The 60948-nt window shown below is 48.2% G+C and overlaps 1 long non-coding RNA gene across 1 annotated transcript; it reads left to right on the plus strand.

The window, feature by feature from the left end:
- Nucleotides 1-33061: 33061 nt before the first annotated feature.
- On the plus strand, nt 33062-39163 carry LOC138258637 (uncharacterized). Its single transcript, XR_011198471.1, has 2 exons — nt 33062-33218; nt 38565-39163. It is a non-coding gene; the product is annotated as an uncharacterized lncRNA (long non-coding RNA).
- The last annotated feature ends 21785 nt before the right edge of the window (nt 39164-60948 follow it).

Raw genomic sequence — 60948 nt, forward strand, 5'->3', positions numbered from 1 at the left:
GTTCTGGGCACTGACAGCTGTCAGTGGCCTCTGCTGGGTGTTAGCCTTTATGGCTGCACTATCCTTAGCATGGTGGTCTGACCCCATGCCAAATAGCAAGTTAGGCCCCCTGACCCTATTGGTCATGGTGGGGTTACTCCAGCTCTGGGTAACCTCTCTGGGTAAGCTAGGGGTAACCCTGGCCAAGATAAAGTTAGCAGAGGTGGATACCTCCAAAACCAAAATAGAAAGAATGGGTGGAGACATTGAAGAGGCAGACAAGAGGCAGTTCAGACTAGGTCCTATCACTGTGGAAGTGGGTCAGTTCCCCAGAGGGAATGACCTAACAGGAGGATGTAAGGCAGAGTAGGCCCTGCAACAAACCAGCCATTTCCTCTACTCTTCCTCGCCTGACAGACTAGGAAGACTCTTCCAGCGTTGGCTGAGTCTCCTGGCCTGTGGGCTGGGGGGGGCTTGTGTAAAGAAATGGCTCCCTGTTGCAGTTACCCCCCCACTTTTTGCCTGATACTGATGCTGACTAGACTGAGAAGAGTGCTGGGACCCTGCTAACCAGGCCCCAGCACCAGTGTTCCTTCACCTAAAATGTACCATTGTATCCACAATTGGCACACCCTGGCATTCAGATAAGTCCCTTGTAACTGGTACTTCTAGTACCAAGGGCCCTGATGCCAAGGAAGGTCTCTAAGGGCTGCAGCATGTCTTATGCCACCCTAGAGACCCCTCACTCAGCACAGACACACTGCTTACAAGCCTGTGTGTGCTAGTGAGAACAAAATGAGTAAGTCGACATGGCACTCCCCTCAGGGTGCCATGCCAGCCTCTCACTGCCTATGCAGTATAGGTAAGACACCCCTCTAGCAGGCCTTACAGCCCTAAGGCAGGGTGCACTATACCATAGGTGAGGGTACCAGTGCATGAGCATGGTACCCCTACAGTGTCTAAACAAAACCTTAGACATTGTAAGTGCAGGGTAGCCATAAGAGTATATGGTCTGGGAGTCTGTCAAACACGAACTCCACAGCACTATAATGGCTACACTGAAAACTGGGAAGTTTGGTATCAAACTTCTCAGCACAATAAATGCCCACTGATGCCAGTGTACATTTTATTGTAAAATACACCACAGAGGGCACCTTAGAGGTGCCCCCTGAAACTTAACCAACTATCTGTGTAGGCTGACTAGTTCCAGCAGCCTGCCACACCAGAGACATGTTGCTGGCCCCATGGGGAGAGTGCCTTTGTCACTCTGAGGCCAGTAACAAAGCCTGCACTGGGTGGAGATGCTAACACCTCCCCCAGGCAGGAGCTGTAACACCTGGCGGTGAGCCTCAAAGGCTCACCCCTTTGTCACAGCCCAGCAGGGCACTCCAGCTTAGTGGAGTTGCCCGCCCCCTCCGGCCACGGCCCCCACTTTTGGCGGCAAGGCTGGAGGGAACAAAGAAAGCAACAAGGAGGAGTCACTGGCCAGTCAGGACAGCCCCTAAGGTGTCCTGAGCTGAGGTGACTCTGACTTTTAGAAATCCTCCATCTTGCAGATGGAGGATTCCCCCAATAGGGTTAGGATTGTGACCCCCTCCCCTTGGGAGGAGGCACAAAGAGGGTGTACCCACCCTCAGGGCTAGTAGCCATTGGCTACTAACCCCCCAGACCTAAACACGCCCTTAAATTTAGTATTTAAGGGCTACCCTGAACCCTAGAAAATTAGATTCCTGCAACTACAAGAAGAAGGACTGCCTAGCTGAAAACCCCTGCAGAGGAAGACCAGAAGACGACTACTGCCTTGGCTCCAGAAACTCACCGGCCTGTCTCCTGCCTTCCAAAGATCCTGCTCCAGCGACGACTTCCAAAGGGACCAGCGACCTCGACATCCTCTGAGGACTGCCCCTGCTTCGAAAAGACAAGAAACTCCCGAGGACAGCGGACCTGCTCCAAGAAAGGCTGCAACTTTGTTTCCAGCAGCCTTGAAAGAACCCTGCAAGCTCCCCGCAAGAAGCGTGAGACTTGCAACACTGCACCCGGCGACCCCGACTCGGCTGGTGGAGATCCGACACCTCAGGAGGGACCCCAGGACTACTCTGATACTGTGAGTACCAAAACCTGTCCCCCCTGAGCCCCCACAGCGCCGCCTGCAGAGGGAATCCCGAGGCTTCCCCTGACCGCGACTCTTTGAATCCAAAGTCCCGACGCCTGGGAGAGACCCTGCACCCGCAGCCCCCAGGACCTGAAGGACCGGACTTTCACTGGAGAAGTGACCCCCAGGAGTCCCTCTCCCTTGTCCAAGTGGAGGTTTCCCCGAGGAACCCCCCCCTTGCCTGCCTGCAGCGCTGAAGAGATCCCGAGATCTCTCATAGACTAACATTGCGAACCCGACGCTTGTTTCTACACTGCACCCGGCCGCCCCCGCGCCGCTGAGGGTGAAATTTCTGTGTGGGCTTGTGTCCCCCCCGGTGCCCTACAAAACCCCTCTGGTCTGCCCTCCGAAGACGCGGGTACTTACCTGCAAGCAGACCGGAACCGGGGCACCCCCTTCTCTCCATTCTAGCCTAGGTGTTTTGGGCACCACTTTGAACTCTGCACCTGACCGGCCCTGAGCTGCTGGGGTGGTAACTTTGGGGTTGCTCTGAACCCCCAACGGTGGGCTACCTTGGACCAAGAACTGAACCCTGTAAGTGTCTTACTTACCTGGTAAAACTAACAAAAACTTACCTCCCCCAGGAACTGTGAAAATTGCACTGTGTCCACTTTTAAAACAGCTATTTGTCAATAACTTGAAAAGTATACATGCAATTTTTATGATTTGAAGTTCCTAAAGTACTTACCTGCAATACCTTTCGAATGAGATATTACATGTAGAATTTGAACCTGTGGTTCTTAAAATAAACTAAGAAAAGATATTTTTCTATACCAAAACCTATTGGCTGGATTTGTCTCTGAGTGTGTGTACCTCATTTATTGTCTATGTGTATGTACAACAAATGCTTAACACTACTCCTTGGATAAGCCTACTGCTCGACCACACTACCACAAAATAGAGCATTAGTATTATCTATTTTTACCACTATTTTACCTCTAAGGGGAACCCTTGGACTCTGTGCATGCTATTCCTTTCTTTGAAATAGCACATACAGAGCCAACTTCCTACAGGTACTAAGAGTAAAGTCATATCTGCTATTTTGGAAGTCTGGTGAGGCACATCTACTAGCCAGGTCGTATCCCGAGCGGAGATTGGTCATCGGGCCCGGGCCAACAACATGATATCGCTGCATTTCAGTGGCAATTCCTAGCAGTAAATTGTTGTGACGAAACAGAAACGTTGACAGGACCCCGGTGACAGCAAAGTCAGGCATCAGGTAGCAGGTAGCGTTGATGGAGACGTGCGCACTGACACATAGTGACATCATCATGCATGCAATACACACATAGCGTATATGTGTGCCACCATTTTGCAACACGCCAAGTAAATGTGCAAAAGAGTTCACGAAGCGTGTTAGTGCTGCTGAAATACAAACTGTGACGGGGACAGGAAAGTATACCATAATAACTGTCCGGACAGATCTTGCTTTGCAGATACCCTGCTGCACAGGTTTTTTTATATATCTTTATTTAAGTTTTATATGGCATTGAGCAAGAATTTAGGGGGCAAGCCCGCATCCAAAATAAATAAAAACAAACAGAGGAGGTGAAAATATGCGTGCTATTGTTCACAAAAGACAAGCATTCGGCAACAGGAGGTGGCGTCAAGTCGAATAAACCACAATATGAAATTAGGACAACATCACAGTGTATATGAAGGAACAGGATCGTAATTAGGGAGCTGGTGCGTCTCCCAAGGGGTACAGATCATTGTGTCTAAACTAACCTCCCCACACATTGAATAACTTACGAGGGCACCCCCTAATGTTGTACGTGACCTTCTCAGCAGCCACATATAGATTGATCCCTGATTTCCATTCGGCCATGGTAGGGACCTCCGGTGCACCCAGTGCCGCGCCATGTGCCTTTTAGCCACCACCAGCCCCAGGGTTCAGAAAAGAAGCTGCACTCTAGGAGCATCCACATCTCCCGGGACCCCCAACAAAACATAGTTAGGATCAAGAGGGATGTCTGTGTTCAACACTCGACCGAGTTCCCGCACCACCTGTGAACAATTTGCCTGAATAGCTGGGCAGCCCCAGATCGTGTGTATGAATGTACCTGTAGCTTCCCCAAACAATGCAAACATTATGGGGAGGCTGCCCTCCCCACGTCATGTAGTCGGTTCCGATCGTAGTAGACTCAATGCAGTTTCTTGAGTTGAATCAGGCACAGTCGTGATTTTATAGCTACTTCCCTGGGGTGCATCAGGGCCGCCCCCCAATCAACATCCTCCAAGTTGCTCACATCCACCTCAACTTAGTCAATGTGCCCGGCATATTATTGTCCAGCGTCTTATGAGTGAGAAAGTCTGCTGCTCTAGCTCGTCGAGTAGCAACCTTCCCGCCAGTGGGGCATATTCAGGCATGTCCCGGTCTCCCAATCTCTGCACCTGCCGGGCAAATTGCAGCTGAGCATACTTGAAATATTGGTTTTGGAGCATGGAATATTCCCTCTGTAGGGATGAAAAGGGCATCAAAGCGTCCTTCTCCAGGAGATCACCTGTTCGGGCGATTCCCAGCAAGACCCGTGCCTCAAAGCCCCGGAGTTTTCCCATACTGCGCATCCATGCACCCTCTCACAGCGGCGGCACCCACGTAATTCCCCCCCGACAATATGTCTAGTTGCTTTATGCCAGGCATGCAAGGTCACCTGCGTTGCCGGTAGCAGCCGCAGAGCTCCCTTCCTGCCATCGAGGTAATGGAGACATGACTGGCTGGTGAACTGTGCTCTCTCCATTCTGATCTTGTGGTGTAAACAACCAATCATTTATGGTCACCATATGGGCAACCCAGAGGTGACAGAGAACCGATTTGCCCCAGTTGATATGATAGCCTGAGTGAGCTCCTTAGGTCTCGAACAACCGCAAGATAGCCAAGATCGTGGTTACAGTTTAGGGATGATAGAGCGTTCCGTACCAATAATTTACCTGTATTTGGACGCTCTTTAGGCCGATGAATCTTTTGGCTAAGTGGGACTCTCTTCACCCGAGATCAGTCAATTTAATCAGATCAATAATCAATAACGAACATAAGCAATACCCTGATCAACATAACACTTAACAATTAATCCAGAATACATTTCGGCGAACCCTGACCTTTCGGTCAGGAATGACCACACCAGTTTATTCAAAGTTAATGAATTTATTTCCCTATATTAACAAAGCTAGCACAATATAGATGTGTCTCAACACCAAATGATAAACGTAAATGAACATTAATAGCTGTCCATAACGACGAAACAGATGCACTCTATGCAGCATTTGAATAACAAGGCATTCGATAATAGCAATGCAAATCACTAAAACTATAATCTGTAATGAGCTAATTGCATACATTAGTCAGCATAACAAGGTCTCAAATTGCATCGTGCAACAAAAGGAATCCTCATCTAACCTCAAATTAGCAGCGGCATGTGGGACTTCATGCAAAAAGAATTTAGCAACATTAATTTGGAAAACTCCTAGCTAGGACTCTTATCAAAAATCAGCAGTTGGTTACCTAAAAGAAACACAATGCAATTGTACAATTTCCTTTCATATTTACCAATTACAATCAGCATTCAAGGAAGTCTTCGTCTCACAGGTACTGTTTCTCGATCAGCATGGGACGGGGCAAAGGGGCAGGGGTGGACGGGGCAATTGCCTCACGGCGGCAAAGGGACAAAACTATTACTTCATGCAAAAGGGACGAATCAAAGTTAAAGTCTCTAGGGCGAGAATTTCTTAAAGTCTCTTTCTCTCGATTAGAGAAAGTATCAGAGTCTCTTTCAAAATGGCGTCGCAGCATGGCGGGCCATAATAGCTGCAATGTCCTGCAAAATGGCTGTAATGTCCGATGGGTAATGGCTGGTAATAGCAATAATGGCTGCTTTCTTCTCGTGCACCTGGTTTAAATAGACAACAGTTCAAATCCAGTAGGGTCTTCCATTGGAGGGTTCATAGGTTGGCTTCAAATTGTCCAATCAAAAACAACAGTTCTCAAGCTTTTACTTAAGCATACATTATCCTTGGAGACGGGTACGCAAGTTGCAACATTTTATACCAATTAACTCACTTTCAGAGCTTCCATTGTCCGCACCTGCAGATTGACCTTGGAGCAAAGAGAAAAATGCCAGGCTGGCACGAAACCTTAAGATAAGCATGTGAACGATCTCACTGGAAAAGTACAGCTTCAAGCAAAAATACACGTTTAATAGCACACTGGAAAAATATGAGCATCTAAACCGTGAGACCAGGCAACTAGGCCAAAGCCTCCACTAAAGTTATGCTAAGCTAAAGCATTTCAAACAAGCAAATCCTAGCACACGTTTACGATTATGTCGGATTCGTGCAGTTCTAATACATCACGTTATATAAAGCACGCTTATAAATGTTGGCGAACTACTCTAAGGGCACATTTTGTCCCCGTACAATCTTTATTAGTTCGGTTAAAGTCACACTTGATTATTGCAGTACTACGTTTAAGCGCTAATAAATGTAAAACCTTCATTTCTGCGTCATCAATCCCTCCTCTGATGACTACTTGTCATCACACAAACTATTCCCACAAATTTTATTCCATTAAAATTCTGTCAGTTCTCTTTTCCTTTTAGTTCCCCTAGTTCTTGCTTTGTATTCTTCTGCCATTCTTTTCATCATTTTCTCTTCCTTCCTTCTTTTAATTCTTTCCATAATCATTATTATTCCCCTTTTTATTCCCCAAATTCCAAATATGCAAATCAGTACTATTAATATTCCCTGTATTATTTTTAGTAATATTCCATTCCAAATGCCACCAAGCCAATTTCCCACTGAAGCAAGTCCTTTTCCAACCTTCTCCCACACTCCTGGTTCTTTCAATTCCTTCAAATCTGCACTCTCTTTTGTTAGATTAGCAAGCATAGTTTTAATTTTCACACTGTTGTCTGGAATATACGTGCAACAGTGGCGCGCACCAAGCATTTTGCAAACGCCGCCATCCTTTGCTAAAAGAATGTCTAAGGCAAGCCTATTTTGAAGAGTCATAGCTCTTTCCGCTGCAAGTTCAGCATCTATCAGGATTATAGCACCTGAAAACTTTGTCAACATGTTATCCACTATAGTAGACAACTTTCTTATTTTGATGGAATTCAACACAACTCCCAATGAAGGAATAATGGCTCCAAATATATCTCCTACCACAGCAGCTGCGGTCTCTCTTTTCTGGATACGATGGGATCCAGATGTCTTTGAAATCATCGATAGGTCATCCAGTTGATAAACTTTTGGGAACACTATACCCAAATAACATCTCCCCCACCATCCTTTCGGAAGACGATAATAGGCATTATACCCACAAATGTAATATACACCTGGTATGACAGGGTCAAGTCCGTTCATCATGAATGTCCATTTGGCCTTAAAGATAAACGTATGTTTACACTCACTCGCTCCTACGAAAATGTTATCATAGTAAGATTCACCTCGATATATACAAAATTTCCCTACATGCCAAGCATCTAAAGCTATTCTCCCTTGTGTCTTTATTGCGGCAAAATCATAATGATCTACTGAAGTCCTCTTACTTAGCTCTTTTTCTAATTTTGCATTCATTTGTGCCCTTCTATCATCTGTGCGATCTAAAAAGCTTATTTCTACTGCAGAGAGCGAGCAGGTAAGATTTTCCCTATGAGCGTGAGCTGTTTCAAAAGGTTGCATTGGCTCGAAAAATTCCCTCATTATTTTAGCATCCCAATCTTTAGCAATCTGGCTTAGCTGCGCTATTATAGGAACATATGCAAAGGTAACATCATAATTTGAGTAAAAATACTGTATGTTTGTCTGACCATAAAATCTAGAAGTTACTATACTACATGTAATCCCGTATGTAAGAGGCATGTGGTGATAAGTCACCCCTTCCTTTACTGATGTCGGTATCTGTGTACACACATAACAATCTTTCGCATCCATAGTCTCAACATATTCTGTTAGCAAGCGATAGAAAACGTTATACGAAAGTTCCTTCTTATCATGCAAGTGTCTCTCATCTAATTCTAGTCTTTTCAATGCGGTTAGTTCAGTGACAGTAACAGGAGCAAAAGTAGAAGCATCAATTTTCTCATTCTCACCCTTTCCACGTGTAGCAAGCACTATTCCCATTATTATTAGTACACATGCAATTATCAAGCCTATACACACATATTTACAATATTTCACTCTACTGTTTTGTGTAGCCATGATCTGTATAGAATCAGAGAGCTAGAAGCACCTATAAAGAAACTATTTAGCAATTCAGTTACAAAGCTGAACGAGCGCAATGTTCACACAGTTTTCTTCAAGAGGCCAGTCACTTATCGGTTAGCAGCATTTGTCTCAATTCGGCAATAACTCAGTCTTTTATCAGTTCAGCAAGTGTCTCATCCGGTTTAGCAATGTCTCAGCTGGTTGTATCACGTTAGATTGTAGCAAGCAATGTCATTTATCACCCTTTCAATCAACAGTGTCCATAAAACTTTTCTTTTCTATTGGAATCTCTTCTTCTTCGTTCTCGAGGCTTAGAGATACAAATTCGTCAGTCCAATCGTCATTGACTGCATATGCCCATTCTGGACCGGAGTATCTCCTGTTTGGTATCCTTTTCCTTTTCAATTTTGCTTCTCTTTTCGATTCTGCCTCACTGGTACTTTCCTCTTTGGCCAAGTCTTTTCCTTCACTTGAGGTTGGTACCACGACAGACACTTCCTTTCTTTTCTCTTTCACTTTTAGCCTTTCTCCGTCGTTCAAATTTTCTCTAGTTCTTAGTTTTATTGGTGATATACTTAGTCTCCTCTTTGCACCGTGTCCATTTGATGGACCTGCGATCTTTTCTGTGGAAGCTTGAACTGTTTCGTTCTGTTCTGCCTTGTCCCCTCCTTCTGGGAAATCAATCACGTTCTCTTTTTCTTTTTCTGTATCGTCTGCTTCTGGGAAAGCCCTCCTCTGATCAGGCTCTCCTGCTTCTTCACCTCTTTCGAGCCCTTTGTCACCGTTACTTTCGTCAGGCTCTTTATCACTTTCAGCTGCTTCAGGTTCTTTGTCACCTTCAGCTGCTTCGTCGCTGTCTGAGGTTTCTCCTTGGTCTTCCCCAAGTGAGTCTGTTGCTTCGTCCTCAGAGAATATTTCTCTCTCTTCTGTTCCTGCCTGTTCGCTTTCAGTTCTGTTTTGCTCTGTCTCAGCGCTCAGCACTATTTTATCAGGCACTGGCAGTTTCAGCGCTTCTACTTCCTCATCTGTGGGACACAACACATTCTTTGTGTGACTGGCGTGAATCCAGTTGGGAACTCCCGCACACTTCACAGCGGTAGTTGTCGTCAGGATCACTTGGAAAGGGCCTTTCCAACGGGGTTCCAGACACGACTTCCTCACGTGCTTCTTTACCACGACCCAGTCACCTGCTTTCAGTGTGTGTCCTGGACCTTGGATCGGTGGCAAGGTGGTTGCTTCCACCTGGTGAGAGAAAGAGCGAACCACGTCAGCCAGACCTTTGCAGTAGTCTAACACCATATCATCTGTAATATTCAAAAGCGCGTTTGCGGGAACTGCAGGAAGTCTCATAGCCCTGCCCATGAGAATTTCGTGCGGAGACAATCCAGTCTTTCTGTCAGGGGTGTTTCTCATTGACATTAACACCAAAGGCAACGCGTCAGGCCATTTCAAATTTGTCGATGCACATATTTTCGCCATTCTTGATTTCAATGTACCATTCATCTGCTCCACCAGTCCTGATGCTTCAGGGCGATAGCTACAATGCAGTTTTTGCTCAATGTTCAGCGCTTCGCAAAGTAACTTTATCACCTCGTTATTGAAGTGACTTCCTCTATCTGATTCTAAAGAGATCAGGAATCCGAAACGTGGTATTAACTCCCTCAGCAATAGCTTTGCAACTGTAAGGCTGTCATTTCTACGTGTGGGGTATGCTTCAATCCAGTGACTAAAAATGCACACAATCACCAACACATACTTCAAACCTCCATGCACAGGCATCTCAATGAAGTCATCTGCATTCTACTAAACGGGCCGCTCGCCCTACCAATGTGGCTCGCGTTCACAACCGTTCCCTTCCCTGGGTTCATCTGCTGGCAAATGACACATCGATGGCAAACTGCTTCTGCAGCTTGACGGAATCTGGGGTTAAACCAATCAGTTTTGAACAATCTTATCATGGCATCTCTCCCTAGGTGAGCCTGCCCATGATAGAACCGCGCTAGCTGCGATAAGAGACCATTTGGCAAAACAAATTTTCCCTCATTTGAAACCCATAACTCATCTGGTCTCTTTATACATTGTGATTTAATCCAGGAATCTCTTTCATCCTCCCTGACGTTATTCTGTAATGCTTTTAATTCATCCATTGTATCTACGACCTTCAAGGCAAATGCTTCAGCTGGTTCGAGTTCTGGTTCACTTATTGAATTCCATTCATCCCTGAGTAATATACAGTTCAAGGCACAAAATCTTGCGACTTGATCCGCATATGCATTTCCCAGAGAAACATAGTCCTGTCCTTTTGTATGAGCACTACACTTTACCACTGCAACTTCGGCTGGCATTTGAATGGCGTGTAACAATTCCCTTATTCTCTCCCCGTTTTTCACTGGGGATCCTGAAGAAGTCAGGAAACCTCTCTGTGACCATAGTTGGCCAAAGTCGTGCACAATTCCAAACCCGTACTGACTATCAGTGTAAATGGTGACTTTCATCAATGCAGACAGTTGACATGCTCTTGTAAGGGCTACAAGTTCTGCTACTTGTGCAGAATAGACTCCTTGGAGCCAGGATGCTTCCAAGACACCTGTTACAGTACATACAGCATATCCTGCTTTCAAAATTCCCATCCCATCTCTTAGACATGAACCATCAACAAAAACAATTTGGTCATTTTCATCAAGCTTAGTATCCTTAATGTCAGGTCGAGGTTTTGTGCAAAATTCAGTCACCTGAAGGCAGTCATGCTCGACGTCTTCAGCGTTCTCAATTTCAGCATTTTCACCAGGAAGCAAGGTTGCTGGATTCAACGTAGTGCACCTTTTCAGCTGCACATTCGGTGAGCCCAGAATTATCGTTTCATACCTTGTGAGTCTTGCTCCAGTCATGTGTTGCGTTCGGGAGCGGGTCAAAAGTATCTCAACTGAGTGAGGGACCATGACTGTTACTGGGTGTCCCATCACTATTCCTTCACTCTGAGTGAGGCTGATACCAACTGCTGCTACGGCGCGCAAACACCCTGGCAGTGCTGCTGTGACCGGATCCAAAGTAGCTGAAAAATACGCTACTGGTCTGTTGATGCCACCATGGGCTTGAGTCAAGACAGACAAAGAACATGCATCACGTTAATGACAAAACAGTGTGAAAGGCTTCGTGTAATCAGGCATACCTAAAGCTGGAGCCCTGCACATGCATTCTTTCAATTCAATAAAAGCATCCATCTCATCTCCTTTCAGCTCAATTTGATCCAAGGCATCCTTCTGGGTCAGTTTCAGTAAAGGCTTCGCTAAAGTTGAAAAGTTGGGGATCCACTGACGAAAGTAGCTCACCATCCCCAAACACTTCCTCACCTCCCTCCTTGTCTTGGGTGGACTCATTTGAAGTACACTTGTTATTCTTTCCTTCATTATTCTCCGTGACCCTTTCTCTATTTGGTGACCCAAGTACTTCACTTTCTTCTGACAGAACTGCAATTTCGAAGGAGACACCTTGTGTCCATTCCTTCCCAAATGGTTCAACAGAGCAATGGTATCGGCTGTGCAGCCACTTTCTGTCTTTGATGCAATCAGTAAGTCATCGATGTACTGTACTAGGGTTGACTCGGATGGCAATTCTAACGCTTCCAAGTCTTTCTTTAGAATCTGATTGAAAATTGACGGTGACTCAGAAAACCCTTGAGGAATTCGACACCAACTGTAGACTCTGTCTAAGAATTTGAAACAAAAGAGAAATTGGCTGTCCTCATGAAGAGGCACCGAGAAGAATGCTTGTGACAAGTCGATGACTGAGAACCACTCAGCATCGCAAGGGACTTGAAACATTATCACAGCTGGATTCGGTACGACAGGGCAGCATTTGATTATGATGTCATTTATTTTCCTCAAGTCCTGTACAATTCGGACCTTTCCACTCGGCTTTATTAGTCCCATGATTGGTGAATTACATGGACTGCTTAACACTTCTTTCAGTACTCCCTGCTTTACAAATTCGTCAATGAGTTGGGCAACTTTCATGAGGATGTCTTGTGCCATGTGATATTGTGGGGTCTGGGGAAAGATTGCATTGGGTTTTACAGTTACTTTCACTGGTTCCACTCCTTTCATCAATCCCACCTCTTTCCCTGTCATATCCCACACTTCCTTTCCGACTGTTTCTCAAAATTCAGCTGGAATATCTTCTTCAGTTATCATCGGGAAAATGCAAATCAGAGGATACTCCTCATCGACAGTTTCCATCTCGTCCCCTTCTACACTGTCCTCTTCTTCCCCATCACTGCTCGTCTGAATTTTAATTCCCTCGTTCGAACACATAATCGAACATCCCAATTTGCACAATAGGTCTCTCCCTAACAGTGCTATCGGGCTTGAGTCACATACCACAAATTTATGTAACCCTTGATAGTTACCAATGCTGACTGGTACTGGATCTGTGATTGGGTTCGTCAGGTGCCTGTTTGCTACTCCCACTACTTGAACTGTTCTCCCTGAGAGTGGCAAATTCGGTACTTCAATGCTCTTAACAGTTGAACTTGTGGCTCCTGTGTCAACCAAGAATGAGACACAATGACCCATGACTCATCCCTCTACATATGGACCCTTTTGATCAACTTCCAAGGACGCCGCAAGCACACAATCTCCCTCCTCTCCTGAACTTTCACTCTCCCATACATTGTTTATTCCAGTCTCACTGTGTAATGGGAACTGTTGTACGGTGCCATTTGTATTCATTACCTGACCCGAGACCTGTGGAGGAACCATCACTTGCTGCTGACTCATTGGTGCCAAAGGTATTTGCATTTGCTGATTAGGTACCATGGGAAACTGCTGTTGCATTGGCTGCATTTGCGTCATCTGCATACGGGGCATCTGCATCTGCTGCGGCTGCATAGGTTGTAATCCCTGCAGCTGATTTATGGTCTGAAAATTTGGGTTTGGACCTCTCATTTTCGGTCCCCTCATTGTCTGAAATGCATTGACATCATTGTTTTGCTGACCAACACCTGCACCTTCCTGCACCACCATCGGGCACTCGCGTTTCCAATGACCGACAATTCCGCACAGGTGACACGGCATCACCTTTTTCAATGCCTGCACACCATTCGGAGTCACAACAGTGTTCAAATCCGGACCATTATTCCCAAAACCTCCTCTGCCTCTGCCTCTCGCCTGTGGCTGAAACATCATATTTCCCTGCAACTGCGGCTGCGGTTGCGGTACCTGCTGTTGGAACCCTTGCAACCCTTGCAAACCTTGCAGACCTGTCTGAGCTGCTTTAAGTTGCATCATCATCACTTTCTCCTTCAACTTTTTCTGTTTCACTTCAATTTCGTCGCTACAGTATTTCGCATAATTCAACACCTCATCAATAGGTTTCGACTGCCAACAAATCAAATGCGACTTTATCATCTGACTTATCTCTGGTCTCAGCCCTTCCACAAATCTAAACACAAAATGAAGCATGTCCTTCGCCTCTATTGCTTCCGTGCCACTGTAGTTCTTGAACGCCTTCAACAACCTCTCATAGTAACTATGAATCGACTCTTTAGCCTCTTGGGCAGTTCGATCAATCTTCTGCCAATCCACATTTTTCGCGGCAACCTTCGTCTTCAAATGCTCAATCACCTTATAGTACAAGCTCATCACCATAGGTGATGGTGCACCCGTATCCCTGTCTCTCTCCGGTTCACTTGTCGGCCAACCTACAGCTCTTTTGCAATCCTCCCACAAATCTGCCGGAACCACAATCTCAAAGAGAGTGTTCAGGTCTTCCCAAAGGCATTTCGCAAGCTTCACAAACCTATCAGTCTGTTGATACCATTCAATCGGTTTCTCTCTCAGTTTGGGAAAATCATCCGTAAAAGACTGAGGGGGTCATTCTGACCCTGGCGGCCGGTGGCCGCCAGGGCCACCGACCACGGGAGCACCGCCAACAGGCTGGCGGTGCTCCCACGAGCATTCTGACCGCGGCGGTTCAGCCGCGGTCAGAAGCGGCAAGTCGGCGGGCTCCCGCCGACTTACCGCTGCTCGGGGGAATCCTTCATGGCGGCGGAGCGCGCTCCGCCGCCATGAGGATTCTGACCCCCCCTACTGCCATCCTGTTCATGGAGGGAAAGCCGCCATGAACAGGATGGCGGTAGGGGGGGGTCGCGGGGCCCCTGGGGGCCCCTGCCGTGCCCATGCCAATGGCATGGGCACGGCAGGGGCCCCCGTAAGAGGGCCCCGCAAAGTATTTCAGTGTCTGCCTTGCAGACACTGAAATACGCGACGGGTGCCACTGCACCCGTCGCACCTTCCCACTCCGCTGGCTCGATTACGAGCCGGCATCCTCGTGGGAAGGGAGTTTTTCCCTGGGCTGGCGGGCGGTCTTTTGGAGACCGCCCGCCAGCCCAGGGAAAAACTCATAATACCCTCCGCGGTCTTCTGACCGCGGAGCGGTATAATGGGGGCGGAATTCTGGCGGGCGGCCTCCGCCGCCCGCCGGAATCAGAATCACCCCCTGAATGTCGCTTCTGTGCCACGGTACATGTATTAATTTTCCCCCTGCTGTCTCCCTCATTGGTAACATGGTTACTGCATCACTACTCTGCGGTCTTTTCTCGTTGAGCTCTGGGACACTGTCTTTCCTCTTTTCCTTTCTCTTTACCCATCTGCTTTCCCATTTGTCTAAGCACCTCCACACTTGTGCACACTGCAGCAATTCTCTAAGGTGCGCCTTCATGCCTGCTGACCTCATGTGTTCAAAATCCGTGGTCCCGAAATCCAACCTGTAGCTCCTGCTCAAGTGTTTCGTCTTGTCTATATCAACCCCGTTTTTGTCAGCTATTTCTTGCAAGCTTCTATGTACCTTGTTCACTTCTCTCGTAACCCTGGGACATAGATACCTCAGCTCTTCTTCCGAGTAGGACTCTAACCTATTCACACCCATAGTCCCTTCCACCAATTCTTGTGCTTCCATGTTCAACCTGACCCTATTCAGATAGTCTTCTCCCTTCCCACTGGCTGAGCTTTGTGTGGAATTCAGACTGTTGAACCACTGTGTCAGCTGTTGCGCATTCAACCCCATCAGTGTAGTATTGACATCGACTGCCATTGATGGTTGCGGCAACTTTTCAGTGTTCGATAATAGCGGTATCATCAATGGGGGACTCGACCTCACCAGTGTTGACTGAGCACATATGGGACTAAACTCCATCAAGGACCCAGATCCAGTTGGCAGAGCCGCTATCGGAGTTGTCTCTGGAGTGTTTTGAATGCACCTCCTTTCCATCCCGCTCTGCACCATTGATCCTTGACTGCCCATACCTGAATTAGGTTGAATGTACAAAGGTACCGGTGGACCTACAGTAATTGGTAGGGATATCGCATCTGCGTTCTGTCCATTCCCCATGTTCTGAGACATGTTCATTCCCAAACTATGGGTCATCATTGCCGGCATGCCCATCTGACTCCCCGTCATCTGAGCATGTGCGGTTCCCCCCTGCATCTGCTTTTGAGGCATCAAAAACTGAGTTGATTCAGCTTGTGCCAATGTTGGGTTGTGACCATTCTGTACTCCCATTACTGTTGGATCTATAATCATTCCCGTACTGTTGTCACTGCTGTAGTACCTTGGGATCTGCGGCTGATAATTTTCTGCTGTTTTCAACATGGGCACATCTGGATATATTCTCCTAACCTGCGGTATCTGCGGGGTGAACAGTAAACTCGGGTCCTTAGATCCCGATGATGCTCCTGGACTCTGAGTTTCACTGTTCTGTACCGGTGCCGGAGGGGCAGAACTGGTACTTGGACCTTGTCCATTCTCTGCATAAGGTGGTGGACGGTCGTTCAGCAATTGCATGATTAACTCCTCATCCTCTAACTCCTCTTCTCTTCTCAACTTTTCCTCGTCCTCTCTATCTTTGGAGCACCTCCTGTTTGTCTTACAGGTAGCTTTCTTGCCTGTCGTCTCTTCTTCCTTAGTGATTGCGGGAAACAGTTTTATTCCCTGCAATACATCTGACCTCCACACCTTCTGTGCATTATCCCACCTAGCGTCCGCTAGTGTCTTTTCTACCTTCCTTATCCTGGTCTCGAACTTATTTTGCTGTTGTTGTCTAGCCATTAGTTCCCAAATCGCTAGAGCCTCAAACTGTGCTGGCCTTGGGGGTACCTTCATGTCGTACATCGCGAATCTCAAATTCTCTAGGATCCTTATATTGAATGTCCCATGGATCGGGAACGCTACGCTCCCATGTTTCTCTGTCAGCTTGTGCCATTGCTTTAGCCAAAGACACGGAGCTACCCCTTTTTCCTCCATTACAATGTAAGCTGGTGTACCTTCGGGCGGCGTTTCCTCTCCTACGCTCGCTTTAATGTAAGACTCCCCCTTCATCGCACTCCTTAATGCTTTAAAAAATTTCATTTTCTCGTCTTTTATTTCACAAAGTTTGTAATCAATAAGTGACTTTAATTCCCGGAATACTCTTCGCTTGCCTTTCCCCTTCCAATCGAGCCCCACGGACTGCGTCCAATCCGTGCACGACCCTTCTCTGCAACCAACCTATCCCAGCGCGGCTCCTAGTGACGTCACACTCACACACACTGCGGCTGACAAAGCCTCGCGGTTTGTCCTCCTTCACTCAGCTCCTCTCGTAACAACTTCTGGCATGTATCGCGAGCTATCAAAAAAATTATAATAAAACAGATCTGTCGGTTTACTACAGGAAGGGTAACACAATCGCTTCAGGACCTTAGGGATTTTTCACTAGCCTCGGCAGTTATTCCATCTTTCTCGGTCCCCACGTTCGCAAGCAAGTCTGACCCGCAGACTGCTCTCAACTTGTCAGTGATCTATTCTAGTGCACTTAGAATTTGTCAAAGCCCGAAGTCGAAGTTTTCTTTCACTCCCTTAACACACGTACCGACTCGTTGACCACGCCCGATCAACCTACTAAACCGACCAGACCACAACATAAAACAAGTGTCTCATACACTTTTCAACATACTCCGGAGTCTCTTGACCTCGCAGGGCCCGTCTCAACAACAACAACCACGTGGACCTTTTTCTGCACAAAGCGCCACACGCATATGAAGTTCGACGACTTCCCTACTCTCACACTCGGAGTCGCACCTCCGCTATTTCTATGAAGTTCGACGACTTCCCTACTCCTACACTCGGAGTCGCACCTCCGCTATTCTCTAAAATCCTCACAACCTTTTCAAACAATCTGCGGCAATAAGCTGTGCAAGCGCAAAACCCTAACTTCACTCATACCATCACTAGTACCGCCAACGCTGATTCCACACCTCCATTCTCTCCATTCGCAAGCTCCGAGATCCCGGGAAAGTCGCGGTGGACCTAGCCCATCATCATTCTCTCAATCTGTTTTACCCAAGAAAATCTAATTCAACGCCATATACCTCTCGAGCGGGGTCTCAAAAGTCTAAACCGTTAATTCAACACCATGTATGTCTCGAGTGGGGTCCCAAAAGTCTAAACCATCCTCTGCTACCATCTACTGATAGAGCGTTCCGTACCAATAATTTACCTGTATTTGGACGCTCTTTAGGCCGATTAATCTTTTGGCTAAGTGGGACTCTCTTCACCCGAGATCAGTCAATTTAATCAGATCAATAATCAATAACGAACATAAGCAATACCCTGATCAACATAACACTTAACAATTAATCCAGAATACATTTCGGCGAACCCTGACCTTTCGGTCAGGAATGACCACACCAGTTTATTCAAAGTTAATGAATTTATTTCCCTATATTAACAAAGCTAGCACAATATAGATGTGTCTCAACACCAAATGATAAACGTAAATGAACATTAATAGCTGTCCATAACGACGAAACAGATGCACTCTATGCAGCATTTGAATAACAAGGCATTCGATAATAGCAATGCAAATCACTAAAACTATAATCTGTAATGAGCTAATTGCATACATTAGTCAGCATAACAAGGTCTCAAATTGCATCGTGCAACAAAAGGAATCCTCATCTAACCTCAAATTAGCAGCGGCATGTGGGACTTCATGCAAAAAGAATTTAGCAACATTAATTTGGAAAACTCCTAGCTAGGACTCTTATCAAAAATCAGCAGTTGGTTACCTAAAAGAAACACAATGCAATTGTACAATTTCCTTTCATATTTACCAATTACAATCAGCATTCAAGGAAGTCTTCGTCTCACAGGTACCGTTTCTCGATCAGCATGGGACGGGGCAAAGGGGCAGGGGTGGACGGGGCAATTGCCTCACGGCGGCAAAGGGACAAAACTATTACTTCATGCAAAAGGGACGAATCAAAGTTAAAGTCTCTAGGGCGAGAATTTCTTAAAGTCTCTTTCTCTCGATTAGAGAAAGTATCAGAGTCTCTTTCAAAATGGCGTCGCAGGAAGGTGGGCCATAATAGCTGCAATGTCCTGCAAAATGGCTGTAATGTCCGATGGGTAATGGCTGGTAATAGCAATAATGGCTGCTTTCTTCTCGTGCACCTGGTTTAAATAGACAACAGTTCAAATCCAGTAGGGTCTTCCATTGGAGGGTTCATAGGTTGGCTTCAAATTGTCCAATCAAAAACAACAGTTCTCAAGCTTTTACTTAAGCATACATTATCCTTGGAGACGGGTACGCAAGTTGCAACATTTTATACCAATTAACTCACTTTCAGAGCTTCCATTGTCCGCACCTGCAGATTGACCTTGGAGCAAAGAGAAAAATGCCAGGCTGGCACGAAACCTTAAGATAAGCATGTGAACGATCTCAGTGGAAAAGTACAGCTTCAAGCAAAAATACACGTTTAATAGCACACTGGAAAAATACGAGCATCTAAACCGTGAGACCAGGCAACTAGGCCAAAGCCTCCACTAAAGTTATGCTAAGCTAAAGCATTTCAAACAAGCAAATCCTAGCACACGTTTACGATTATGTCGGATTCGTGCAGTTCTAATGCATCACGTTATATAAAGCACGCTTATAAATGTTGGCGAACTACTCTAAGGGCACATTTTGTCCCCGTACAATCTTTATTAGTTCGGTTAAAGTCACACTTGATTATTGCAGTACTACGTTTAAGCGCTAATAAATGTAAAACCTTCATTTCTGCGTCATCAGGGACATAAAGGAGTTTGTCATTTATGTATAACCATGTTTTTTCACCATTCTTATCTGTATCAGACTTTGAATGTCGGGACAAGCACGAACCATAGCAGCCAAAGGCTCCATCGTAAGGGCAAATAGCAAGGGAGCCAGTGGGCATCCCTGTCGGGTGCCCTGTCCAATCGGGAAGGCAGATGATAGGATGCCATTCGCCCTCACCATCGAAATGGGAGCCTGGTAAAGCAGGGAGATCCACTGCCTGTAGTCAGGGCCAATCTTCCACAGGGTCTGGTGAAGGAAAGGCCAGGGAATTAAAGACATAGGGTTAAGTTCTGTGGTGAATCTCCGCCATCCAGTAATGTAGACAACGGAGACTAAGGGCTTCATTTAGAACTCGGCGGACAGGTTACTCTATCACAACAGTGATGGATATCCCATCTGCTGAAACCTAAGTCCCATAGAATATAATGGGATTTAGATTTTGGCAGACTGGATATCTGTTGTGACGGAGTAACCCTTCTACCAAGTTCTAAATCAGGCCCTAAGTCTGGTGGATCTGCCGGGCATGAAGTCCGATTGATCATTGAGCGAAGGATCTGCGGATCTGTCTGGGTTCCAGGACTGGTCTTAAGGTCTTTGAGCTCATGCTCAAGCCCCTCTATTTCCACCGTTGCTTTGCACTTTTTTTGCGCCAAAATATTCTTCACTCTATCCCTTATGACTGTCTTATAGGCCTCTCAGAACACTACCGACGAGTGTACAGTCCCCTTGTTTTCTGCAGAGCTCTGAGTCAGGGCTCGGGCGACCTCTGCGTCTCAGAGTTCCCACATGTTAGGTTTCCAGACTACACCCCAAGGGCGCACCTCCCGCCCCCCCCCCCCCTATAATCCAGAGAGGAGAATGGTCCGACAGGCCTCGTGCAAGTTACTCAGCTCTGTCCAACCTAGTCACCTCACCCACAGGAGCAAAGACATAGTCAATTCTGGAAGAGAATGAGGGATGTTGGCTGTCACAGCCAGGATCCTATTGGTTTATAATTGATCAGGTGGTCCGGGTCCTGCTGATGAGATTGAGGTTGTTGTGCCATACTCTGTTTCCAGATTGTTTTATTGTGCTACTGTTTCACTCTTCTGAAGATGTGCCCGAGACTGCTGTTGAATGCAATAGGTTTCCACCCATTTTTGTTTGTAAAATTAATAAAAAAGTGTTAAAAAAAAAGTTCTGGAAAAGATCGTATGCCTTCCAGAGAAATAAGAGTAGTCCCTGGCTCTCGGATGTTGACTACGCCACAGGTCACAAAGACCCAGCGAGTCCACAAAACATGCCAGAGGGGTGGCCCTTGAGGGTGGTGCCATCACTTTTGATCTGTCTAATTCGGGTGCCATTAAGTCATTAAAATCATCACCCACTATAGGGAAGGCGGAGTCTGCTTCCAGGAGTATGGTTGCTATCGCTTACAGTACCTATGTCTGGAGACAGGGAGGCGCATATACACTGACTAGTGTAATAGAAGTTCTTCCCAAAAGTCCTTGTACTCCCACAAATCTGCCGTCCTTGTCCACCCGGGTCTGGGATACCTGGAACACTGTATGTTTTTTAATCAGTATGGTGACATCCCTGGATCCCGAAGAAAAAAAAGCATGTGTCAATGTAGTGTATGACCCCTACCCAAAAAGTGGCAGTGTGTCTCCAGCAGATATGTCTGTAGGAGTAGGACTACATCAGGTTTCTGTTGTCTGATATCTCACAACCAGGCCCCGTTTCACCTTATTACCTAGTCCACTTACATTCCAGGACATGATTGAGTACCATTTGTCGCCAGGAAGTCCATCAGGTGCCAAAAGCTATAAATGTGGTGACGTTCCTCCTATCTTTCACCTGGGGTGTCAACATGGTATAGCCATGTATGCTTCCCTCCTCAACAAACAAATTATAAACAACTGAACATCCCATGAAAACCTCATCCCTCATCCCCTCCCCAAGCCTCCTACCCCCAATGAGTGCAAAAACACGTCAACTGGACAACTACTTGTGTGCGAGGCAAGAGAGGTCTGTCACCCACCCACTAAAACCCAGAACACTTAGCTAGTGCTCCACCTTCTGTGGATTGAGAATAGTGAGAGAGAAAAAACGAAACATCCCCTATTAGACAGCAAAAGAAAAGAGCAGTCTGAAGAGAATAAGTAGAAAAAGAAAAGAATAAGAGGGAGGCCACTGAAGTCAGACCGCCCCACCTTCTTTCATCCTGCCCCTGACTGCCCTTAACCCTCCCAGAATGTCCAGCAGACATACACCAAAGCAGACACTTTTACCAGGGAAGCAATCTTAGCCAGTCCCATCAAGTCCTCCACATCTATCCACACCGGCCTATTCCAGGCACGCGAGGCTTAGAGTCACAGACAGGACCACTCCTTCCAGGCCAGGTAAGGCCAATGATAGCAGACAAGCCGCACCTCGCTGACTATGTAGTGGTCCATAGTCAGGGGGGCCTGCTGGATCTCAGGGTGTGGCGTTTCCTACACCACCTCAGAGCAACTGTCCATTGATGTAGCCGAAATGACAGCCTCCACAAGAGATTTGGTTTCCTTGCTCTCCTGCCTCTGACTCTCCATGCCCAGTGTGTCATCTTGGCGCACCACCATCCGGTTGTTGGATGCCGATCGTTGTCTATGTCAATCCCTCAGAATAAGCAGCTTCCCGTTAGGGTGTCTTTTTTGCGACCAAGCCCCAGGAGTCCTGGATCCGGATACAGGGGGGACAACCCTCCTTGTGTACTTCCAGCCAGTCCCCCACCTCCTCCAAGCTGGTTAAGCAATGAGAATGACCCTCATGTAGCACCTTCAACTTTGCCAGGTAGAGTAGCATTTAGATGAGGCCTGTGGCTTTCAGTTTCAGTATGACCTGCCCAAATGACTGTCTCTGCTGCTGAATATGTTGAGTGTAGTCTGGGAAACTGTGTCACGGGCCAGCTACAGTGTCAGGAAGACCCGCAAACAGTACCCTTGTATTTGCAGGGCATCCTGATCCTTGCGGTCAGCTCCGGAGAGTGATGTCGCTGGCGTTGCTGTGTCAGTTCCGGAGTCGCTGCGGGGGTCATTGGGCCCTTGAAGTCATACACGTTGCGGATTGAACTCCAGGCTGATGAAGTCAGGAGCGCTGGTGTGGATGGCATCGGGCTGGGGTGCGAAGTGAGATGATGCGATGTGCGGTGCCAACAGGTGATGGTGCAGGCAGCGGCTCGGTGACTGTGTCCAGCGGTGTCGGTGAGACCAGGGCTCCAGTGTGAAGTAGGGGGTGCAAAGTGATCACCAGATCAGGGTTCACGCAGCAACGTCACTGTTGATGAAGCGCTGTCGTCGGTAGGCCCAAGTCAGCAGTACGGCGCCGGATGGGCTCCGTGCAGCGCCCACGCGTCCCAGTGCAGGCCGGGGAGCCTGGTGACAACACTGGATGATGGTGCTGGCGTCGGTGGACTGGGGCTGAGGTGCAGGACAGGACGGTGCTTTTGTGTACCTTACGAGCGGTGTCCACAGGCCATGGTGCAGGCAGCGGCGCCATTGTCAGCAGGAGCGGCGGTGTCGGGGATGCCCAGGCTGCAGTGTGATCAAGGCGATGCCGGGACCCACAGGTCGCGGTGTGAGCAGCGGCTCGGTGAAGTCGTCCGATGACGGCGTCGGTGAGACCAGGGTCGCGGTACAAAGTAGAGCAGTGCGGCTCTGTGTGGCGTGACAGGTCACGGTGCAGGTCAGCATCATCGTTGACAGCGTTGCAGTGGCTTTTTGGCTTGAACAGCACAAAACACACAGTTCCAAGTGCTGTAGGAAGATGAAACTGAAGTGTTTAATATCTCTGAGACTTCCAACAAGTGGCAAGCTCTGCTCCAAGCTTTGGAGAACTTTCTTGAGCAGTATACACAGCAACGTTCACCCTTTGCTCTCTTTTAAGGCAGAAGTAGCAACTGAAGGCCAATCCAGCAAAACAACACAGCAAAGGGACAGTACTTCTCCTGCAGCTCTTCAGTACTTCTCCTTGGCAGAGGTTCCTCTTGATTTCAGAAAGATTCTAAAAGTCTGGGGTTTTGGGTCCAATACTTGTACCCCTTTTTGCCTTTGAAGTTGGCAAACTTCAAAGGAAAGTCTCAGTTGTTTGCATGATCCTTCCTTGTCCAGGCCTGACCCCAGACACACACCAGGGGGTTGGAAACTGCATTGTGTGAGGGCAGGCACAGTCCTTTCAGGTGTAAGTGACCACTCCTCCCTCTACTCTAACTCAGATGGCTCATCAGAATATGCAGGCTACACCCCAGCTCCCTTTGTGTCACTGTCTAGAGGAGAGGTGTAAACAGCCCAACTCTCAAACTGACCCAGACAGAGAATCCACAAACAGGTAGAGTCACAGGATGGTTTAAGCAAGAAAATGCCTACTTTCAAAAAGTGGCATTTTCAAACTCACAATCTAAAAAACAACTTCACTAAAAGATGTATTTTTAAATTGTGAGTTCAGAGACCCCAAACTCCACACTTCTATCTGCTCTCAATGGGAATCTGCACTTTAAAGTTATTTAAAGGCAGCCCTCATGTTAACCTGAGAGAGAGACAGGCCTTGCAACAGTGAAGACTGAATTTAGCAGTATTTCACTGTTAGGACATGTAACACACATCAGTACATGTCCCGCCTTTAACATACACTGCACCCTGCCTATGGGACTACCTAGGGCCTACCTTAGCGGTGCCTTATATGTAGTAAAAGGGAAGGTTTAGGCCTGGCAAGTGGGTACACTTACTAAGTCGAATTGGCAGTTTAAAACACACTGCAGTGGCAGGTCTGAGCCATGTTTACAGGGCTACTCATGCGGGTGGCACAATCAGTGCTGCAGGCCCACTAGTAGCATCTGATTTACAAGCCCTGGGCACCTCTAGTGCACTTTACTAGGGACTTACCAGTAAATCAAATATGCCAATCATGGATAAACCAATCAACAGTACAATTTATATAGGGAGCACTTGCACTTTAGCACTGATTAGCAGTGGTAAAGTGCGTAGACAATAAACCCGCAAAAACTGAGTCCAGCTATACCAAAAACAGGAAGTCAGAAGGCAAAAAGACAGGGGAGACACACCAAAAAAGCTGCCAGGTCAAACACCCCCCCTACACACAGGTTCAGCCACGATGGCAACAGGCAACAGGAAGAAACCCACCACAAGGCGGGGGCACAAACTCCAGTCCCAGTCGGTCCCCCTGGCTCTTCGAAGCTATCTGCAATGTAGAGCAAAGGGGGGTGCAGAGGGAGACGTTCCGCCATCAGCGACAATATCAGGGTCCCAGGGCCACAGCAGGCTGTTTCCAGTGAATCCTGGGGGGAGGTGGCGACCACTTCAAGCGACAGGTTAGGGTAAGAGCCCCTCACATTGATGCCGGCATGCCGCAGTGCTCAATCCCATCAGTTCCAGGAGGCCGCCCGGAGTGGGCCTCTGATGCCCATAGATTACAAAGGCTATACTGTGGATGGAAGCATTTGTAAACTCCAGTATGTGAAATGTGATATTTACAATTTTCTATTTTCACTATAGTTTGTATGTCTGTTCTGAGCATCAACCTTTGTAATAGCAAATTCACACTAAGTACCTATGTTCATTGCCAGCTCATCAAAATGTATTCTTGGTTTCCCAAATACTGCAAAGGTCACCAGGTCAATTGTCAACTGTGGCTAGGCAAAACCCAATCAGGTTGTAAATACAGTCAACCTTTTCAATTTGTTTTCATAAATCTGACAAGAACACAGAGTTGGCTAGAACATATGCTCCTTGGAGCCAGCAACATCTCTTGGGCATGAAAGAGCATAAAAAAAAGTCATAGAATAAACTTCTGCAACTTGTGCAGATGTGTTGCATTTCCTAATAAGGTTTTCCATATTTCAACCACACAGCCTGGAAATTGAGTCAGAAGTATAAAGAGGTTAAGGAGTGCAAAAGGTTTGTCCTTTACTTGTATGTTAAGTTGTTATTTGTACACAGTGGGACTGAGCTTTAACCCTTGTATTCTGTAGCAGTGATGGTGTCATTAAACCTGATCTGGAGACTCAACCTCTGAGAGTGTTTGTCTTCATTCAGAAAGCTGTGTTTACTTTGCTTCACATTATCATACAGCACTGATTTATAGTCTAGTTTGATCTCTTCACAGCAGATGAAACTAAAGATCAACCTGCTGGATTTTAATGATGAGCAATCACATATGGGGAATCCAGACAAAGGCCCTCATTACGAACATGGCGGCAAGGACCGCCACGCCAGCGGTGGCGGTCATTACCGCAAACGGCATGGCGGTTCAGTCCGCCATATGATGAACAAAGTAGTGAACTGGCTGCAAAGCAGGCAGTTTACTACTACCCACCGCCAGGCCAGATTTAACTGCCGGGCCGATGGAAGGCACTTTCGACCCAGAGGTGGAGGTCAGACTGGGATAATGATCCCATTTCCCCCAGGGATTTCCTGGAGGGATACCCCACCAGGTAATCCCTGGCAGAAAGCATAGGGGTGACAGGAATTCTCATTCCTGTCACCTGTATGTGACACACTAGGACCCCCCTTGCCACAACCCCCACCCAACTTTCAAAGCCCCTAGAACCGCCCCCACCACCACCCCCACCCCCCGAACACTGAAAACCGACCCTCCATATCCCTCCTCCCTCCAATTTGCCTGTAGGCCTCCCCAAACCCCCCTCACCATGCCTCACCCCCACACCTCATACAGGTCCCCCCAAACCCCAACCCCCCACATGCACCCATACACATGCACACACACATTCATACATGCAGACACACATCCCCCTTCACAAACACACACGCACACCCCCATGCACTCACACACACACACACCCCTCCCTGTTTCCCTCTCGGACAGCACTTACCTGTTCTGTGGCACTGTTCCGGGAGGGAACAGGCTCCTTGAATGCTGCTCCGCCGGCACCGCCGCGCCTCCATACACCGCCACGCCTATGACTGCATCATTATAGGCGTGGCAGTGTCTGGACTGACATGGCGGTGAGAGTGGAGCAGCATCCACCCCCACCACCAACCGCCAGCATGGCGGGCCTCACCACCATCAATGGTGGTGAGGCTCCATGTGTCCGATTATGGCGGAATTCCTGCCGCCGCCACTGGTAGTCTTCCGTTGACCGCCAGCATGGTCGGCGGCGGGCTATCCCGCCATGTTCGTAATGAGGGCCAAAGTCTTACAAGAGACTAGAAATTATATATAGTAGCAAGCTGTGTGTGAATCTGTCAGCTGTGAGCCTACTCTAGGAAGAGAGCATCCCAAGCAGACACATCAGGTGGCAGTTGTGCCTTGCTTTGTGCTTTCTTGCCTTGAAGCACCACTCGCTATGTCCACAGAGCATGCTTAAACTGTCTTGTGTGACTCAAAGGGCATATTGTTCTTAGATCAGTAAAAAAATACAAGAGATTCTGAAAAAAATGTTGAGATAGATTCGTTGGCCCAGTTGCAAAGATGCATGTGCAATCTGTTCCTGAAACACCAAGAAGAGCATGCATGGAAACATTACATACTGCTCGCCCCAACTTTAAAAAAGGAGGGAACAGGCTCCTTGGATGCTGCTCCGCCGGCACCGCCGCGCCTCCATACACCGCCACGCCTATGACTGCATCATTATAGGCGTGGCAGTGTCTGGACTGACATGGCGATGAGAGTGGAGCAGCATCCACCCCCACCACCATGGCGGGCCTCACCACCATCAATGGCGGTGAGGCTCTATGCGTCCGATTATGGCGGAATTCCTGCCGCCACCACTGGTGGTCTTCCGTTGATCGTCAGCATGGTCGGCGGCGGGCTATCCTGCCATGTTCGTAATGAGGGCCAAAGTCTTACAAGTGACTAGAAATTATATATAGTAGCAAGCTGTGTGTGAATCTGTCACCTGTGAGCCTACTCTAGGAAGAGAGCATCCCAAGCAGACACATCAGGTGGCAGTTGTGCCTTGCTTTGTGCTATCTTGCCTTGAAGCACCACTCACTATGTCCACAGAGCATGCTTAAACTGTCTTGTGTGACACAAAGGGCACTTTGTTCTCAGATCAGTAAAAAAATACAAGAGATTCTGCAAAAAATGTTGAGATAGATTCGGTGGTCCAGTTGCAAAGATGCATGTGCAATCTGTTCCTGAAACACCAAGAAGAGCATGCATGGAAACATTACATACTGCTCGCCCCAACTTTTAAAAAGAAACAGAGAGATCCAATAATCATTCAGGCATTGTGGCAATTTGCCCAGTGCCTAGAAGGTGAAACAAAATTGGCACTAACAGAAAACCAAGTATTGGATGATAATACTGATTTGTGTGTAAAAGCAGATGCAGCTGCTTTGTCAAGCACACAATATAAAAAAATAGTTTTATCACAAAATAATGATATGCTGCACATGCTAGAAAAAATGGAAGAACTGAATATTGATTTACAGTCAGTTAACAATGAGTTCACATGGTATAGAATGCAGTGTTGAAAGGGTCATTGTCCACACATCAGAAAATCTGTATGTTCCACAGATTGCTGTACCTTTATATTCAGCCGGTCCCACATCTCTTGAGAATCTCCCACCACATATCCCCAAAACCCAGCCACATGCACACATGCCTTATACAACACAGACCAGTGATAAAAATTACCAAACATACATAAATTCAAAGGGTATTAATGAGGCCCAATAGAACAGAGAGAGGGAAAAAGAGGAAAAACCTCTACACCACACGTCCTCCGAAGAAGAATCAATAATCACAAATAGTGTGGTGGAATAGAATTCAGAGTATGATGAGTTGTCTACTTTTGATAGGCGAGATCAATTATCAAGTCCTGAAATCATTTAGAGAATGTAGCACTAATTCGGCAAATGGGGTGTTCCTTAATGGAAGAGAATCTCACACACTTTAAGTGTCATGATTCATCCTTGACCACCTCTCCCCATCCTGGAAGGACAGTGCCACAGGGCGGGCTCAGCTTCTTGGTAAGATCTACACCAAAGGTGTGTTACCAAATGAAAGGGAAAGCCACTCAGGACTTACCTGAGTGGTGATCAAATTGTAGATACCCTCTATTTGGGGGGTAGCAAGCTTCCGGTCTGGAGCAAAGGCGATGTCCTTTGAAGTCACACATTCGTTGAAAGGTCCAATGTGTGGTAGCACCTAATCTGTGTTTCTTCGAGCCGCTTATTCCAGGTAGGTCCTGAGTGGCTTTTTTCCTTTGCTAACACACCTTTTGTTTAGGTATTAGCCCTGACGAAAGCCCCAGACCGATTTAGGCTCATAGAGAGGGCAGAAACATATTGGCTTGAGTAGACAGTTAGGGTAATTAGGCTCTTCTTGCTATCCAAGTGTGTTTTTAATTATACCTACGGACACCACTAATAAAAGTGAACTACACCGGTAGTCCAGGAGGTATTTTTAACCAAGATCTGGATCCCTGACTCTGTCCAGTAATTTTTTATATAAGAACTCCCTCTGGTGTAGGTATTACCATGAGGTTGAGTCTTTCCTGGTGGCACGGTCCTACCAGGGTGGGGAGAGGTGGTCAAGGATGAAGCATGACACTATAAGTGTGTGAAACCACCTCTTCCATTAAGGAACACTCCATTGCCGGATTAGTGCTACATTCTCTAAACCATGGGTACTCACAAACTTTTTCTCGGGGGCCAAAATTGCAAAATGGTTTGCGGCCGAGTGCCGCACTGAAGTGACAGCAGGGGTGGGGGGGCGGGGCTTATAGGGGCAGACGTGGAGACGTCATGGAAACGCTATAAGATAATGGCCGCCGTACATAAACATAAAGGAGGGCCGCGGGAGCATGCGCAAAGAAGCCACTATTGCGCATGCTCCCGCGGCCCTCTTCTATGTTAATGTACGGCGGAAATTATCATATGGCGTTTGTCCGACGTGTCTGCGGGCCGCCAAGGTAAGTCCGTGGGGCCGCTGGCGGCCCGCAGGTCGTACTTTGAGTACCACGGCTCTAAACGATCTCAGGACTTGATAATTGGTCTTGCCTATCAAAAGTAGACAACTCGTCATACTTTGAGTTCTATTCCAGTACACCATTTGTGATTATTTATTAATGAGGCCCTACATAAGTAGCAAAGGCATGTTCATCTAGTAATATCCTAGAATTACAAAAAGGTGTTAGCATGTGCAGAAAAAACATTAACATAAGCATTTGATGCCATGAATAATCCATCCATTTAAGAATAAACTGATGTTACTTTATAACTACAAGGGTACCCATGCACAAAAGGTATTTGACCATCTACCAGAATTAGAGCCCAGCAGAGAGTATTATAGGTTCTGGGATGAACACATAAAAGGAATAAAGAGGGTGGAAAGACAATAACCTTTACTCTAGAAAACACAAAAGCAAGAAATGTATTGATGAGTATTTTGCAGCACTAAGGATTTTGGCCAGTACTTGTGAAGTAAAAAGCATTGTGGATCAATATATAAGGAACCAAATTATAACAAATCGCACTCAATTAATACTTCATGTTTTGAACCTACCAAGGGTACCCATGGGTATGTTCAACATGTGGGCCTACATGTTAAACCTACCCATCATTGGCAGAAATTATCAGATAGCCAAAGTCTGCTATGTCCAGGTGTGTCCTCTCCAGAGGAAATGATTAGGCTGGGCATGCCAGCGTGGAGCTGTGGTTAAGTAATGCAAGAAAGCTACAAAAGATAGAAACTAGGAGAGAGTGGTGAATAATAGCGTGACATGTTTCAGGTGTGGCTCCAGGAACTACTTGGGAATCAGCTGTAAATGTTCTGCAAAAGAGAAAGTGGGACATTTTATGAGGGTGTGCAGGCAGAAGCAGTGGGCCATCAAAAAGACTGAGTAACATCAGCAACAAGGGAAGTGTTATTAAAGAGGATATTTTCAGAATGTTAACAGTAAAAATTGAAAATCATAAAGGAGCTGTGGCCACCAGACAGTGTCCATTTTGTAATTCTCACATTGGAAATGTTGACATGCAAATCATGGTAGATTTGGGTTTGCCAATTACTATGTTACCTGACATCACTTTTAACATGTATAGGGCTGAGAAACATCAGAAAACTGCTGATGTAAGGGCTGTAACTTACATTAAATACAATATTACAATTCTTGGTTCCTTTGAAGACATCTTAAAGTTTAAAGGTTTAAAGTAAGAGAGATTTTCACAAAAATATATATGTCTATGAATGTATCATGGGGAGGGTTGACAAAGGACTACTAGACATTGTTTTGGAGCCTGGCACAACTACCCTTGTAATGTTGGTGGAACACTGAGTGTGAGTTAGAGAGCATTTTGAGGAAATGCAAAGAGGCGTTTTGTGATAAGGTGGGAAAGTTAAATGATTTGAATATAAAATATTTGCAGTGAAAGGATCTGTTCCAGTGGTACACAAGGGGAGGGATGTGCTATTGTGTGTGAGAGGACGTAAAGAGGTATTTGGAGGAGTTATGTGAAGAGAAGAATATAGCGTCTATTAATGTTCCATACTGGGTCAGTGGTATTGTGAAAGTGAAAAAAGGGGGCCAAATGTCGTTATGAACCAACTTAACTTTATTAAATCGAAACATTGTGGTCGACTGCCAGTTGTTACCAAAAATACAGCAAATGTTGCTGTTGGTAATGGCAAATTTTATTCCGCAGTTGATTTGTTGGCAGCTTACCATCAGGTTGCTTTGGAAAATATTCAGAAACGTTTACCGCCCCTATAGCACTGTGGGCCTTTTCTTGTTATGTCATTTGCCGTTTACGATTCATATCATATGTCCTGTATCTTAAGCTGTACCTCAAGACACTGTTTCTTTCTCTCTACCTCTTCTGCTTTCTAGTTTCACAACCTCAACTGTGGTACTGTCATTTGGTACCTGAAGTTTGATGCATGCGTTCTACTCAACAAAATAAATCTTACATTCAAATATCTCTGCATTTTCCTAGAGAGTCCTAATCTGTGATTGGCCAATTCTACTAAATATTTTTGATCTTGTTGTTCCACTAGTAACTTAAGAAATGCTATAAACCCCATAACCTGTACAGTTAAAATACATATTTCTTTCAGTTCGAGGGTCTGTGAATTATCAATAAGCACTGTGCTTCCTATTGGGGTTAAGGAATGACAATTTAGGTGCGTAGTGCTTGGTAGTATAATGTGCTGCGGTGTAGGGTTTCGGCTATAATTTCCAAGTCATTTGTTTTTGGAAAGGATACCAGATAACTCTGTGTCATAAACGCCATTTTCGAACCGTGGACTTCCCTTGAACAATGTATTGCTTTTTTTAGCGTTTTAATCGTTAGTTGACTTCTACTAGGGGTAAGCAACCCACTGAAAGCTACAATATCCGCTGCGCTATACTTATCATCAGTCAAAACTCAGATAAAACAAAACTCAGATCTCTTAAACAGATAATCACCAGAGATAAACCGACATTTTTAGCCTATACATTTCTGGCACACAAGGGATCGGAAGTCTGTGCATTTAACCCTGTAAGAAGTGCCAAAATGCAACCCCCCACCTGCTCAGGGCTTGGCCCCTGGTGAGCCTGGGGTCGAACTTCAGGTTGATGCCTGACTCCGGATTGACTGGTAAAATGTAAAACTATAGGCAAACAGTCTTCTTTTATGGCGACAGCCCGTAAGTACGGCAGCCAGCTCTGCCACAATAGTATACACTTGCAAGCTGCTTCAGTAACTATGAGGGTTTCTTGTTTAGTATCCCCCAGTTAAAAAAAAAAATGGATCACCATCACCTCCAGGTGCTTTGCGATCATTAGCAGTGATGACTCTCATAGAGTGGAAACAAGTGGCCCACCTATCTGCTATTTTTAATACCAAAATGCAGCCATAATTGGAATAAATTGGGCTCCGGTGCCACTGAACCTGCTGCACTATTGATAGCTACTCCCCTGAAGGGAGTCAGGGGTAGGCGAAAGAGAGAATGGTAGAAGGAGGTGGTGTGGGCGACAGAGAAAGACACTGTGTTACTATGGCCCTGAGAGGTTAGCAATGCCAGAGTTCTCAAGTTTCCCCAACCCATAGGTAGATAGCTCAGCCCGGGGAAAGGGTGGGGTGTTGCTGTACATTCTGGGACTTGCATTCCTGTCATCTCATCAGAAACACAGGGCTACAAGTCACAGAATGCAAAGCAAAAACCAGGAGTGGAGGGCTTAATTACGTGCCAAACTGGGAGAGTTGAAAGCAGTATAAAACATCTATTTGCACAGCTAATTCCTTCTAAAAGTAGGTGTAGCCCCAGTTTTAAATTTCACTTAAAACTCGGGTTCATCCTTTTCTAAGCACCTCCACTTTTCATAGGTGTTTAGTTCGCCCTTTCTAGGTTGACCACTTCTGTCGATGTCATTATCTACGCTACTTCCAGTTCTGAACCCAGCCCCTGAGCAAAAGCAGACTGCCAAGCCCTAGCCTGGGGAAGGAGGAGGCCCAGCAAGTTTTGTGACTGCACAGAGAGGCATTTTACCATTCTGTATGTGACAATCACCGGCAATTCGAATGATAATGGGCCTCTCTGTGTCAGGACGGGGAGGGGCTGCTGCGCGCCACTATTCGTGAGAGTTACTCTGAGGGTTCTTGCAGGGGAGCAGCACAGCTCGCTCCAATATCTAGAATTACGGACAAAAGGCTTCCATGAAAGAGATTATCATGGACACTGGACAAGAGGCCCTAATCACGGACGGTCCGTGAAATTTACGGACAGGTGGTCACCCTACTTAAAGCTGTGACAATCTGATGTGCCAAGGTGAGCAGTCTTGAATGCTAAAGAAGCACACTTTCTGAATTTTGAAGAGACAGCCTTTACCATAGATTTAGATGATGGGTGTGTATGATTTACACGGCAAAATCTGTCAGGGTTTGGCTCGTGCATAGAGCCAAGTCAGTCCCTTGGCTTAGCTCACCCTGTTAATTTATCGGCTCGCCCACCTCTGACTTCTATTAACGCATGTGACTAACACATCCAAAAACAGTGATGTGAAATGTGAAATCCAACAAGGTCTGTAACACGGTGTCCCTGGTGACGTGGAATAATGTGGTGACCTTATATATAAACATTGCATTCTAGAACTGAAAATGGACAGCGGCTAAAATCCACCTGAGTAGAAGAGTCTTTAAAATACTGTCACAGACGAAAACTGTTTTTGTACAGTTCTAGACATCTTATGAAAGGTAACAAATCAATTAGGAATAATTCTGTCCATGGAAAATATAGTCTGCAGTAAAACAATGTTGCACATATCCATCCTGGACACACCAGTCACATGAAACAAAGAGGTAAGATAGGTGAACTTAGGGGTAAACTCTCAGACATCGAAGGAACATTAGAAGTTTCTAAGCACTAAGGCCCTAATTATGACAATGGTGGTATAAGCCACCTACCGTCACCACGACAGCAGCCAAAAGACCGTCGCCGCGGCTACCATCCATCTGCCAAATTATGACCACAGCAGGATTTCCGCCACAAGAAGGGTGGAAATCCAGCTGTGGCCATACTGGCAGATGGTGGTAAGGTGGCGCCGCTACCACCAGAAGCGCCACGTCAGTAGACCGCTTCCAGCCATATCATGACACATGATACGGCCTGGCCATTTTCTGCTGGCGGTAGTAGCGCCCCTTCCCTGCCGGGAGACCACCTGGAAGAAGGTAAGTTGGGCTTCCGACAGGGCAGGAGGTGGGGGTGTTGTGTGTGCGGGGTTGTGTGCATGAATGAGTGAGTGTGTGCGTGAATGCGACTGTGTGTAGTGTTGTTTGCGTGGGTGTATGCATGTGTGAGAATGCATGTGCAAATGGAAATGTGAATGCGTGTCTGCATGTCAGTGTGAATGTGTGTACGGATGTGTGCGAGAATGAATGGATGCATCCGTGAATGAATGTGTGTATGTCAGTGTGACTGTGTGTATGCGTGGTAAGTGTCTGCGAGTGTGCGAGAAGAGTGGGTGGGGGATTGGAAGGGGGGGAGCATGGATAGATGGGGGTGGGGGCGTCTGGGGAGTGTTTGGGGGGGGGTGAGCCTCCTACCAGTGACAGGGAATTCTTTCCCTGTCACTGGTAGGGCCTACCACCATGGTTTTCGTGGCGTTGCTAATGCCACAAAAACCATGGCGGTAGGCAGGCTCATAATGGCGCCAGCAGTACAATAGCAGCCACCAGGCTGGAGATTGTTATCTTCGGCCCAGCGGCTGCTACCGCCATGGCGGTAGAAACAGTAAATTAATGTCATAATGTGGTGGTATATGCCGGCAGCCTGTCGGCGGTATTACTGCCACATTATCGCCTAGCGGCGGGGTCATAATGACCCCCTAAATCTGAGAACTATATAAAAAGGGCTGTATCTATCTTTTGTTTCTAACTGCAATTGCAGTTTTGTAATATTTCAATGGTTTCTGTCAAAGAGTCACATGCCTCAGGTTTGAATTAATACAAAGTCAAGTCTGCATATCCACTAACAAGCGTACCCAATAGGACTCGTCTACACCAGCGATATTGGCTTTGCCAATGTCTATTAGCAATTTTGTACAGCAGCGTTGCTGCTGTTCAATATATCTCAAAATTAGCAGCATGGTGAAGATTGTCGTAGAGTACAGTGTAGTGAGGAGAGTTCCACAGAGTAGAGTGGCATAGAGGTGAGTAGTGTGGAGAAAAATGGAGTAGAGCGGCATAGATTGGAGTGGTGTAGAGTGGAATGGAGTGGCATAGAGTAGCATAGAGTGTAGTTGAGTAGTGAAGAGTAGAATGGTATAGAGTGACACAGAATAGAGTAGAGTGGCATAGAGTAGAGTGGCACAGACTAGAGTGGAGTGCCATAGAAAAGAGTGGCGTAGAGTGTGTAGAGAAGAGTGGCACATAGCAAAGTGACATGCAGTAGAGCGGAGTTATATAGAGTGGTGTGGAGTGCTTAGAGTGGCATAGAGTAAAGTGGCATAGAGTAGAGTGGAGTTGAATAGAGTGGCACAGACTAGATTGGGGTGGCATAGAGAAGAGTGGCCTAAAGTGTGTAGAGAAGAGTGGCACATAGCAGAGAGACATGGAGTAGAGTGGAGTAATGTAGAGTGGTGTGGAGTTGCATGGAGTGTTGTAGAGTGGAATGGCATAGAGCACTTGTCCCATTGCAGGTGAGACTGTAAAAAGAGAGGCATACAGTGGAGCAGTGTAGAGTGGATTAATGGCATAGAGTGGAGTGGTAAAGAGTGGTAAAAGAGGAATGGTATAGAATGGTACAGAATAAAGTAGAGTGGTGTAGAGTAAAGTGGCACAGACTAGAATGTAGTGGCCTAGAGAAGAGTAGCATAAAGTAGAGTGGCATAGAGTAGAGTGGCGCATAGTACAGTGGCACAGAGTAGAGTGGAGTAACACAGAGTGGCATAGAGTGGTGTGGTGTAGAGTGGAGTGAAGTGGTATAGAGTGGAGTTGAGTGGTGTGGAGTGACAGAGTATAGTACGTAGAGTGGAGTGACATTGAGTGGAGTGGCATGGAGTGTTGTAGAGAGTAGTGGTATAGTGCACATGTGCTGTTGCAGGCGAGATTTTAAAAGAGTGGCGTAGAGTGGAGTACAGTGGCATAGACTGAAGTGGGTGGCGTAGAGTGGAGTGGAGTGGTGTAAAGGTGAGTGCTGTAGAGTGGTGTTGAGTGACAGAGTAGAGTGGCAACGAGTGGAGTGACATTTAGTAGTGTGGAGTGGCATAGAGTAGAGTGGAGTGGTGTAGACTGGAATGGCATAAAGTGGAGTGGTGAGGTGGGGCGTGGAGTTGCATAGGGTGGGGTATCACAGAGTGGGGTATTGTAGGGTGGAGTAGAGCATATTGTCGTAGAGTGGAGTGGTGTGGAGTACAGTGTTCCAGAGTGGAATGGCATAGAGAGCCGTAGAGTGGAGTGGCATAGAGTTGTGTACAGTGCCTGGAATTGGCGTAGAGTTGTGTGCAGTGGCATAGACTTAAGTGGCATTGAGTAGAGTGACGTAAAGTAGAGTGCTGTTGAGTGGTGTGGACTGGCACATAATGCATACAATGCATGGAACAGCATAGAGTAGAGTGGAGTGGCGTAGAGTGGTGTAAAATAGAGTGGTGTGGGGTGGCATGGGTTGGTGTAGAGTTGCAATTAGTAGAGTGGCATAAAGTGAAGTGACATAAAAAGGAGTGGAGAAGAGTATATTGGAGTGGCGTAGAGTGGACTGGAGCAGCATAGAGTGGAGTAGCTTAGAGTAGAGTGGAGTGGTGTAGAGTGGAGCACAGTAACATAGAGGGCTGGCATGGCATAAAGTTGAGTATAGAGGCATTGAGTGGAGCAGCATAGAATTGAGAGGGGTGGAATAGAGTGGCATGGAGTAGAGTAGAGTGGTGTAGAGCGGCATATAGTGGCATTGTGTGGACTGGAGTGGTATGAAATGGCATAGGGCGGAGCGGCATAGAGTAGAGTGGCGAAGAGTTCAGTAGGGTGGAGTAGCTTGGTGTAGAGTGGAATGGTGTAGAGAAGAGTGGCATACAGTGTCATGTGGAGCACAGTGGCGTGGGGTGAAGTAGCATAGAGTGGTGAAGAGTGGCAAGAAGTACAATGGAGTGGGTAGAGTAGAGTGGAGTGACTTAGAGCAGCATGGAGTAGAATCGAATAGCGTAGAGCAGAGTGGAGGGGAGTGGTATACAGTGGCATGGAGTGGCGTAGAGTAGAATGGACTGGCACAGTGGCCAGAGTGGAGTAGAATGGAGTGGAGTGGCACAGCTTGGTGTAGAGTGACATAGAGAAGAGTGGTTTAGAGTAGCACCATGTAGAGTGCCGTGGAGTGGCATTGTGTGGAGTGGAGTGATGTGAAGTGGCGTAAGGTGGCATAGAGTAGTAGAGTGGCGCATAGGAGAGTACGGTAGAGTGGGTGGCACAGAGTGGTGTAGAGTAGAGTGGAGCGCCATAGAGTTGTGTACAGTGAAGTGGCATGGAGTGGCAAAGGTTTAAGTAAAGTGGGATAGAGTGGAATGGTGTAGAGTGGGTGACGTACAGCAGTGATTCTTAACCGTTTGACTTTTGTGGACCACCACCTAATCCTTACCTGAACCAGGGACCCCCATTTAATAATTATTAGAAGGTGGGGATCCCCACTGCAAGTGGGAAGCAAATGACTGTGGAATGGTGTAGAGTGAAGTGATGTAGAGTGGAGTGGCGTGGAATAGAGTGAAGTGGCAAAGACTAGAGTGCAATAAAGTGGCCTAAAGTAGAGTGAAGTGGGTAGAGTAGAGTGGAGTGGTGTAGAGTTGAGTGTTGTAGAGTAGAGTGGCATAGAATGGAGTAACATAGAGTAGAGGACAGTGGTGTTGAATGGCAAAGAGTACAGTGACAGAGTAGAGTACATTGGCATGGAGTGGCATAGAGTGGATTAGAATGGCATTGTGTGGAGTGGCGTAGAGTGGCACAGAGTGGAATCGTGTGGAGTGGCATAGACTACAGTAGCATAGAGTAGAATGGAGCGGCATAGAGTAAAATGGCATAGAGTGAAGTGGCATAAGGTAGAATGGCGTAGAGTACAGTAGAGTGGCGTAGAGTAGAGTGGCACAGAACAGAGTGAAGTGGTGTAGATTAGAGTGGCGTAGAGTGGTGTTGAGTGGCATAGAGTGGAGTGGATGGTGAAGTGACGTTGTGTTTAGTGGAGTGGTATAAAATGGAGTGGCGGAGGGTAGAGTAGAGCAGAATGGACTTGCATAGAGTAGTGTAAAATGGAGTGAAGTAGAGGTGCAGAGAGGTGTATAGAGTGTCGCAGAGTAAAGTGGAGTGGCATAGAGTGATGTAATGTGGCATGGAGTGGGTTGGTGTGGTATAGAGTGGCATAGAATGAAGTGACATAGAGTCGAGTGATGTTGAGTGGAGTACAGTGGAGTAGCATAGGGTAAAGTGCCATTGAGTGGTACAGTTGAGGTGGAAGTACCTTAAACAAGAAAGAGAACTCAAAATCAATGCAAAGGTATGGGGTATAAAGGGGATGGATGGCTGAAAGGCAATGAAAAAAGGCATGCAGTGGCAAGACTCATGAAGGTGTAAATGTGTTGTTAATGTCGTATTTATACACTATAGTGGTTTAATCTAACCCACGTAAAATTTACTTTTATTTTAGTTCTGCAAGTAAGACAAAAGATGCAGATGTAGCTAAAGGTCAACAAATGCGTTTGAAAACAATAAATTGAGAAAGGAGCATGAGAACTGGAAACAGTGGAAGTGTCCTGAAAAGCGTACCTCAATCACAGCGTGATCAGCAGACGGACACTAATTAAGTTGAATCTGTGCTTGGTTCATGCTCCACCCACAGAATGAAAAAGAAGTGACACGTGGCACGCGCTGGACTATTAGGAGGTAGCAATGACGAATGACAATGAAGCAATGAATGGCCAGCAATGAGCTTGCTCCAAACACTTTTTTGTATACTAAGCCCCTCACAAGTGAGCGTGCATGCACTGTCACAGGTGAGATCTAAAAACGGAGCATGACAATTAATGTGAGAGCACGCAAGAGTGTGATTTACAATCTATCATCTTATACATCTTTTAAGTTGACTGAGACACCAAGGGAGCTAACAAATATAATTTTGTAAAGACCACACACTAAGAACCAGGTATCGGTGAGTGAAGTTAAGTAATGTTATTTCCAATCAATAATCAGTACAATATATATGCATGTCATGAAAATATTAAAAAGATACTGGATTACAGCTGGCAAGCTGGAATATTGCAATTGGTTCAGCCTTAATAGATCAAGCTACAAGGCAATAACTGTCACTGCAATACAGAAACTGAAAATTTGAATAAGTGTTCCATAAAGAAACTCCTGCTCCCTCTCCTAAACATGAAATTATTCTAAAATCATCTAATCAGATTTCTAAGTAAGGAATGAGGATAATAAGATTTATGGGAATTTGGGAATGTGAGAAGGTGTTAGCATAGTGAAGACTCCAGTAGAAGTCTTCCAGCAAAGGAGATAAGTGCTTATCATGAAGCTTTACACTTGCAAGAATAAAGAAAGCAGAGAGGTCTGTCTCACAGAACTCAGACAGTTACTGCAACCTTCACCATACCCCTGTTCCTGATACGCTTTGAATAGGAGGCCTCCGCTGCTCATTAGGGCCCTCATTATAACCCTGGCGGTGGGTGATAAAGTGGCGGTAATACCGCCAACAGGCTGGCGGTAAGTACCGTCAAATTATAACCATGGCGGTGATAACTCCCATAGACAGCCAATGTACCACACCAACTGCCACGGCGGAAATAACAGCCACCACGGCGGTAGCCACCTACAGCCACCTACAGCCAGGTGGAAGACAAAGTACCGCCCGCCATATTTTGACCCTGCTATCAGAGCTCAGAAGTGAAAGGAGTCGCCATTGGAGACACAGGAAAGAACCACACCGCCATGGAACCCGAACTGCATGTTTTTCCGATGATCTTCTTCTTATGTTCCACCTAGAACACCAACGCCGACGAAGATGACTACGGTGAGTACAGCCACCTAGCACACAAGGGAGGGTGGGAGGAAAACAAGAGTGACACACACACATGCACAACTCACACCCGACACACACACACACCATACACACAACCAGCTGCACAAGAAAAACAATTTCTCCCTGAAAAACGGCAGAATAATGCAAGGACAACAGGAATTGACCAAAGTGATTCTAATCAGATCAAATTCAAAATTAATAACTCGATTTGTCAATGAAACAGATATGTACACATGTACACAAAGGGACACTGCCCAGTCCAATGTTCAAAGGGCCCACATGGCACAGTCTAAGGCCCAACTCGAATCCTGACCACATCCGGATAGTACACTGCAGGTGCATCAGTTTGCAAATCGGAAGGCACCTCAGGGGGAGAGGAGGCACCTCAACCGGATGCGGGAACAAGCCCACTGGTTCTGGATGGGACTCCATGCACATTGATCTCCCCTGGTGAATGCAAGGCCACAGTCTCTCAGGTGGGTGACTTCCCCACTGGTTCTGGAGGGGGCAACATGCCTATTGCTTTGTCCTGGGGAGTGCAAGGCCACAGTCTCTCAGGTGGGTGTCATGTGGGTGTCATTCCTGCTGGTTCTGGATGGGGCTCCATGCCCATTGCTCTGTCCTGGGGAGTGCAAGGCCACAGTCTCTCAGGTGGGTGACTTCCCCGCTGGTTCTTGAGGGGGCAACATGCCCATTGCTTTGTCCTGGGGTTGCAAGGCCACAGTCTGTCAGGTGGATGTCTTTCCCACTGATTCTGGATGGGGCAACCTGCCCATTACTTTGTCCTGCAGAGTGCAAGACCACAGTCTCTGGAGTGGGTGACTTCCCCACTGGTACTGGAGGGGGTAACATGCCCATTGTTTTGTCCTGGCGAGTGCAAGGCCACAGTCTCTGGAGTGGGTGACTTCTCCACTGGTTCTGGAGGGGGCAGCCCACATAGAGGCCCCTGGAGGGTGGACTACATCGCGTCCGCTGGCGGTGATGGCTGCATTGTGGTGGTTGTTGGAGGAGGCTCCTGGGCAGCCCCTGACCTCACTGATGGCTGCATTGTGGTGGTTGTTGGAGGAGGCTCCTGGGCAGCCCCTGTACTCACTGATGGCTGCACATCCACAGCTTGTGGTGGTGGCGGCAGTGTTAGCCTGACAGCTTCCGCTGGCGTAGAGTGCCTCGTCTCCTCCTGTTCATGGGTCAGGGATCCCTTACCCTTCCTGGCAGGGGTGGATGGGCTCTTCCTCTCTCTGCCTGGTGGTGCAGGCTCCTTCCCCTTCTTCACAGCTGGTGCAGGCTTCTTCCCCTTTTTCACAGCTGGTGCAGGCTCCTTCCTATTCTTGACAGCTGGTGCAGGACTCTTCCCTTTCATCCCTGGTGGTGCTGGCTCCTTCCCCTTCAGTGTCGTAGGTCTGGTATCCTTACCACCATGTGTAGGTGGTGCTACCACTGTCCCCGTGGACTGTTTGGCTGAGGTGCTGGGCTGTGTCCTTGGTACCTTGCCCATAAGGGCAGGATGGTGGGTGGGAGGGAGGGGTAGGGAAGAGGTCAAGTTTGGAAAGGAAAAGCTTTTAGGGACATTGGGGTGGGAGGAGGGAGGAGTAATGGGAGTGGAAGATGAGGAAGTGGTTGTTGGAGGTGTATGTCTGCTGGATTTGGGTGCAGGTGCATGGGATGTATGCTGTTGTGAGGTGGATGGCTGTTGGGTGTCTGAGTGCTTGCGTTTATGAGACAGACACAGTGGGAGAGGACACAGGGGATGTGTTCATGGCTGTTGTGGAGGTGTCTGCCAGTGAGGTGTGTGTTCTGCTTGGTGTGGTGATGCTGATAGTGGATGTAGATGTAGTGCATGCAGGTGAGTGTGTGGACGTAACTGGGAGGGGATGGAGGAGGAGGGGGAGGCAGTGGAGGCTGTGGATGCTGTCGTGTCTGCAACTGTACGGTGTATGTGTGAGTGCCTGTGGGATGAAGTGTGGTGCTTGTGTTTGATTGTGCCACTCTTGTGTGTTGCCTTGTGTGCATGCTTGTCTGTCTGTGTGCTTGGAATGGGTTGGGGTTGAGAGAATGGGACTGGGAAGTGGAAGTTGGAGGGGGGACGGTAGAAAGAGGGACAATGGCTGCCATCAGAGAAGAGGCCAGAGCCTGAATCGATCTCTGTTGGGCCGCCAAACCACCATGAATGCCCTCCAGGATTGCACTGCATTGCTGCATCTGGGATGCCAGCCCCTGGATGGCATTCACAATGGTTGACTGCCCTACAGAGATGGATCTCAGGAGGTCAATAGCCTCCTCACTCAGGGCAGTAGGGCTCACTGGGGAAGGGCCTGAGGTGCCTGGGGCGAAGAAGATGCCCACCCTCCTGGGTGAGTGGGCACGGGCATCTCTCTGAGGGACTACTGGGAGGGCGGTGCTGGTACGGGGATGGTGGTTGGACCTGCAGCTGGGGTGGTCACAGAGGTGTCCGCCACCACCAGGGAGCTCCCATCGGAGGAGGTCTGTGTTGTCCCTTCTAGTATCCGTCGTGGTGCTCCCCTCGCCCTCCGTCCCACTTGTTCCCTTGGCGTCAGTGGACTCTGCCTCCAGGGTCCTGTGGGATGCAGGTCCCTCCGTTGCCGGTGCCCCTGCTCCTCCGCCAGATGATGCTAATGCACACAAAGACAGGATGACAAAACAAGAAAGGAGGGGAGAGAGACAAAGGATGCACTGGGTCAACGACTGCAACAACACCACCGTTGGCATACACAGCACCCTCACACAGGGAACAGGACTACGCACTATGCATTGCACTACCAGTGAAATGGCTAGTTACCAAGGCACAAGGAGGAGCACACACTGACAACTGCATCACACCTGGGACCCACGTAGCCCTGCCAAGAAGTGAATACTAACAAGCTAGGTTACCTGTATTTGCCATGCAACCATTACCCTTCAGAGGACACACGCTAAAATGTCTTGCCTAGCCTTAGGGGCACCCACTAACACACAACCACCACCTGGATAACACCCCACCAGCCACAAGTTGTAATGATACCCACTGTACTCACTCCCATGTGGCTGCTGTGATTCCCTCAAGCGCCCATCCAGCTCAGGATACGCCACCGCCAGTATGCGGGCCAACAGGGGGTCAGGGTCCGAAGGGCACCCCTTCCTCTTTGGGAGGCCATCCCCAGCTGGGTCTCCACAGTCTTCCGTGCCCAGCGTCTCAGGTCCTCCCACCGTTTCCGACAGTGGGTGCTCTGTCTTCCATAGACCCTCAGGGTCTGCACGTCCTTGGCGATGGCACGCCATAATCCCTTCTTTTGATGGGCGATGACCTGCAGAGGTAATACATACAGGAGAACTCCATTAAACAAAAAGTCCAGCCTTTCACACACATGGCCCCACCATACCTGATCCCATCACCATTGGCACACACATAGGCCAGCTCACAACATGTACACCGCCAACAGAAAATCACCCCAGCCCCCACCCACCCTTACACAATGCCTTCACACACATCTCCATGCATTCATGCCACATGCATCGTGCCCACAGTGTACTCACCTGTTGGTCTGGAGGCTCATACAGCAGACTGTACTGGGGTAGGACCCCATCCACCAGTCGCCCCAACCCCTCCGAAGTTAGGCTGGGGCCCTTTCCCCGGTCACAAGGGCCATGGTAGGTTCCAGACACAGGTCACAGCAGCACATGCAGTGTAGGTCTTCTCGTGTGGAAAGTCAGGAAACAAGTGAGGAAACAGATAGAAAATGGCAGTCACGTCCACGGCGGTATACACCATCACTGCCGGCGTAGATCCCCATTGCCACTGTACCCCATTGGGCCCAATATTATCCAATGAGGAATTGCACTGTGGTGTACTGTTGCCTCCCTCATGATGTTGGCCATGTCTGCCAGCACTCCTGCTATGGAGATCGGGGTGTTGTTAATGGCCTGCAAGTCCTCCCTGATCCCCTGATACTGTCCCTCCTGCAGGTGCCTGTTCTCCTGCACGTTGTCAAGGTTCTGGCCCATTGTGTCCTGGGAATGTTGGTAGGCTCCCAGGATCTTGGGGAGTGCCTCCTGGAGAGTCAGTTCCCTGGTCCTGTCCTCTCCCTGGTGCACAGCAGTCCTCCCAGTGCCCCTATTGGCCTGTGCCCCTGTCCCCTGAATGGTGTGCCCACTGCAACTGACCCCAGGTCCCTGATTGTGTTGTGGCCGAGGTGTGGCCTGGGGTCCCTGTACAGGTGGGCACACTGCTGATTGACGTATCCTGGGGACAGAGGCGTGGGTACGCTTGGTGGGTGCTGTGGTGTTGGTTCCTGATGGGGGAGGCTCTGTGGTGGTCTGTGAGTGGGCTTGGGTGACCTGGCTGTCCAGTGGTCCCTGATGGGCCAGGTAGGTCATCCAGATCCAGAAGTCCAGAGTTACTGTCATCACTGGGGGCCTCTTCTTTTGGGGGACTGGATAGTGGTGACAACTCTTCTCCACTGACATTGGCTTGGGTACCTGTGGGGATGTAAATGATGTATTATGCTTCAAGTGTATGACATTTGTACTTCCGTAGCTTCCCCTCCATCGTTGGTGTTGCCCTGACAGCTTTTGCTAGTGTATGGTGATGTATTGTGGGATTGTTAGTTTCCCTATGCTGTGCATGCTTTAGTGAGGGGTGTCCATGCAGGGCTGGGAGGGGTGTCCATGCATTGGTATGGTATGCAGGGCTTGGCATTGGTATTAGTGAGATGTGTAGGTGCAGTGTGTGGGATGTAGTGGAGTGCAGGGAGTGAGGGTGATGGTGTGTGAGATGGAATGCAGGTATGGGGGGTGATAAGTAGTAAATGTTGACTTACCAGTGTCCAGTCCTCTGGCTACTCCAGCGAGTCCCTCAGGATGCAGTATTGTCAGTACTTGCTCTTCCCATGCTGTGAGCTGTGGGGTAGGAGGTGGGGGTCCACCGCCAGTCCTCTGTATGGTGAGCTTGTGCCTTGTTGCTATGGAACGTACCTTCCCCCGAAGGTCGTTCCACCTCTTCCTGATGTTGTCCCTTGTTCTGGGGTGTTGTCCCACGGCGTTGCCCCTGTCCACGATTTCCCACCATAGCTCCATCTTCCTTCCTATAGATATCTGCTGTACCTGTGCTCCAAAGAGCTGTGGCTCTACCCTGACAATTTCCTCCACCATGACCCTTACCTCCTCCTCAGTGAAACGGGGGTGCCTTTGTGGTGCCATGGATGTTTTGTGATGTGTGTTGGGTGATGTGATGGTGGTGGAGTGCATGAGGGGTGTATGGGTTTAAGTGGTGTGTGTGCCCAGTTGTCTCTGTGCTCTTCTCAGTCTCCTGGCAGTAATTGTTGTTTGTAAAGGGTTGCGGGTACCGTGGGTGGGTGTTTTATAGTGCTGTGGGTGTGGTGTGTGTATGAGTGTCAGGTGAGTGTTTTTCGTATTGGCCAATGTAGTGTTGTTTTGTATGTGGGTGTCCATTCTGAGCTTGGCGGTATGTATCGCCAATGGTTTACCGCCGTTGAATGTCTGCCGTGGTGATTCGTGGGTCATAATGTGATGGCCGTCGTTTTGTTGACGTAATGGTATGGGTTTTGGGACCACAACTTTATCACTAACCTTTGGGCTGGCGGATTTGAGTATGTGGCTGTATTCTGTCAGATTGGTGTGTGTGTGTGTCATAATATGGTGAACGGATACCCACCACCACGGCGGTAAGTTGGCGGCCGTCAGCGTGGCGGTAAGCGGGATTTACCACCAATGTCATAATGAGGGCGTAGGGCTTCACATTTCTTGCCAAGATTTCTCTTCTCAGGTCTTACTATCAACAAAACTAATACATATAAAAATAGTCTTTTTCTCTAACTAATGAAGCCTTGAAACACACCTGCAAAGGAAATAACACGCTAATCAAGTAAAATACATTTCAAAATTAAGGCCCTTAGTCAGGCGAACTTTTTTTTTTATTGTTTATTTATGCACATAAAAGAACACATACAACTATGCACTTACATTATATCCACATTACTGTTAGGGGGATATTACAGCCAATGTCGATACCATTTTAGAGACCACAGCTCCGGGTCTGCACACTGTGCTACAACTTAGCGTGCATGGAGAAATAAGACAATGATGGTAACAGGCTAGGTCGACCTAACAACCACAGAACACAGCAAGCATAGCAATTAGTGGCGCCATCCCCTACGAATTCAGTGCAGTACATTTTAATACATTACATACATAAATACAACTATCGAACATAACACTGAAATCATATTTATCACAGACAGATCTGGAGAGAGAGCAACGGGTGTCCGTTATTCAACAAGGCATCAAGCACATGCAGGGGAGACAGCCGGGGGGGGGGCGGCAGCATAACGAGCTAGGAACCAAGAAGAGGAGGAGGGCCAGCACATAATGTCACCCATATCAAAAGCAAGAGACTGAAGCTCACCCACCCAGAGCACATCTGAAACTCACATCCATACCCCTATAGCTCCCATACTCATTCCTCGAGTGGCCCAACTATGGCCAGAGCTCAACTAGCGGAAGCGTCTGATAAGGAGTCCTCCCCCTTGCTCTCCTGAACACCAGGTAACTCATTAATCATAATACGCCAGATTTCCAGATCACGGTCAGCATGTTCATCCACTCAAACCATTTGTAGGCGACATTCCTCTGCGGTTGCCCATTCAGTTAAATCACCCAGCCAAGTAACATAGAGCAGGGGGTGCAGGCTGGGCCACAGGATCGCAATGCGCCTCTTCACCATAATAAGCCCCAGCTGCACAAATCTATACGCCATTTTGAGACCCCTTTTAGGGATGGGGAGCAGAACCAGCAGGCAGTGTTTCATCGTCGCCTGCAGACCTGACACCTCCCTCAGTGTCTTCACTACTCAACGCCAAAAGGGTTGAACAGAGCCACAGCCCCACGTTACGTGGTCAAATGAAGCTGACGGCACACCAGAGCGGCCACAGCTGTCAGGCCTTGAGGGAAATATTCTATGCAAGCGTTGAGGTGTCAGGTATGCTCTATGCAAGTAATAGAAGTGTGTCAACTTAAAGCCAGTATTGCTAGTCGCATCCCACACCAGGGAACTGGTTCTATTCCATTCCCCATCCGTGAGTGCTGTTCCTAGGCCAGCTTCCTAGCGGTCCCTAATCCCCTGTGTGCCCGCCAGCCTATCTTATATGTTCGAGATAGGAGACCACGGTCACCTCCAGGATCAAGAAGAGTCACCAGGAGGTGGGATTCAGCAGACTCCTCCGGGAAGGACGTCCAAATCTCTCTGACCGTCTGCGAAATGTTCGCATACTGCAGGAACTGCCTCTGATCTATTCCAAAAAGGGATTCAGCCTCCTCCCTCGTGATGAATGTGCCATTTTGATATAAGTCACCCGCATTATTACAACCCCCTGCACGCCACTGCGCAAAGTCCATCACCTCAGCAGCTTTGACAAAGGGTCGGACCCACCATAGCAGAAGCAGCTGCGTGTATGGAGCCTGCAGAACCCGCACAACCGCTCTCTCCCAGGCTCTCGACACCTGCTCCACCAGGTAGGGGGCACTCTGCGGAACCCCACAGCCACCCATTAGTATATGTGGGAGACGTACGACACAGACAGAGCCAGCTTACAAAACCTTTTCCCAATTGGGGGCATCCTCACACCACCAGACTGCATACTGTGGTAACCCAGCTAAGTAATATAAATATAGGTCAGGCAGCCCCAGGCCTCCACCAACTAGGTTTAGCTTCAAGTCTTCCATGCAGACTCTACATCTCTTGCCCGCCCAGACTAGGGATAATAGCAACTTGTTGGAACAGCGAAAGGAGGAGCTCACAGAGTGAATTCTGCTCAACATACAGGCACCGAGGGAGTAAGATAATTTTACTAAGTGCGATTCTACCCTTAACCGATAATGGGAGAGAGGTCCAGAATAGAGGCACGGAGGCTCTCCAGCACTCTCCCCATATTTAAAGTAAATTGCAATTGCAGGGAATGAGTTATCTGGATGCCCAAATATGGAAAGGACTCAGTCTCCCAGGTCAGACCCAATCAGGGCAATTCTGACGCTGCCATCGTCAACACACTTGCCATCGGGAATAACACAGTTTTATGCCTGTTAACTCGGAGGCCCGACACCTGACCAAAAACATCCATCATACTCAACAAGAGAGGGACTGCCTGCTGCAGGTCTGTGACGTACACTAGAGCACTGTCTGCATACAGTGATATTATATGTGTTCTTGTCCCTACACGGATGCCCCACCTATCCAGGCCAGTCCGTAGTTGTATGGCCAGGGACTCCATGGCCAACGCAAACAGCAGTGGCGACAAGGGGCATCCCTGCTGCTTGCCCCGTTCGATAGTAAAGGAATCTGACACTATCGCCCCTACACTTACTTGCGCCCGAGGCGCTGTATACTAAAGACGCACCCAGGATAGGAAGACGGGACCCATGCCCATCCTGCGCATCACTTCCCATAGGTATTCCCAGGATAAGGTATCAAACGCTTTCTCCATATCTAGAGCCACCAGTGCTGCAGGAAGCACAGAGTCATGAGTCTTGTGTAGTATATGTGATAAGCGGCGTATGTTCATATGAGTCCCCTTCCCTGGTATAAATCCGCATTGATCTCCCTGTACTAAATGTGCCACCACTCGACTCAAACGAGAAGCCAAAACTTTAGCTAGTAATTTAACATCAACATTTAGCATGGACAACGGTCTATAGGACCCCGGGTCTTCAGCCTCCTTCCCTGACTTCGGTAGCATAACTATCAATGCTTCCCACATATGCTCTGGTAGAATACCCTCACTCTGTGCCTCATGAAGTATTTCCAACAAGCGGGGAAGAATCACTGCAGAATAGGTTCGGTAAAATTCAAATCAAATCAAATCATTAACATTTAGAAAGCGCGCTACTCACCCGTGCGGGTCTCAAGGCGCTAGGGGAAAAAGGGGGGGTTATCGCTGCTCGAACAGCCAGGTCTTTAGGAGTCTCCGGAAAGCGTAGTGGTCCTGGGTGGTCCTGAGGCTGGTGGGGAGGGAGTTCCAGGTCTTGGCCGCCAGGAAGGAGAAAGATCTCCCACCCGCCGTGGAGCGGCGGATGCGAGGGACAGCAGCGAGTGCGAGGCCAGAGGAGCGGAGGAGGCGGGTGGGGACGTAGAAGCTGAGGCGTCTGTTGAGGTATTCCGGTCCCCTTGTCGTGGAGGGCTTTGTGTGCGTGGGTGAGAAGTCGGAAGGTGATCCTTTTGCTGACTGGGAGCCAATGCAGGTGTCTCAGGTGTGCGGAGATGTGGCTGCTGCAGGGTATTTCGAGGATGAGGCGGGCCGAGGCGTTTTGAATGCGTTGCAGGCGATTTTGGAGTTTGGCTGTGGTCCCGGCGTAGAGGGTGTTGCCGTAGTCCAGGCGGCTCGTGACGAGGGCGTGGGTCACGGTTTTTCTGGTGTCGGCGGGGATCCAGCGGAAGATCTTGCGGAGCATGCGGAGGGTGAGGAAGCAGGCGGAGGACACGGCGTTGACTTGCTTGGTCATGGTGAGAAGAGGGTCCAAGATGAAGCCGAGGTTGCGGGCGTGGTCTGTGGGGGTCGGTGCGGTGCCGAGGGCCGTGGGCCACCAGGAGTCGTCCCAGGCGGATGGGGTGTTGCCGAGGATGAGGACTTCCGTTTTTTCAGAGTTCAGCTTTAGGCGGCTGAGCCTCATCCAATCTGCGACGTCCTTCATACCCTCTTGTAGGTTGGTCTTGGCGCTGGCGGGGTCCTTGGTGAGGGAGAGTATAAGTTGGGTGTCGTCGGCATAGGAGGTGATGATGATGTCGTGCTTGCGTACGATGTTGGCGAGGGGGCTCATGTAGACATTGAAGAGTGTCGGGCTGAGTGATGAGCCTTGAGGTACGCCGCAGATGATCTCGGTGGGTTCTGAGCGAAACGGAGGGAGGTAAACTCTTTGGGAGCGGTTTGCGAGGAAGGAGGCGATCCAGTCCAGGGCCTGGCCTTGGATCCCGGTGGAGCGGAGGCGGGTGATTAGGGTGCGGTGACAGACGGTGTCAAAGGCAGCCGAGAGGTCGAGAAGAATGAGGGCGACTGTTTCACCGTTGTCCATCAGGGTTCTGATGTCTTCTGTGACTGAGATGAGGGCGGTTTCAGTGCTGTGGTTGGTTCGGAATCCGGTTTGTGAGGGGTCGAGCAGGTTGTTGTCTTCCAGGAAGGTGGTCAGCTGTTTGTTGACGGTCTTCTCTATTACTTTGGCTGGGAAAGGCAGAAGAGAGATGGGGCGGAAGTTTTTCAGGTCGCTCGGGTCAGCCGTAGGTTTCTTTGGTAAAATTCAACTGGTAGCTCGTCGGGGCCAGGCGCTTTCCTGGACACCACACCTCCCAATGCCTCCACTAGGTCTTCTAAAGACACCTCCCCCTCCAACTCCTCCACCTGGGCATCTGTAAGACAAGGCATTCGGTGTCCATCTAGGTACTCATGTATCTGGGTCACACCCACAATCCATGGTGAGGCATAGATATTCCTTAAGTGCTCTCAAAGGTGTGAATTCACCCATAACTGTCCTAAAATCTTTTCCCCAGAAAAACCGCAGAGCGTCAAGATGATGGGAATGGGACGTTCCCGCCGGAGGGGCCAAGCCAACATACAACGAACAGTCCCCCTTCCGAAACAGCTGCTGCCTATAATCCCGGTGGACATAATTATCCAGTCTACCCCAAAGGTCCACAATTCTACCTCTCACCCCAAGGCAATCCAACTCCGAAGCATCGCCATTATTACTTGGCGCTGTATGGCTGCCAATGCATCCTCCTGCTGCGTGAGCTCTTGGTCCAGGCGTTTCCTGATACCATATGATTTACTAAGGCTTTCACCTCTGATAACTACTTTCAGTGCCTCCCATTCTATGCTGCAGGTCGCAGCCGTGCCCCAATTTGCACTAAAATATCCATTCAGCACATCCTGAAGATCTTTTTTATATTCAAGATCGCCAAGTAAGTCAGGACGCAAACGCCAAAGGGGGATCGCTGGCTTGAGTATGTGTGTATCACATTCCAATAGCGGGGGGGCATGATCCGATAGAAACCAGACCTGGTAAACAACTCGGCGGACACCAAGTGTGCCATCATTGGCAAGGAGAAATCTATCCAGTCTGCTGTAAGCCCCATGGGTGGGTGTGTAATAAGAAAATATTTTGGATGTGGGGTGCATTTCTCTCCACATACCTACGAAGTTTAGATTCCTCATGACGTTCCGCAGTTTGGCAGTCATATGTGTCTTAGTGTTCATCTTCGGCGGGTCCCTATCTAGTGCTCCGTCTAAGACGCAATTTAAGTCACCCGCCCACAGAATGAACATTCCAGTATAAGGTATTAATTCTTGCTGGAGCAGATGATAGAACTCCACATCATCAGTGTTAGGAGCATAAATACTCAAAATGCAGCACTCTCGGCCATCTAGTACTCCGTGTAAGAATATGTATCAGCCTTGAAAGGGAATCCCGGGGCAACCCAAATAGAAACCCCTCTAGCGTAGGATGAATAAGTCTCTGAATAAAGCTGCCCCCTCCACTTTTTCTGCACTTTTTGTGCTTCATTCTCTCCAAGTGAGTCTCCTGCAGGAGAGCAATATGTACCCCGAGCCTTCTAAGATATGTATGCACTCTGTCACGCTTCACAAAGGAATTCGATCCTCTAACATTCCATGTAACACTACATGTCAGGGTACCCGCCATAATCTGTTCCAAACCACACACCACTCTGCAGCTCCTGACTGCCCCCCGCCCACACATGCAGCCCCCCCACCATAGTCCCCCGGCCCGGTGTACTCGCATCCAGATAAGTCGATGCCTCCTCAACAGAAGAATGCTTACATTGTTCACAGTGTCAAAAACAGAACTCCAACTCCAACTAGAACTTGCATAAAATTCCCCCATCCCACCACGGGTAAACACCTCCCACAACTAGTGTCTGCCCAACTGTGTGTGTGTACCCCGCTATCACTTCTAGAGCCCAGAAGTAGGGAGCAATCGCCATCCCAACTCGATAGCCAGATTCAGGTCCGGACTGCGCTCCAACACTCCCACCACACACCAGCCGTCCAGCCTGCACCCACACTGCACCCAACAAGTTGAACAACAACAGGGGGGTATCACAGGCCTACCACTCCGCCTCAACCCCCAGTCTAGTTGCCGTCCCAGTCCCCCGCCCCCCAGCACCAAAAGGCATCAGTACATAGGAGAGAGGGAGGGTCAGAGAGAGAGAGGAGAACCAAAAAGGAGGGGACCCTAAGCACCAATTCAGAACCAGAATACTTGACTCCAACCACATCTGAAGGTCCAGTAGATCACTCAGGTGTCTGCATTTTCTGTTTCTGGAGACAGTCTGCCCGTGAAACATGAGGACCCGGAGCACGAGGACGTCTCTGACGTTACAGTTTGAACCAACAGTTTAGACTCCTCACGCTTTTGTCTCCTACGTTCAAGACTCAGGGTACCATCCAAGCGTACAATCACTCGGTTTCCACGGTCTGTGCGATGGCACCTGGTCCTTCTGTGTGCAGCAGTACGCACCTCCGCTGTCTGTCGAAGTCTCCCGCTACTTTCCCCATGCAGGGATTCTGGTGTTCCTGTCCCATCATTCCGCTCCAAACAGTCCCTCACTGCTTCAGGAGACTGAAAGAAATGTGAGTGGCCCACATGGAGAACTTTCAGCTTGGCTGGATACAGAAACATATCGGTATAGCCCAGTTCCTTTAGCTTTCCTTTAATACCTGCATATGATTGTCTTTGGAGCTGCACCACCCTGGTGTAGTCAGGAAAAAAGCGAATGGTGTGATTCTCAAATGTAGGGTCTCCACGCTTGTGCACCCCCTGTAAGATTACGTCTCAGTCCCTATAGTTAAGGACCTTGGCTATAATTGTTCGTGAAGGGGCTCCCGGCGGCGGTGGTGGTGCTAAGGCCCTGTGTGCATGCTCCACCACAAATACAGATGATAAGGGGGAATCAGGCAACGTTTTGCGGATCCAGTCTTCTAAGAAGGCCTTGACATTTGCCCCATCCATAACTTGGGGAAAGCCCACTATACGGAGGTTACATCGTCTCGCCCTACCCGCCGCATCCTCTACTCGCGCGTTTTAACTTCGAGGATGGCCACCGAGGCCTTCAGCGTGTCTATATCAGACAGCATGCATATCACTTGTTGCTCAGTGGCCACCGAACGTTCCGCCACTACCCTCAAATTGGCTCGCAATAGGTTGACATCGACTGCTATGGCAGCAATTTGAGTTTGCATTGCATGACTAGATGACTCAATAGTAGCCAGGATATGTACCCCAGTGGGCTCAGCTCCCTTCTCCATGGGGCCAGGTGGATCTTTTGCAGACTTGCTCCTGAACTCTGAGCTGTGTAATGGTCCATCCAAGTTTGCTGCGTTCCCTTATTTGCTCTGTCTTTGCCCATGTTGTACACCTGATGGAGCGGCAGCTACAAATGAATACGCCAGGTATTGGGAGCCACACTTCCAGATGCAGTTCAAGCGGTCAATATCCGTATCCTCACCACTCACCGCCGCTCGGTCACTAACTGCCTCACCCTCACGGAGCCACTCAAGGGCGAATTCCAACACAGGTGAGAGCCGCGCAAGTGTCTACACGTCTCCGACTATCTGTCCCACTGCCAGCCGGCCCCGCACTCTAGAAGCCGGACAGCACAGGGCCATCCAGCCAGAACACTGCAGCAGGGGTGCACACCCCCAACACAGTCCAGCGGCAGGCCTAAACTGCCCACCTCAGCCAGCAGTCAACCACGCAGGGGCACCCCACACTTTCCGTCGTATCAACCACCACAATGTTCATCTCCCGCCAGGGGTACCTCTGCCTCTGCAAAACTGCACCTTGCTGCCTCCAATTCTTCTCTGTGGGTCTTCAGGCCAGTGGGAGGGCTCACCTCCAGCTCCGTTCACTCTATTCAGGGGGACAGGGGGAGAGGGGTTGTGGTGCCAAAATATGATCAACTCCTCACCACAAAACGACCCCCCCATCAGGACCCCCCCCTCCTAGGCCACACCGCTCCAATGCCGTGCTCTGCTGCCTTTGGCCTCGTTTTCCACCGTAACCACGATCGCGGCCGCCATCTTGGGGTCAGGCTCTCTCCACACACACTCCCCTGTGGCACAATTGCAGCTCTTTCTTTTGTTTTATTTTGCTCCTCACGCCCTCCTCTCCACCCTGGGGACCTCCAGGCCCCTATCGCTGGGTCTTCGGGGGTTGGGGGGCGGCAGGATAGTTCAGGATGAAAACGCAGGGGCCGAGAGCACTCTCCTAGTGCTGCCGATCGGCCATCTGGCCAGCCACGCCCCCCAGTCAGGCTAACTAAATATTTAATGCACATTTCGAATATATGATTATACATGCATGCATATAACTTTCAAAATAAACGCAAATGCGAATAAAAGAATGCATATTTACTTATATGTAAATATAAAACATGAATAATGAGCACATGTAGTGCTGCTTGGGCTCCTTCTGCTATTTCTGTGTCCCCGTCTTATGGGACTCCTGTGAGCGCTGCCTCTGCTTCTCTGGGCTCTCTGCGGCACTGAGGGTCCCCTGTGACTCCCCCTCCTGGGTTGAGTCCTCCTGGGCCTTGCTGGTCCCCGGCAGCACCACTTTTCCACTTTTCCACTAACTGCAAGTTTGTCTTTGCCAAGACTTGTTGGTAGAATTCCTGCACAGATACCCATCTGCAATCTTTACTCCAGCATGGGACATCTTCTGCATCCATCAGGAATTCTTCTCCGGCTCCAGGGCTGCAGTGCTGACCTGTTCTTCTTCACTGTTGACCAACTCCTGCAAATACAGCTGGGTGGGTAGCAGCTCCTACTCCTCCTGGACTCCACTGTGACTTTTGGACTTTGTCCCCTCTCTCCACAGGTCTTCCTTCTCCAGGATTCTACCACTGTTTTCTTGCAGCCTTGTCTGGGTGTCTTCTTTTTCTTCTTTTCATCCTTTTGGGTCGTTTAGGAAAAAGCCAATGATTTACTCCTGCTTTTGTGGTCTCTGAGGGGTACTGTGTTACTTACCTCTGTGGGTTTCTAGTACTCCCAGCTCCCCTCTACACATTCCACTTACCTAGGTTGGGGTCCTGTGTTCGCATTCCATTTGTTTATTATATGGTTTGGGCTCCCCCTAGGGTCTTCTGAACAAAGAAGTGAGAATTCAAGAGTGTGCACCCCAGTTGACTCTACCATGAATACTGTTGATGCTCGTACTCTCCCAATTACTATCTGCCGGGTTGTCCCTATGTATAAACCTGAAGGTCCAGGAAAAAACACTTATAACTTAGCTCTACCAAATACTGTTGGTGGGCAGAATGGAGTTCCAAGCAGTCCTGATACTAGAGAATTTGTTCTCTTGGTCCTGACACATAGAAGTACTCCATGTGTATGGAGTACAGATTCAACTTTGAATATTTCCGGATGCACATCCATAGGTACTTACCAGAAAACTCCTGCTACTGGAACCTCTATAAGGGAACTGCCTATAAACTGTGGCAATTGTGCACAAGGAAATGAGACCATGCCTAAGTTTCCTGTGGTGACTTGAACTATCAGTGCTAAGGAAATAGATGACTAGGTGAAGTGTTTTAATGTGGGATACCCCTTCGAGAGAACGTGTGAGTATAGAGGTTAGTCAAGGAACGATTCAATCACCCCTGAGGGAGAAACTGGTGGATGTGGCAAAACTTAAATTAGAACTGGATGAAATGATTAGTGTGAACCTTGGATTGGAACAATTAGAAACTTATCATGAAGATGAACTAGTATTTATGTGCAGGCATATTACCAAACGAGCAAGATAAGTTAATGATAAATTTGCATAATTGGCCCAAAAATATGAGGTGGATTTGAATAAAAGAGGGATATACAGAGGAGTTACCAACTGTACTTTAATAAGAGGGACATTAATGACATGATAATTCCATGAATGAAAACTCTGATTACAGAATTATTTCAAAATATTCGTCAATCAATCAACCAATCAATCAGAGTATTTGTAAAGCGCACTACTCACCTGTGAGGGTCTCATGGCACTGAGGGGAGGGGGGATGCTACTGCTCGAACAGTAGGTCCTGTGTCTGACACAGGTGGGTGGGAAGAGTGTTCCACATCTTGGCGGCGAGGTGGGAGAACGCTCTGCCACTGATGGTCATTCTGTGGATGCGTGGGACGGTGGCAAGGGCAAGGTCGGCGGAGCGAAGCTGTCGGGTCGGGGTGTAGAAGGAGAGCCATCTGTTGTTGTGCAGTGCCTTGTGAGCATGCGTGAGAAGTTTGAAAGTGATTCTCTTGTTGACTGGGAAATGGAATGAACTGGATAAGTGGGAAGTTAAATGAGTGAAAAGGAAAGTTCTTAAGAAGCCCCCAGAAGATCTGCCTTCAGTAGAAGGAGAGGGGGTATAACAATCTTCCTGTTGAGAGAAGTGCCTGGTGGTGGGTAAGGAACGTGTGCCATGGCGTAGAAGTGCTCTTGCATCATTTAATAGCGATTCCCCAAAATTGAGAGAGAAACCAGTGGAATGGTACAAGCAAGTTGAGCAGTTTGTGAAGATATCACAGGTGGTGCAGATCAATTTGAACACCTTGTTTGACATTGTTGTTCTGAGTGATTTATGGACAAAATGCAAGGTAGCTTTTCAGTGGCCTGAGACAGAACTCATTAGAAATTGTGGTGATGAAAGGTCCCTTGCCGTTGGTGATGAAAAAGTATCAACAGGTGATATAATTTTTAAAGGTGAAAGTACTACCCTAAGATATAGATTGCGTCAATATTGACAGGATGACACAGGTGTCGAGACGGGGCCACTCAACTGAAAAGCAGGATGTCTGCAGGGGCGATGGTATGCCCCGACCTCCTGGAACACCTCTCTGCACTTCTGGGTGGACAGGAAGCAGGTGTTCCAAAAGGAAAGGGGAGTGGAAGAGACAAAACACTGCCACATCTTGCCTGTCCAGCCAGGCACCCTGTATCTTTGGGGGCAGGTCGATGTTGACAAAGTGATAGTAGAGTTAGTGCTCTCAACTTCCTTGAAACTGAATCTCTCTTTTTGATATGGGCACGGGAGCATTAGAAGAACACCAGGATGCTCCAGCACTTTTTTGGGATAATAATAACTGTTGGCACAATTACTAACACTGCGTTATCAAAAACCCAAACTGAGTACCATAACAATAAGTACTGCGACACTAGGGCTGGCTTCACAGAGATTCACTGTTGCACACTACAGTTAGAACTGTGGTTGCACTTATCATGCACAAGAAAGACAAACAAGGGCATTAATTATATTACATATAACTTTCCTGCATGCATTGGGTTAAACTAAAAGCAACAACAACAATCCAAGAAATAAAAATGTCCACTCTGGGTTCAAACAGTTAGGGTGGCACAGTGTGGTTTGGTTTCACTGTGTGTGTGAAAAACCCTTCAAAAAGCAAATTCCTCAACCTTAAACACAGGCATGAATGACACAATTGAAATCCAAGAGTTATGCTATTAGAGAAAGAAAGGTCACATAAATGCTCCTTTAAAATTGCACTGTCATTTTTTGTAGTAGTTGAGCTCAAGCAGATTTCCTGAAGCACATTTAGGCAAGTAACTACAATAATAATGTAGAATGTTCAGAAATGCATTTATCTCTTCAGGATAAGCACTCTGCCAAAATACGAGGTCTGAAATACACCAGCTGTTCTAGGAAAGTGCGGTGCTCAAAGAACAAACTCCCTGGAGAATACTAGTCGCTTAGCTGCAGTCTTTTCCGAAGTGCTGGAGGAATGCCTAGTGTCAGCTGGTACAGGAACGAAGAAAAGAGTTGCCTCAAAAGTCCTGAATACGAGGATGACAGCAGGGGCTGGACTGCCAAGTCAGATGCTGAGATCAGGAAGCAAAACAAAGCCAAGCAGGGAGGCATGCTTCACTCTGCTATTATAGCCAATCAGGAAAGCAGTTGAGTTTCCACATGTGGATGAGTCACCACACCCAATTAGAAGCACATGTCTATACCTGCTCACATTAGCAAACAAGTATTGGTAAAACAAGCAGTGATAAAACCAATTGTGTAACACAGCACATTGGGCCATATGTATGAAAACCGGGGTCTGCAAATAGCGATTTTTAAGAAATCGCTATTTCCGAGTCACATTTGGCCATGTAACAAATTTGCGATTCGGAATTAGAGATTTCTTAAAAATCGCTATTTGTGGTTTGCAAGGCCCGTTTACCGAATCGCAATTTGCATTCTCGCAATTTGCGATTTTTTTGCGATTCGGTAAAAAAATCGCAAATTGCGAGAAAGTTCGAGAATGCACACCTGGAGGAGCCTGATGACATCACCAGCAGGAAATGAGTCATCCCAGGCGGTTTCAGGTGCCACACCCAAACCAGCACCCTGAGAGGGAGCAGCCCAGCCACATAGAGCAGCACTCAGCAGGAGCAGAAACACCTGAGCCAGGATGGAGACCCCAGGAACATCACATGAGAAGCAGGAGAGGAAGAGCAACTCAAGTTTAGTGAACAGGAGCTGGAGGTACTGACTGAAGAGGTTGTGAGGAGCCATGACCGCCTGTTTGGGAAATCTTCACTCCAGGTTCCTGAGAGCGAAAAAAGAAGGTTATGGCTGGACATCCAGGGAAAAATCTGCGCCATTGGAGTGGCACAGCGCTCCATAGAGGAGATTAAGAAAAGGTGGTACGACCTGCGCTCCCGGGCAAAGGAGAGGGTGGCAAGGAGACTTGCGGAGGCCAGGGGCACAGGTGGCGGACCACCAACCGAACCACCATCCACACCACTGGAGGACCTGGTGGAATCCACACTCCTCCCTGAAGCTGTGACAGGGGTCACAGATATCGACACCTCCGGTCAACCGAGTACCAGCTAAGGTATGTGCAATGTTGTTTGTGAACCCAATATGTGTATGCATAAAAGCCCCTTAGGAATTAGCATGTAATGTGAAGTAGTGTGTGAAGTAGTCCAGTCCACATCTTAGAAGCAGCACAACAATGCATTATGGGAGTTGCGGTCCACTAACTAGTACAGAGAGTAGCATAACAATGTAATGAAGCATAGTGACACCCAAGGTAACACAACACACACAACACCATGTAGAGCAGTACCTGTACCTTTATTGCCATTTTCAGACAGATAATGTAACATACAGAACTGACATGCTGCATATTGTTGTTGCAGGTGGTTCAGGCCCAGCAGCCACACACAGTCCATGTGTAGGGGAGACGGACACCCAGCAGCCCTCTGACACCAACACCAGTGGGTCCCTCCACATCTCCACTGTGCGCCGCAGGCCCAGGGCACTACCACTGCCAGACTTCAGCAGCGACTCGGATGTGCAGCAGGAAGGGCCAAGCACACCGTCTGCACCAGACAGGCGCAGCCAGATACTGGAGGGCAGGGGTCAGCCAGCACAACGCTTGAGTGCCACAGTGTCCCAGCAGCAACCTCATGAGGCAGGTGAGGGTCCGTCCTTGTTCGGGGGCCTTGAGGCTGCTATGTTGCAGCAATAGTGCCTGCAAAACAAGCGCATACTTAGTTTGGACTGGAACCTGAGAGTGCACAATAGACACATGATGGGCCTGCATTGGCAACTGGACGCACTGAACAGCAACATCACACAGCTGCGTGAGGGACAGGTGCGGGCTTCTGAGGACACTGGGGACCTTACTAGTGCAGTGCGTGACCTCTGCCAGGAGCTGCGCCATGAAAGGGTTAGCCGCGCAGACAGGAACACCAATTCAGGACAATGTTTGGCAGCTACTGCAGGTCCTCCAACAGGATGGCGAACTCCACAGCACTCATCGCCCATCGCGCTGTGGCGGCACAAGTGGAGGCTGCACACACCAGCAGGGACGTGGTCCAGGGCCTTGTGCACATCACTGATGTGATTGAACTTGTCATGGGACAGAGATCTGCCACTCACAGTGAGGTAGCCTTGGGGGACACTGAGGACAGTTCTAGCCTCAGTAGTGTGGCCGTACCTGCAGCAGACACCAGACGGCTCAGTGCCAGGCGCAGCGCTGCCACTGAAGGTGACATTCAAGGTGCCAGTGAGTTAACTGGGCACCCGAGTGGTGTGCGTGGGAGGAGAAAGTGACTCTTGCCGCAATTACACTGGTGTTGCCACTATGACGTAATAGTGCATGACTCAGTTCTTTTGTAAATTTTTGTTTTTTCCATCACCTGTTTACTTCATTTATCACTCATTCATTACCTGACGTAAGGTAATACATTTCTATCACTACAGGTACAGTGGTCAGTGGATTTTTGTCAATCATACTCACGTCTGAAATGGTTTGTGTGATGTCGGAACGCCTTTGCCTTCCCTCTGCTGCACTGGTCCTGTCTGCTGGCTGTAGAGGTGGTATGGGATCGTCATCCTCATCTGATTCAGTGTCACTGATTTCTATAGGTATGCCCCTGGTTGTAGCTATATTGTGCAAGATTGCACAAATAGCCACTATTCTACATGTGGTTTCTGGACTGTACTGTAGTGCCCCTCCACTTTTGTGGAGGCAACGGAAGCGACTCTTCAGCAGGCCAAATGTACGCTCCACAACGTTGCGGGTTGCCCTGTGTGCTGCATTGTATCTCCGTTCTGCTGGTGTTGCGGGCTTGAGGTAGGGCGTCATCATGTAGGTGCGCACTGCGTAGGCACTGTCTCCTGGAAGGGACAGAAGGTGTGATGAGTAACTCTGCCATCTGACATGGGTTTGTCATCTATGCGCCAGTGTACAGAGGGACATTACCTAGTAGATATCCTTCACCAAACTCCCAAGCTAGCAGTCTTGTGTGAATGCCGCTGTGGCGAAAGATGTAAGAATCATGTGTGCTCCCTGGGTACCTGGCCACGAGGAGGCATATATAGGAGGCATTGCATATCACCTGTATATTCATGGAATGTTGGTATTTACGGTTTCGGTACACATACTCTGTGACTGATGGTGGACATATTGCCACATGTGTGCCATCTATGGCACCT

Source organism: Pleurodeles waltl, chromosome 9 (genome assembly GCF_031143425.1).
Source record: "Pleurodeles waltl isolate 20211129_DDA chromosome 9, aPleWal1.hap1.20221129, whole genome shotgun sequence".
NCBI lineage: Eukaryota > Metazoa > Chordata > Amphibia > Caudata > Salamandridae > Pleurodeles > Pleurodeles waltl.